Source organism: Musca vetustissima, unplaced genomic scaffold, assembly GCF_032173495.1.
Source record: "Musca vetustissima isolate MV318-11 ecotype Yass unplaced genomic scaffold, APGP_CSIRO_Mvet_v1 utg7802, whole genome shotgun sequence".
NCBI lineage: Eukaryota > Metazoa > Arthropoda > Insecta > Diptera > Muscidae > Musca > Musca vetustissima.
In genome coordinates, this window is record NW_026877668.1 from 121061 (window position 1) to 193149 (window position 72089).

The 72089-nt window shown below is 34.6% G+C and overlaps 7 protein-coding genes across 8 annotated transcripts; 3 read left to right on the forward strand and 4 right to left on the reverse strand.

Moving 5' to 3' along the window:
- Positions 1-1986: 1986 nt before the first annotated feature.
- Positions 1987-3142, reverse strand: LOC133322338 (large ribosomal subunit protein uL15). Its single transcript, XM_061531333.1, has 3 exons — positions 3026-3142; positions 2390-2707; positions 1987-2159 (listed from the first exon to the last, which is right to left on the reverse strand). Exons 1-3 carry the CDS (start codon positions 3026-3028, stop codon positions 2031-2033), a joined length of 450 nt encoding a protein of 149 aa, XP_061387317.1. The 5' UTR covers positions 3029-3142; the 3' UTR covers positions 1987-2030.
- Positions 3143-12307: 9165 nt separating this feature from the next.
- LOC133322335 (probable pseudouridine-5'-phosphatase) lies at positions 12308-18361 on the forward strand. Of its 2 annotated transcripts, none has more exons than XM_061531329.1 (3): positions 12308-12373; positions 14641-14862; positions 17943-18361. In XM_061531329.1, the coding sequence occupies exons 1-3, from the start codon at positions 12310-12312 to the stop codon at positions 18353-18355; spliced, it is 699 nt and encodes a 232-aa protein (XP_061387313.1). In that variant the 5' UTR covers positions 12308-12309; the 3' UTR covers positions 18356-18361. The 2 variants fall into 2 exon arrangements, with proteins under 2 accessions (XP_061387313.1, XP_061387314.1); XM_061531330.1 differs by lacking the exon at positions 14641-14862 and adding an exon at positions 15001-15219.
- Positions 18362-18763: 402 nt separating this feature from the next.
- On the reverse strand, positions 18764-21150 carry LOC133322342 (NADH dehydrogenase [ubiquinone] 1 alpha subcomplex subunit 2). Its single transcript, XM_061531338.1, has 3 exons — positions 21022-21150; positions 20813-20919; positions 18764-18854 (listed from the first exon to the last, which is right to left on the reverse strand). The coding sequence occupies exons 1-3, from the start codon at positions 21117-21119 to the stop codon at positions 18772-18774; spliced, it is 288 nt and encodes a 95-aa protein (XP_061387322.1). The 5' UTR covers positions 21120-21150; the 3' UTR covers positions 18764-18771.
- Positions 21151-22692: 1542 nt separating this feature from the next.
- On the reverse strand, positions 22693-28405 carry LOC133322333 (PHD finger protein 14). Its single transcript, XM_061531327.1, has 2 exons — positions 25832-28405; positions 22693-23695 (listed from the first exon to the last, which is right to left on the reverse strand). The coding sequence occupies exons 1-2, from the start codon at positions 28266-28268 to the stop codon at positions 22704-22706; spliced, it is 3429 nt and encodes a 1142-aa protein (XP_061387311.1). The 5' UTR covers positions 28269-28405; the 3' UTR covers positions 22693-22703.
- Positions 28406-32947: 4542 nt separating this feature from the next.
- LOC133322340 (voltage-gated purine nucleotide uniporter SLC17A9) lies at positions 32948-34601 on the forward strand. The gene is made up of 5 exons (XM_061531336.1): positions 32948-33030; positions 33107-33278; positions 33396-33611; positions 33676-34285; positions 34352-34601. Exons 1-5 carry the CDS (start codon positions 32957-32959, stop codon positions 34597-34599), a joined length of 1320 nt encoding a protein of 439 aa, XP_061387320.1. The 5' UTR covers positions 32948-32956; the 3' UTR covers positions 34600-34601.
- Positions 34602-34918: 317 nt separating this feature from the next.
- LOC133322339 (elongator complex protein 3) lies at positions 34919-51255 on the reverse strand. Its single transcript, XM_061531335.1, has 7 exons — positions 51251-51255; positions 36889-36914; positions 36573-36814; positions 35867-36514; positions 35589-35806; positions 35167-35530; positions 34919-35108 (listed from the first exon to the last, which is right to left on the reverse strand). The coding sequence occupies exons 2-7, from the start codon at positions 36908-36910 to the stop codon at positions 34950-34952; spliced, it is 1653 nt and encodes a 550-aa protein (XP_061387319.1). The 5' UTR covers positions 36911-36914; positions 51251-51255; the 3' UTR covers positions 34919-34949.
- Positions 41291-42927, forward strand: LOC133322334 (uncharacterized). Its single transcript, XM_061531328.1, has 4 exons — positions 41291-41399; positions 41458-42508; positions 42571-42742; positions 42805-42927. Exons 1-4 carry the CDS (start codon positions 41291-41293, stop codon positions 42919-42921), a joined length of 1449 nt encoding a protein of 482 aa, XP_061387312.1. The 3' UTR covers positions 42922-42927.
- Positions 51256-72089: the final 20834 nt, after the last annotated feature.

Genomic DNA, 72089 nt, shown 5'->3' on the forward strand with positions numbered 1-72089 from the left:
CTGACCTAATTCATTACGCTATGACAAATTTCGTGCAAATCGAAAGATATATATTGACTTTGGTAAATCATTTACATTAAATCGGACGAAAATATATATGGGAGCTATACCTAAATCGGAACCGATTTTCACGAAACTTAACACACATCATTCTACACCTAATTCATTACGCTATGACAAATTTCGAGCAAATCGAAAGATATATACTGACTTTGGTACACCATTTGTATTAAATCGGAAGAAAATATATATAGGAGCTATATCTAAATCTGAACCGATTTTTCCCAATTTCAATAGGATTCGTCCATGGGCCAAATAATTGGCCTATGCCAAATTTCATCCAATTCGGATCATAAATATGACCTGTACTCTGTTTACAATTTAACATGGACAGACGTACGGACGGACATGCATAAATCGACTCAAAAGGTGATTCTATGCATATTCTCAAAAGGAACCATGTATCTATCTCGTTTCCTTTTGCCTGTTACAAACATATGCACAAAGACATAATACCCTTTACCACAGTGTGGTGAAGGGTATAAAAATCAAGACCCCAACTATTTCAAAATTATACACATAGCTTTTAAAGTCTGTGCCTTAGGAAGTAGTACATAGAGGATAATAGTTAATTAAAGTTTCATTTCAGGTTCCTCCTCGTTTTAAGTACCAGTTCTGCTTTGCAAGTATGAATTCTATCCAAGTTCATGTCTAACAGCGGACCCCGAGATGGTACATCAATAGACCACGAACAACTCGCTAGAGGAATCAACTGGGCTCTATGCGTCATCTCTACTAGTTTCATTTTATAACTCTACAAGGTTATTTAATACCCTTCCATCGGGTTTATACAGACAAGAGTGGGTTTTAACTGGCCTTTACAACGCTTTAAGTTCATTGACCCTAGTTCAGCCTTCAAAAAGTGCTGAGTGTATTTGTTTAATATTTCAATTTAAATATATTTTTGTACTTGTATCCATAATCCATTAAAAATTACTATTTATTTCTTCATTCTGATTTGTTTTATCATTTTATTATTGAATTTTTGTATCTTACAAGAATTTCATATGAATATACTTTACTGGGAGCCGTAAATTTTCACCATCTCGTGTATGTTGTAGTGGCCGCCTAAAGAGTCCTGTAAAAATAAACAAAACGTAATTAGTTATTGTTCTTAAATATATAAGAAGAAGCAGAAATATTTATAAAAAAAGAGAAAAAAACTCTGAAAGGCTTTCGCTACATGGGAAAAGCAATTGTACGGTCGCATTCAGTCCGCCCGACGCCTTGTGGAATATCTTCATGGAATTTTTCTCTCTTTTTGTATAAAAATATGCAAATAAAAATGTTTATACTCACCATTTGGAGAAGAAAAAGGATGATATTCAATTCGTCAGGTCTACAGCAGGGTCTTCAGTGTCCAGCATTCGACGCCATCTCACAATTCACCTATACCTAAGATTGAAATCTACACGGAAACCTATATATAGATTGTTTTTTCACAACACATTCGTCGAAGTAATTATAAACAATAAAAAAATAATTTAAAATGTTAAAACTTTTTAACTTTAAACTTTTTCAATGATAATAATTAAATATATATGTTGGCAACAGGTGTGATACCCATATTACCAACCATCGACGAGTGTGTTGAGGTATCAATTATAAAATAATGTATATAAACATTATTTCAATTAATTTAAAACAGCAAATTTCCAAATTCTTGTTAAGACAGTTTTTTTTTATTAAAAAACAAATACATTTTAGATGGTCGAATGTATTTCAACTACTTAAGAGGTAAAAAGTTGAGCTGTAAATAGAAGAACATAAAATAAAAAATGCTATTAATAGTCTGGTAGAAGTTCTAAATAATTTTCAAAATTTAATTTGAAATAAAAACTCAGTTCAGTTATGGTAAAAACTAGAATCATTCAGCAATGGTCTGACGCGACTAGTATCAATCGTCACTGTTTTTTTATATATAAAAATAAAATTTTATATCGCGTTATGTTTAAAATATTTACCTTAATTTAAGCGACCAACAAACAGGCACCACCGGCCTTCTTGATCTTGTTTTCAGCCTTCTTGGTGAAGTATTTGGCCTTAACAATGACGGGCAAGTTGGGGAGATGACCACGGCCCAACAACTTGTAGTAACCCTGTAACAAAAAGAAAAAAAAACAATAAATACAACATTCATACAAAATAATCTAAAGAATAACACAATTTTCTTAAAACATTGGAAAAAAAAGTTATCTGAAAGGCTTTCTCTACATTGAATACGGCAATTGTACGTTGCCTTCAGTCCGCCCGACGCCTTAGGGAATATCTTCATTTAAACTTTTCTTTATTTTTAAGGAAATATATAACAACGAAAAAAGATACTTACGAATTTCACCAAATCAATGACGGGAGCTTTAGGAGTCTTCTCCTTCTCCAATTCAGCTACTTTGTCGACACCGACCAAAGACCACAATTTGTCCAAGTTGAGGGTTGGGCAGAATTTGTGTTGACGGCGCAAGTGGAAGTTCCTCATACCAACCTTACCGAAGTAACCTGGATGGTATTTGTCGAAGTTGATGCGATGATGGTGCATACCACCAGCGTTACCGCGACCACCAGGGTGCTTACGGTGCTTGCCGATACGACCGTGACCATGACTTACATGACCACGCAACTTTCTGGTCTTCTTCCTCTTGATATTCGACTAAAACGCACACAAAAGAAACGAAATAAATATTAAATTTCTTGCTCAAATAGTTGGATATCAAAACACGTGTTTGAGATATTCGAAAGTCGAGCCGCCACGAAAAATGCACTACCAAACATTTTACACACAAAGAGACACTGCACGTGATTTCAAATCTGTTTCAATCAATTGGGCTTACTTTTCTGTATTATTGCCAAACGTTTTATAGTGGTATAATTTATTTTGGTTTTATATTGAAATTCCATTGTTTTTAAATAAAATCACTTTAAATTTTCACTTTTGTGGCGACTCGGTAAACGAAAAACATCCACTCACCATCTTTAATTTTTCCGAAAGAAAGAAGTGAGCGAAGTTAGTCGCACTCCCAAGTTGTCATCAATTTGAAGAGAGCTGTGTTCATTTTGTACATGGTTGCATTTGACAGTACGACCTAAGAGAAATAACGTAGCCTATTTAATTGAAATAGTAATCATATTTTAATCTTTATTTTCACTTCACAAGTTGATGTGTTTATCAATTTTTCATTATTCATATGTTCTAGAACCTGCAATAATCTTCTATTAATAATTAAGAATTCCTCTTATAACTTGCATTTCCCTTTAGAAACAACTCACTTACAAAACTGACGAGAGTTGTCAGTAAAAAACTGACTTTTTCGAGGACATTTCGATGAAATCTTATAAATCTTTACAAGCTATTATAGCAAAAGACACTATTAAATCTCGAAAATATGTAAAAATTGCTTAAAATTAATATTTGGTTGCAATTCAGGCGATCAAAATATGTTGAAACATGCTATAATTATTTAAGGTAGATCCCAGTTCATGGTATAATAATAAAAGGTAACAGCAAGTGTTGTTGTACAAAAAACGATACAACAACCACATGGAAATTTGTTGTTGTAAGTTCTACTAGTGTCAACTCATTTGACAGAAAAATGTAAACAAACAAACAAATTATCATCAAATTATTTTTATTTTGAAAATGGAATATTTTCGAATCCTCCAAATAAAAATTGAAAAACATGAATGAAAATCTATCAAATTTATATTTCTATCGCTTCCACATCTTTCCTTTAATTGAGCCATTGCCATATATATGTGTAACACATATGACAATGCTGGGAATAGCGAGTTATTCCTTCAAGAAAGATTTGCTTCCTCAAACTTTCCCAGCAGGCAGATTGAGTAAATTGAATACGGAAGCACATTAATAAAGAACAATTTCAAATTGTATGCGTTCCCAATTTTCCTGTTGGGTGGTTTTCAAAAACATAATTTGTCAAATTCATATTGACACTAGTATTACGTTGGAATCAAATCAGCTGGGATTTGCTGTTACCTTTTATAATTGTACCATGATCCCAGTTGTGTGAAAGTGTTGATCTGTTCTAATACATTTTACTACGATAATAAATTTTCCTTTATGTTATGGGATTCTAGTATGAAGAAAAAAGGACATATAAAATGTAAGGTAAAGTAAATTTTTTTTATTGAGTCTTCTTCTTATTTCGTTAACATGGTTAATGTAAAGTAAAATGATGACATGATAATTTAGAACTATATTTGTCTTATTCTAATCCAATAATTAAATGCATTGATACTACATGCTTAAAATGAATATACGAATATGCGTACGTGTAAAATGAATGAAGAGCAAGGCTTGCTCACGGCCTTAAAAGTACATTTACATATACGATTTTAAATCGACTCGAATAACGAAATCCAGAAATACACCCTAATTGTTTACACACACCCTTAATCATGATCTAAATGCCGATCAGCTGATGTTTGTTAGTATACATACAAAATTATTAATTTGCGCCAAAAATATTTGTTTGCAATTTGAAAAAGAATAGAAGAATTACCACAATGGAAATGTTTTTGCAATAGAAGGAAAGTAAAAAAAAAAACACCTAAAAACACAAAAATTCTATAATTAATTTTTATTTTCCTTTGATCTGTCATTTTTGTATTTGTCAGCCGTTAAATTTAAAAACAAACGGCATGTAAAAACAGTTGCAAATTTTGGTACATTGTGAGAGAGTTGTATTTCTTCGTACAAAACCTGCGTTGCATCTCAGTAGTATCATGATTTCGATCATGATTTAAAATAAATCCTGCTTCTTGATGATATAAATTTGTATGAAAAATCATGGTAAATTCAGACTGATTAAAAAAATAAACCCTGATTCAGCCTTTAATCATGATTAGATGTTATATGTAAATTTGCTTTAACATTTTTTTAACAGAGCGTGTGTGTCTGTAGATAATAAATTACTTAAAAATACATAACAATAAAAAAGTGATAACAAGAGACTGTTAATATCTTTATCAAACAGCGAGTATGTTAGATGAACATATGGTTAAAAAAGTATGTATGTGTAAATATCACAGATGGTGTTTAGAAAATATATGTCAAAACAAAACACATAAATTAAAACGAAAGAGCATAACTCAAAAATTGAATTTATAAATATAATGTTTAGCCTCTGTGGGCTCTTTGTGTTCTTTGTATTGGCTTCATGGTATAATAATAGAAGGTAACAGCAAGTGTTGTTGTACAAAAAACGATACAACAACCACATGAAAATTTGTTGTTGTAAGTTCTACTAGTGTCAACTCATTTGACAGAAAAATGTAAACAAACAAACAAATTATCATCAAATTATTTTTATTTTGAAAATGAAATATTTTCGAATCCTCAAAATAAAAATTGAAAAACATGAATGAAAATCTTGCAAATTTATATTTCTATCGCTTCCACATATTTCCTATAATTGAGCCATTGCCACATATATGTGTAACACATATGAAAATGCTGGGAATAGCGAGTTATTCCTTGAAGAAAGATTTGCTTCCTGAAACTTTCCCAGCAGGCAGATTGAGTAAATTGAATACAAGAGCACATTTAATAAAGAACAGTTTCAAATTGTAGGCGTTCCCAATTTTCCTGTTGGGTGATTTTTAAAAACATAATTTGTCAAATTCATATTGACACTAGTATTACGTTGGAATCAAATCAGCTGGGATTTGCTGTTACCTTTTATAATTGTACCATGTGTTGGCTTATAAAAATCAGGTACATTACAATTGTCTGGATCAATGTCGAGGCTTTCGTTGATAATGCCAATGGTAGATAAATATGTTGAATTTGACCAAGATACGTGTTTTTCCGCTTCATATATAGAGTTGATCATAGGATTTTCATGTGACTCTAGCCCATCTACGAACTTCTTTAAGAGATACAATGCTTGTTGGCAAAAAGGTTGGACCCCAGCTTTACCATAAATGTGAGTGTTTGAAAACTTCTTTGTCGGGTTTTCGTAATGTTGATTTATACATTTAAGTAGGATATAACGTTCAAATATCTCCACTTCTTTGGCCACAGTAGGAGAGATAGTGAACCAAATGGGAAGTCCATATAAAATAATTGATCTTATGGCCACTTTATATAAGAGAAGCTTTGTACTCTGCGGTAAATATTTGTTTCTGAATAGAATTGATAGACGTCCAGCTACACGTTTTGCTTTTCATATAAAATGTATATCATGGTCTATAAATAAGGTCATCCAGGGAGACCAATGAATTGACTTCCATTATGAAAACGTAAACAAAGTCCAAATTTTTGACATTAGACTTGGGAAAAAACAGCTGTTTCCGATTTCGATTGTACCAAGGTGACCTTATTAATGGTGTTTTTACACGATATGAATTTTACATATGTCTTGTCACTTATTTCCGTAATTCCTTATGTGTGTCAAAATTAGCAGCGTACACAAAACTTTTATTTTTTGTGTTCAAATCGGCATATGTATCTTAAATATGACGTAACCTATAAAAAACTCTTTTATTTTTCCTTAAATCAACATCATTTTTTATTAAACACCTACAGACGAAATAATAATTTGTAATTGTTGCCTTTTCATCCATTTCTTTGACTTGCAATTGAAATATTTTCTTCCAACAATGTGTTTCATTCAAACAGCTGATTTCCTTATGTTTCACATACGAAAAAAGAGCGCGTCCTATTTTGAAAAAAAAATATATATATATATAATTGCATGGTACAATATATAGGTAGTCCATTTAGAGCAGCTTATGTTTCGATTAACTGTCAAAGTGGGTAATTTCTACTTGTATTCGATGTGCAGTGGTGCCAACCATGTGAAATATTATAAGGGAAACCAACACCTAACAACACAAAAATTCTATAATTAATTTTTATTTTCTTTTAATCTGTCATTTTTGTATTTGTCAGCCGTTAAATTTAAAAACAAACGGCATGTAAAAACAGTTGCAAATTTTGGTACATTGTGAGAGAGTTGTATTTTTTCATACAAAACCCGCGTTGCATCTCAGTAGTATCATGATTTCGATCATGATTTAAAATAAATCCTGCTACACGATGATTTAAATTTGTGTGGTAAATCATGGTAAATTTAGCCTGATTAAGAAAATAAACCCTGATTCAGCCTTTAATCATGATTAAATGTTATATGTAAAAGCGGATTTACATATAACATTTGATCATGATTAAAGGACGAATCAGGGTTTATTTTCTTAATCAGGCTAAATTTACCATGATTTACCATACAAAATTAAATCATCGTACGGCATGGTTTATTTTAAATCATGATCGAAATCTTGATACTACTGAGATGCAACGCGGTTTTTGTGCTAAAAAAATACAATTCTCTCACAATGTACCAAAATTTGCAACTGTTTTCACATGTTATTTGTTTTTATATTTCTAATTGTGTTTTTAGGTGATTTTTTATAATATCCAAACGATCACAGCATTGCAAAAACATTTCCATTGTTGTAATTCTTCGTTTCATGTTCAAATTGCAAACAAATTTTTTGCAGCAAATTTATAATTTTGTATGTATACTAACAAACATCAGCTGATCCGTATTTAGATCACGATTAATGGTATGTGTAAACAATTAGGTTGTATTTCTGGATTTCGTTAATCGAGTCGATTTAAAATCGTATATGTAAATGTACTTTAAATTCGCTTTAATTGTATATCGTTTTGACATATTGAAATTTCCGTATGTTTCACATGACGAGTTCGAGTTGCATATGTAAGTCCGCTTTTCCACAGGCAGATTTTTATTTGGCAAAATACAAAAGAAAGAAAGAAACGTCAAAAGTGTTTTAAAGAATTTTTTATTTATTTATTTTAATATATCTTATTATATAAATTTGCAAAAATTAAAAATTAAATTCCACTTGCACAAATTAAAGCAACAGGTTTGCAAACAAAAGCCGACTGTTTGTCAGAAAAAGGAATAGGTTAAAAGGAAATGTCAACAAAATTGTTTTAAACGAACAGAGCAAAGCAGAATTTGCGTGTACCGAGTTCGAGTTGTATATGTAAGTCCGCTTTTCCACAGGCAGATTTTTATTTGGCAAATTTTTTGTTTTCTCTTTTGAAATTTTCGCTTGCTTTTCCACTAGCAAATTTTTTGCCAAATTTGCGAATCAAAATACAAAAGAAAGAAAGAAACGTCAAAAGTGTTTTAAAGAATTTTTTAATATATTATTTATTTATTTTAATATATTTTATTACATAAATTGCAAAAATTAAAAATTAAATTCCACCTGCACAAATTAAAACAAAAGCCGGCTGTGTGCCAGAAAAAGGAATAGGTTAAAAAGGAAATATCAACAAAATTGTTTTCAACGAACAGAGCAAAGCAGAATTTGCCTGTACCGCAAATTCTGAACAGGCAAAGTTTTGTTTTTCTTCCTCACACCCCTCTCGCCTACGAACTCAGAATTTGCACAAATAAAAATTTGCCTGTGGAAAAGCAGGCAAAATACATGTCGTGTGAAAACACCATAATAGATCCACTCAATTACATTGTATATAGTTTTTCCGTTGTTGATAAAGGTTGTTCCTCGTTTGGACCGCCTTCTGCTTTAAGTTTTTTTTTTTTTGGTCCATCCAATTATGACTAAAGTTTCAGTCATATTTTTCCAATTTTATTAAATAAAGAAAACATCGAGAACAAATAAATGGAATGCCAAGTTTTTATGGGCTTGCAATTATGAATTGTATAAGAAATATTCGCAAAACTTCTAAATATTTATCTCTGAGTGCTGTAATGCTGAATTTTAATTACAACTGAATTTACGACTAGTTCCTAAATTACGACTAGTTCGTTCGAAGTTATTCACCACAAAAGTAAAACACATGTGTTTATATGAATGTTACCGAAATACGTCAACGTACACATTTCCAAAGTTGAAAAATTCTACAAAGACAGAATAATTTTTTTTTTTTTTTGAAAAACATAAATAAAATTAAAAACATAAATAAAATTTAAATTAAAGAACAAATCCGTTATCGTAGTAATAAGTATTAGACTTTTGCAGTACGGGAACAGGTCAATGTTGTATGTTTATATTTTTCAAGACATTATAAACCCATTAACAAATTATGTAATTGTTTTGACAGAACAAGGCACACAAAAGGTACCCTTAACTTACCTCTTGTTATTGTATGCATGCATTGTCTTAGGAAAAAAAAACTTTATTAATACATATATCCCAACCTTTTTCCTTTCGACAATACATTTTTTGGAGTTCCCAAACAGTTTAACTTATCTTCAGTTTTTTTTCCCAAAAACGGGCAGCAGCATCATTGCTACCATTAAAGAATTCACGTTTGATGTCGAAATTACATGGCACATTTAGCACAGCTGCACATCGAATGCAAGTAGAATGAAGACATCACCTGCTCTTAGTGGACTACCTATTCATTGTGCCATGCTACTGACTTACTACTGACCATGTCACTGATTGGGGCTTGAGTAGGCGTTCTGTGCGAATTATATATGGTGGGCTTTTTGTTGCCTGCGCAACTTATCGTGTACCTATATGGTACAGAACTGCCTCTTCTGTCTTTGGGCAGAAGAAGCTCCTTTCGTGTCAGCGGGTCGTTCTGTTAGCGTGCTTTCCAGTGTGTCACACTGTTTCAACAGAGGCGTTGCAGGTGCTGCTTGGCGCCGCGCCGCTTGATCTTGAAGTGAGATGTAGGGCTATTATGTACAAGCTTAAGCGGATGGGGAGAGTAGGCGGTTCAGCACAATCCTTCGGGAGTGTGTTGTTGATAGGTGGAGAACAAGGTGTACGAACAGTGACAAAGGGAGGGTGACGTACGAATTTATTCGTGACGCAACGTTCGTAGTGGACCGGCCAGACTTTCGCTTCGGCTTAAGTACTGGTTTCTTACTGACGGGGCATGGCTCTCTCAATGCTTTTCTGCATAAGAGAGGCCTTGCCCAGACGGATTTATGTGGGTGCGGGATGACTGAGGACTGGAAGCATATACTGACGGAATGCTGTTACTATGATGATATTAGAGATTTAGCAAGTATGGGTATATCGAATGGAGGGGCGGGGTGGGATTTCAGTAGGGCGCTTGAAGACGATCGGACCTTTAGTTGTTTAAGTTGTTTTGTTCGTGAAGCATTTAGGAGAAGGACAGTACTTAGCGGAGGTGGTCCTCGTGCATAGCCCCCTTGCAGTTGGGTTTGTTCGGTTGCACCGGGTGGTGGTGCGTTGGTGCGCCGGTTGGCGTTGGTGCGGTGGTTGGTGGAAAACTGTGGCTGTTGTGATCTGCTGTCGTTTCGGCATCGTGGGAGGTTCGCGGTGTTTCTACTTCGCGGAAGTCACTTCTGCGGTTGTGGATGTCGTGTAGGCTGCCCGTGAGGGCAGTTTCGTTCATTGTTTGTCTTGTGATGTCCGTTGCCGCGGTCCTTGGGCCCTTTGTGCAGTCCGTGAGGACAGCATGTTAATTGTTTGTGTTGTGTGCATTTGTTCATCGTCGCCACTGCTTGTGGCAAGGTCTTCCCTGCCACCTGCGGTTATTGCTGCCGTTGTTATTTTCGTTTTGGGATACCAGCCCGGACTTGTGTCGAACTGGGAGAGGCTTCGGTCTCGAGCCTGAGGGGAGGTTTTCCGTACCGCGGGTGTCAGGTGCCCCGGGATCTGTTGATCCAGCCTGACAGTTGGTGTGGCCCCCTGGGGAGCTTCGCGGGGGTTGTGGTTTCGCCCCTCACCAAGGGGGAGAGTATGCTTTCTGCATGCTCTCCGATGGGTACAGTACTTTGGTGCTGGTGCGCTGGTGGGCGCATATCCGCCTGTGGCTCAGCCACTGCGAGGTAGGCCTATGGGCAGGTACTCGCATAAAACACTTTCAGATACTGACCATGTCACTAGTTCATTTTCAATGACAAGCACATGTTAAATGTCAATAGTAAAATGCATTGAGTTGGGTATAGTCGGCCAATAGTATTGTTGACAATGTCAATAGTAAGTCAGTAGTGTTTTACTGCAGACATTTCCTACAGGGCTTGTATAATTGTACCATGATCCTAATAAATACTTACATTTTCGTAAGTCAGTAGTCATACGGGCAAATTTTGTGGTAAAGTAAATTGAGTTTATGGGCGAAAGAGGTGAGAGGAATAAAAGGGGGTACATACATACTTGTACTCCGCAATTCTCTTTTGTTTCGTTATTCGTTGTAAACAACTGAAGTTGGCTGCAGAAAAGTTTTGCATTTTCTTTCATTTTATGTTTTCTGTCGGCAAACAAACGCCAAGGCAGTTAATAAAATTAAAACCTTTTGCGAGGAAAAAATAAACATAATATGTCTGTCGAGTAATTCAAGAGTTCCTTTTACAATTTCTTTTTTTTTTTCTTTTAATTCCATTTTTTTAATTTTCATGAACAATGGTCAAACGAGAAAATGAGTGTGTGGAAGAATAAGAAAATTCATAAATTTGATGCAAGGGTTATTTGCGTGTCTAAACAACAATGCAATTATTAAAGAAATTGAGAAGAAAATTTGTCATGAAATTTTGCACGTGTGGCTACTGACTAACTGCCTTAAATTTTATTGGTGAATTTTTAGAAAAAATATTTTAATCCATTGATAGATATTCCCGATATGGTATTTTCTTTAAAATTTAATAATATTCACAATCTGATATAATAATATTCACTGTCAAAGTCTTTCCTAACTTGTATTTTTGGAGTCATAAAAAATACCTAATATTTTTATATGAAATATTATACGAACAGACCCATGTCACATACTATACAAAATGTGCTTTTGAACACACCTATATGCAGCAGCAGCGCAGCACTGAACAATCAGCTGTTTTCTGTTGTGAATGCTGAAAAAAGGATTAAGAATTGTTGGCATAGTGACCAATTGACCTTGCAGTGAGAACAAGTTACGAAGAGTCATAATTTTTCCTTAAACTTGAAAAATCATCAGGTCATCAACAAGGCGGTATCTACGGAAAATTGTTTCGCTAATCGCTGAACGGAAAAAAGTAAACTTGACATATTTATTACATTTGTGTCATAAAGGCGCAACTAAAAACAAACAAGAAAGCAAAACGTTTAATCATTCCTATTCACAAATTTCCGCAAAAAACAACAACGATAGTTAGTGCTCCGTGTATTTTCTTTTTTTGTTACATCATAATTACAATTTTTCCATTGTAGTTTATTATAAAAATTATTTAAGTTTTCCATTGGTGCATTTGTGAGGATTTCATTTTGGAAGAGAAGATGTCGGAAACAAAATTTAAGAAAGTAACCCATTGCATTTTTGATATGGATGGATTGCTTCTGGGTAAGTTTCTTTTTTTCAATTCAATGTTTTTTTTTGTTGTTGTGGCCTTTTCCTGTTCATTGAGGATGAGCATACAAACATAGCGGTATTAACCTTGATGCAATGTTTTTCCTTATGTGTAAATATGTAAGTATGAATAATATATAACGGGCGAAGTTTTTTTTTATTAATAGTTCACTTGTAGGTACTTTAATTATATCTTAAAAATTGTTTGTAGCATTTTCTCTGACGTGGCATATTTTATTTTGGGAAAACTTATAGAGAACTTCTTTAACCCCCACCCCCTCACAATGATGTAATAAATATGGTGCAATGAATCGAAATCTAAGGCATCATTGTGTTACAATTTTTTTTAATTGTAAATTTGTATTTCAGAATTACCTGTAGATGTGTAGGTATTTCACAAGGCAAACATCAATGAAGTGCATGTTCATTTGCCATTCTCATATTTGATAAGATATATTGAAGTGACCTTCTAAATTGTTAATAATTTTTTATATGAAAATTTCCGATATTCCCGCCAAAATGGATTTGATTAGTAGTCTTTTTACGGTAATTCCAAAAATAATATATTGAACTCCAATTAGAAGAAATTCGTTTACAATCAATTTGTTCGATTTATAAAACAAACTTCTTTAAATGACCTATCTCAACACAATTTTTAATACCTATGTGTCGTTGTCATAAACGTATTGTCTCGATATCAAAGGTCCAATTTTGTTTGTCTGTATAAAAATTAAAAAAAAAAAAAACAAGTGAAAAAGCGTTAAGTTCGGGCGGGCAGAACTTTTGATACCCTCCACCATAGGTATACTGACAGATACTTGAAATGAAAATATAGGGTACATAACATTTACCGATCATTTACACCAAATACAAAGTTCAGCAATTTTTAATGAAGACCCCATAACGTGGACTGATACTTATAAAGCATGGTGGAATATACAATCCCCAAAGTACTGCAATTTAGATTACATAGTGTAGGAGGGCTATGCCTAATTAATGACCGAAATATGTCAATTTCGAACCCAGGAGTTAAAATTATATGGGGGAGATGCCTAAATGCTGGCCGATATATTTCATTATAGTCAGGTTCGAATTTTTTATCACGATTTCCTTAGAAAGCGGAATGATTACAACCGATGGCTAAATCGTCTTAGAATTCCATAATTTGTAGTTTAAAACTGACTAATTCGAGTAACGACTATCCCCTATACTATGGTAGAATACGCCTATATGGGGACAACCCCTACACACGGAACTAATCAGCTAACACACACACGGAACTAATCAGCTAACTATTTTAATATATTAATATTCGCCCCCAAAAAGGGGGCGAATATTAATAATTTTTTGTAGGCAGATTTATTACCATATGCGACTATCAAATATCAAATTACAGCTAATTCGGTAGAAAAATGCGCTCAAAAACCCCAAATACCGAAAATTTAGGGTGTCCTTTATGGGGGCTACCCGAAAAATGGGCTTATATTCATAATTTTTAGTGGAGAAATTTGGTACCCAATAAGAACCCATTGTACCAAATTTCAGCGAATTGGGTTTAAAAACGCGCTTGGGGGGGGGGGGGGGTGTACCGTTTTATGGGGGCTACCAGAAAAGGTGTACCGATATTTATAACTTTTAGTGGAGACATTTGGTATCCAAAAAGAACCCAATGTACCACCGAATTCGGTTGGAAAACGCGGCCAAGAATCCCAAAATACCGTAAATCGGGGGTACCGTTATATGGGGCTACCAGAAAAGGTGGACCGATATTTATAACTTTTAGTGGAGACATTTGGTACCCAAAAAGAACCAGCGTATTCGCACTCAAGAACCCAAAAATATCGAAAATTGGGCGGTAACCTTATATGGGGGCTATGCCTAAACGTTGACCAATATAGCCCATCTTCGAACTTGGCCTGCCTATGCAAAATTTGGGCGATCTATCTCAATTCCTTCAGAAAATAGCGTGATTACAAGAGACGGACGAACGGATCGTCTTAGAATTTTATCCTGATCAAGAATATATATACTTTATAGGGTCGGAAATAAATATTTCGATCAGTTACAAGCGGAATGACAGAATGAATATACCCTCCATAAAAATCAATTTCAAGCTTCATTTGTATTTAACTCAAAATTTAATGTTATCATGTTATAGAATGAGTGTGGGTTTTATTTAATAAAATATAAACACAAATATATATGAATTTAATTAGAGCTTAAATTGAAAACATTTTAATAAATACTTTTGCACATCACAGATACTGAACGTTTGTATACAGATGCCACCCAGAAAATCCTTAATATGTTCGGTGATCAAGTTTATACATTCGATGTAAAATTATCTCTAATGGGTATGGTACACATGGATATGTGTCGTAAAATTGTCGATGCCTACAAACTACCCATTACACCCGAGGAATATTCGAAATTACAAAAGCAGATAAATTCGGAAATAATGATAAATGCCCAACTAATGCCAGGTAATTGATTATTTGACAAAACAAAACTAATATTTTTTCTTTGCTTTTTTCTCTCTTTTTATCTTTAACCAAACAAAAAAATGCCGGCCGTTTGTGCTGCTGCTGTTGTATCAACATGAATACACACATACAACACAGATACTGAATCTATATACGAGGAAGTCATAAGGCAAATAGCACAAGAATACGATAAACCATATCCAATTGAAACACGTCTCAAGCTATTGGGTACTACTGAACCACGTACAGCTGAAATTGTTGTTACGGATTTAGGTTTGCCCATAACGACGGAGGAATTTTTACAAAAGTTCCATAAATTATGCAGGGAACGTTTAGCCGATTGTCCAATGAAAAAAGGTTAGACGACATTTTTTTGCAAAGGCGTTAATGTTTTTTTCCTATTGTTGTATAATGGATGTAATTTATACACATTGTTTTTTTATGGCACGTTAATATAATTATGAGGGCAATAATTAAGTTTGATGGATAGATAAAACTGTAGAGCAATCAATGCCGTTCTATCCAACTTAAAAGTTGTTTTACCTTTTGTATTTGTAGTTTTAATATTTAGTACACATAATACATATGTACATAGCTTATACTATATACTTCTATGACCTTTTTCGTGGATTTGGTTTGATTGTTTTCATTAATATAATTTATAACTATTTGCAATTTAAGAGTAAAATATGATGTCTTGCTCTGTGTGTTGCAATACGTTATTTGCCTTTTGATTTCCGTTTTCTTTATAATATTTTTTTTGTACAATTAATAAGCGTATAATATATATATATTTAACAAAGTAAGATTATTATTAGCAATGGTATATATATAAAACCATATATAAAACATATATTTATAATATTAACATAATATATAGTGATAGTCTCAGTAGAAATCTAAACATCAATAGTTGAAATTTTATGAAGTTTTGTTTATATGAAAAAGATATATTTTATAAAAACAACATACTCGTATTGCAAATATCTTCATAGGATGTATATTTCAGAACTTACGTTCGTAGATAAATTTTTAAATGCTCATTTTGGAGATTAATCCATTGAATACATTTTCTAATCTATATATTTCTTGAAGATTTACAGTAGTGTAGAATTGGGAGTACACGCCCATTTATTTTAAACTTTTTTTTTTACAAATATCCCGAATTTGAAATAATATTATTTCTTCTTTAAAAAATATATTATTAATTTCCAAAGTTTTTAAAAAGGACCATATAGTGTATTCAATATTTAAGATGTACAGCATGGAACGAAACATTTGCAACTAACATTAGTAATACATGTTTTGGTTCGTAAAATTAGAATATTTTCGGCATTTAAACTGGTTTTGTGATTTCGAGTTTCTGAATATGCCAGTAATAACTTAATAATTTTTTTGGTCCATATGTAGTTAAGTGGTACTTTTTCAGTATATTATGTGAATCGACCTAGTATTATCATGTGACAAAACAATTGCAACTCTTACAGATTCTTACATCAATGTTAATTAACCGTTATTTTTAGTTTTGTTTTGTTCCAATTCGTAATAAATTGGTAACACAATTTCACTTGCCTTTAGTTGCACAAATATTTTATTTAAATTACTAGTTGGATTAGCCATCATTTCGATAAAGATGGCACCAGATAAGTTCGGTAAAGAGTTACAAAGACGTATTGTTGAATATTTCAATCAAGGAATTTCTCAAAAAGAACTGCCAATTAAATACAATGTGCACAAATCATTACTTTCTCGAATTTTATCACGTTAAAAAATTCTGTGGAGGTTATCAGCAAAAGCGGTCGGCCTCGAAAAACTGAAAAAAGAACCGAAGTGTTATTTGTAAGAGCGATTAAAAAATGTACTTTTAAATCGTCCAGCATTGTTAAAAGAATTTAATATTCCAGTAAGCGCGAGAACTGTTTCGAGACGTCTTATTGTTAGCTTATCGACCAGCTAAGAAGCCTCTAATAACAAAGCGTAATCAATTGAAACGAATGCAATTCGCTCAAGAACATATAAGCTGGACAGTGAACCAATGGAAAAACGTTTTTTTTTCAGTGACGAATCAAAATTCAACATTATTGCTAGTGACGGCATAACGCGTTTTAGACGACCAAAAGTAAAACGAGTACAAAAAGAATCTTGTGTGAACATGGAGGCGGTCATGTCATGGCCTGGGCATGTTTTTCTGCTAATGGCTTGGGCTCACTTCATAGAACTCAGGAAATAATGGATAAATGGTCCTACAAAAACATGGTTTAGGCAAAATAATATTAATCATCGGACCTGAACCCAATAGAAAATCTTTGGTCAGTTGTAAAACAGCGGATTGACCTAATAACGTCCAAAACTCGGACGAATTTTCAATCGGATAAAAATTGCTTGGTATGCTATCCACAGTTTCGCTACGAAATATTAATCAAATTAATATTGTACCCTGAAATATTTCTATGTTGCAATTGTTTTGTGTTACTGAAGAAGTGACTTTGTTTACCTTAAGTTTAAAAAATGTTTATCTATAGAAGAAATTATCATATTTTTTATTTAATATCGCAGAAGAGGTTCCTTTTATTTGATTAGTAATAAATCATAAATAAATTATCAAATTCTTATTCAAGTTGCAAATATTTTGTCCAATGCTGAAGCTTTCAACGGCTGAAATACCCCACTGGCGCAGGCTCCCCATTCTATACTATATCTTAATTCTTATATATCCATTCATATTAGTTATCTATAAGAATTTATATTTATACAAAAATAATAAAAAACTTAATCTATATAAAAATTAGAAATGATCGGTCAGAAACTGTGACGTAAATGACGTACATTTCCGATGTATAATACATACGCCGGAAACGTCGGAAACCATCCCTGATAAAAATTCTTGTCCGTGCAATAATTTTTGTGGAAAATTTGTTAAATGATCGTTAACAATATTCTTGCATGAATACAATAAAATATAATTAGAGTTATAATTATATTGCTTGCAATTTAATAACATTAAAATAATATTAAAATATTACTTTTAGATTTAAAAATTAGTAAAAAGTAATTTTAAAAATAAAATCATTATTTTCTAGGCGCTGAACGACTACTACGCCATTTACACAAACACAATATTCCATTCTGTTTGGCAACAAGTTCTGGTCAGGATATGGTTGAGATCAAAATTACCCATCATCAGGAAATATTTAAATTATTTCATCATCGGGTATGTGGTTCCACGGATCCTGACGTTAAACAGGGCAAACCTGCACCTGACATTTTCCTAGTTGCTGCCTCGCGTTTCCCCGATAAACCCGATCCCTCGCAGTGCCTGGTCTTCGAAGATGCTCCCAACGGTGTTAAAGGTGCCCACAGTGCTGGTATGCAGGTGGTTATGGTGCCCGATGAACGTGTTCCATTGGAAATGTGCGCCCTGGCTACACAAAGAATTCTATCATTGGAACAATTTCAACCGGAATTGTTTGGTCTACCACCGTTCGATAATTAACGAAAAATATAACATTCTATATGATCTAGAAATCAAAAGAAATCCTGTACGATTTTCAAGGCAACACTTAATTAATTTGTAATTGTTTTGTAAAACTTACCATAAATGCTTTTTTGATGTGTGGTGTGTATGTCGTCCAAACTATTAGTAGCTGAAAAACAACTTAGAAATATGATGAAAACAATGTACCTTTTTTCTGAAAAAAAAAACAAAAAAAAAACTGGAATAATGTATGTCAAGCTTAGCTTAACGTAACGTATGTAAGTAGATTAAATGAAATTGAGAATCTATTGAATAAATGTGCAACATAGTATTTGTGAAAACATCAAGTTTTATTTATTTCTTTTATTTTTTTCTTTACAATATTATTGACTTATATCGAATGAATACATTTTTCGCCTGCAATAGCCTGCAATCTATTTGCCCAATGCTTCGACGTGCTTTTGAATGTCTTGTGCCGATTGATTTGTCACTGGTACAGAGGTTTCTTTGCCCAAAGCTAAAACAAAAGAAAGAAAAAATTCGTTAAAAACAATTTATAAATTGTGTCGGATAAATTGGATATCTTATTCAATATGTTTTCTATTAATTCGAATATGAATACCCTACACTATAAGGTGAGGAATATATTAAATTTGTCAATCCGTTTGCAACATCACGAAAACTTGGTCGGAGACCATTAATGTATATATCATCACAAGCCACGTGTCGTCGATATCAAGCGATTGTGATCCGGCTGTTCTAGGTGTGGATGCCTTGGCACCTGCAGCTGTATTCGAAACCGAAAGTTGACGAACCGGCAATTTCATTGACAAACGAGCAAGTCAGGACTGATGAAAATCAGTAACTGACTGACAGGACTGTAGTTCTGGAAGGGGACTCTTAACGCTATCCGCGATAGTTTAGAGGAGCAAAGTAAGGGAATCTTCGACCAGTTAGACAGACTCATACCGGAAGAGCAATGTGGGGATACGCTTCCGGAGGGACTACTAAATCTCACCCTGACTGATGATGAGCTGGACACCACGTTGACCCAGCCAAGTCTACACAGGGGGGATTTTTGTAGCATAAACGAAGTAAGCGCAGACCCTGTTGATCGACAGACTTTAAATCTGATTTCAACAGGTCCTGTGTTAGCTCTTGCCGACAATAAACTTCAGAGGTAATTTGCGATGGAGGCGATGTCCAACGATGGGGTATCTGTCGAGACGCCAGCAGCGGACAGTGGAGATGTAGGTCCACCTCATTAAGGGCAAGATGAGATTCGTAAAGAAGTTCTCTATCGTGAATTCCATATGGACAGGATCTCCCTCCCAAACCCTACTGCTCGATTAAGAACCTCCAAGGATACCTCTAAATCGAATGAAGTAGTGTAATCGGCGAAGCCCACTGTCTCTGACAAAGGTAAGCCGACTTCTGATCTGAAGCCTAGCCCTATTCAAAAGGCAAAGGAAAAGGCTACTGAGAACATCCCGAAACAAAATATCACCCAAAGGCCTAGCGACAAAGGTGAAATTAAAACCATTGTTGACCATAAAGGTAACGAAAAAGTATTTGCATTTGTTCAGGTAAAACTGAGCACGACTTGAGCCTTCCATTGAGGGCAGATTTTTTATTGGTTTGTCATTGAAAGTAAGCGGTGGGGATAGCAATATTCTGCGAAAGTCCGAAATTTCATCAGATCATGAATACGTTTGTCTTGTCCGAATCTCCAATACTAATTGAAATATTTACATTTATATTGACTAATATAACACCATATAACGTTGAACAAAATCCGTTATGTCTTGTCCACCATCGGATTTTTTCAAAAAATGTAGATCTTGTGTCCTGATTACAATAAGTTTTCTTTAGATAATCTATTCCCCAGATACAAGCCTTTCGAATAATCAAATGGTTATAACTGAGACATTCCTGAGCCGATATAAAATGACTTTTGCATGCATAATCCGTTCTAATGGCCCGATAAGGTCTGTAAGGACATTTTATTCTGAAGTTAATTTTAAGCGCGTAGACGATGCAAACGATTTATTTGATATATGGTCATGATATGGACCATAAAACTTCGGTTTCGGATCCTTGCCTTTTCTCATTGGGTCTAAAATTAAACCGACAACACAATATATTTATATATATATTTTTTAAGAAGTCATGTCTACTGGGAAGTATAATTGAATCGCATATATGTGATTAATCTCATTTCAAATACCAGCCCTTCGACTGGGCTGTCTTCCGGCATGTCAGTTGAAACACGACAGAATGTTCGTTTTAATTTAAATATTTTTTATGGGTAACGGCCTTTGGTCAATAATTTTCTCCCTTGACCGATGTCAAATCCAACTTTACTTCGTGAAGTTCACAATTCCCTTTATACAATTATAATGTTGCGATGAGGGCATTACGAACATTTATATGAATCCCATAACTTCCAAACACTCCCGCACACACGCAACTTACCATAACGAGCCCACAAACGAGGTTGAACACCTTCACATTCTCTAATCAAAATTGGCAATTCAGGATTGCTCTTCTTCAATGCAGGATAGAAACGTTCTACGTATTCGCTGAAAGAAAGACCCAACAAAAAGGATATGTTTTAATTGATTTTTTTCCAAATATTATGTAACCTCAAATAAGAAAATGATTTGCCGCAGTTTCTAACTTACCGGGCACCCTTGGAAGCTTCACCAGTTTGACACAAATGAAGGCGTAATTCCTTCAATTTGGGACCCATTTTGGTCAATCTAGCAACAGAGACACGCATCTTGTTTGAATTTTATGTGTGAAATTGTCGTCGAAACACAGCAAAATAACACAGTGGCGAATTCTGTTCCTGGCCAGAAAAAAACAATATGAGCAAATGTCAAATCAAACAGCTGATCGGTTCAGTTTGTATTGCTGGTGATGTTAATGTAATCGGTATTAAATGTTTCGATTACTTTAGTAGTTCCACGGATGGTTAATTATGTAGTGTCGATTGAACGTTATATTTATTCGTTATTTGAAAAAATATGAAGACCGTAATCAAAAGGAGAATTAAAGTTTTTCTTAAAAAATAATACAAGTAAACTGGATTGAAGGTTTCCTATAAAGAAAACCTAAATCTGCTGGGCTGAATAGAAGTTTCTCTTTAAAATAACTTATCCAGCTGGGCTGAATTGAAGTTATGATATTGAAAAACTAATCCAGCTGGGCTGAATTGAAATCTCCCTATAGAAAAACTAATCAACTAGGCTGAATTGAAGTTTTTTCTATAGAAAAAATAATCCAGCTGGGCTGAATTAAAGTTTACCTATAGAAAACTATTCCAGCTGGGCTGAATTACAGTTTACCTATAGAAAAACTAATCCAGCTGCGCTGAATTGAAGTTTTTTTTATAGAAAAACTAATCTAGCTGGGCTGAATTGACGTTTTCTTATAGAAAAACTAATCCAGCATGGCTGAATTGAAGTCTTTCTAAAGAAACCCTAATTAAACTCGTTTGAATTGAAGTTTTCCTATAGAAAAACTAATCCAGCTGGGCTGAATTGAAGTTTTCCTATAGAAAAACTAATCCAGCTGGGTTGAATTGAAGTTTTCCTATAGAAAAACTAATCCAGTTGGGCTGAATTGAAGTTTTCCTATAGAAAAACTAATCCAGCTGGGCTGAATTGAAGTTTTCCTATAGAAAAACTAATCCAGCTGGGCTGAATTGAAGTTTTCCTATAGAAAAACTAATCCAGCTGGGCTGAATTGAAGTTTTCCTATAGAAAAACTAATCCAGCTGGGCTGAATTGAAGTTTTCCTATAGAAAAACTAATCCAGCTGGGCTGAATTGAAGTTTTCCTATAGAAAAACTAATCCAGCTGGGCTGAATTGAAGTTTTCCTATAGAAAAACTAATCCAGCTGGGCTGAATTGAAGTTTTCCTATAGAAAAACTAATCCAGCTGGGCTGAATTGAAGTTTTCCTATAGAAAAACAAATCCAGCTGGGCTGAATTGAAAAATTTCTTCAGAAAAACTAATCCCGCTGACTGATTTAAAGTTCTCTTATATTATTTATAGTTAATTAAAAACTTAAATAATAAATGAAACACTCCCGTTTGTTGTTTTTAATTTGATTATTATTGTTAAAATGTAAAATTTATTTGTTTGTGAAGAACCTAATATTAAATAAAATTAAAACCGATCTCAAATCGGTTGTCATGCATCATAGTATATAATTATATAACCATCTAAAGATTCAGAAAAAAAGCAATAATTATTTGAACCTGTGTCATTGAATAATAATAAGAATAGAATTTCTTTTGTTTTGTTTTGAAGAAGTGTTAAGTAAATGGTTTGAAATACTGTATGAAAAGATCAATAATTAGTGTTTCTCTTCGTCAGTGGGATCACAATCCGCACAGTGCCAAGAGTAACCGCGTATTTTTGGAGATTTCTTTAGTGGCGGATCTAAGCAAGTGAAATGATAATGTTTGCGACATTCATCACACGTAACCATATTCGTTGATGTACCATTCGATTGGCAGACACAACAAGTGAGCACCTGATTAGACGTTTGTTGAGGTGTAGTCTTGGAACGACAACCACCACCCGTACTGGGTCTTCCGCAGAGTGATGTTCTTGCTAGTTTCGATTTTCGTGGACTACTTTTGCGTGGGGAAGTTTTGATGGGAGAAGAAGAAGTATTTGTTGCTACAGTACTTGGTGAACTCTGTATGTTCTTTGTGTTCGACGTATTAACGGAATGGGGACGGGTAGGTGTGGCATTGTGTTGTTTGTGGGTGAGTGAAGCAGGATCGTCCGGTAATACAGCCGCCGGAGTTAAATCTTCAATTGTTTCAACTGAACCCGGCCGAGAGGCCTCATCAGCGGAACGCACCATATCGGCAGATACGTAAAAGAATTGTGCTTCCGGTGTATCTTCTCCGGGAAGCGGTAATGTTTTGAATTTAATTTTTATCTTAGGAATTCCGGCCATTGTATCTTGTGGTGCTTCCAAATCATGTTGTTTCTTTTTACGCTTGCGTTTATGCTCTTTACTCGTCGATCTTTCCGTATCCGATGAAAGATTGTGTTTATTTCTGTGTTTTTCTTTTCGTTTTTGTTTGCGGGATTGTTTGGTATTTACATCTGTGGCTGCTTCTTCAGTAGATGTGGCGGCATTAGAATTATTGTTGTTGCTGGTGGTGTTGTTTGGATTGAGACTTGTCGTGGTACTGCTAGCACAAGGCAATTTCAATGGTTCAGTATTCGCAATAGCAGGTATTGGCGTAGAAGATGATTTGGGTGTTGTAACTAATACTAATGCTTCGTTATCGTTAGGCAATGATGTCAACAACGGCGATGAATGAGTATCTAAAATAAAAGTCAGATATTAATATTATATGTATATTGTTTAATAATAAAATATGGGTTTTATATAAAGTAAAAAAAGTTTGGTTCAAAAACAAAATGTGGGCTGAAATTCTCTTACTCTCCGACTGAATTCCTAACTTAGCATGACTGCGTAGAATTTAATTCTAATTCAACTGGTTGATATTGAAGTATTCCCATGAGAAACTTAATTCAGCCAGGCCAGTATTAAAGTTTTCCTCCAGGAACCTAATTCTGCTGGGCTGAAATTAAGTTTTCCTATGGAAAATCTTATTGAGCTGGTTTAAATTGAAGATTTCATATGGAAACCATAAATCAGCGTTGCTGAATTGAAATAAAAGTATAGAAAAATTATTCAGCTATGCTGTAATGGAATTCATATCCTCTTTCTATAGCGAAATATAAAAATAAATCTTTTAGAGATCAACTTCTAGAGAAGACCTTACGTTCTTCTAGACAAAACTTTACGTTCTTCTACAGCATATCCTCTCTAGAACCTTTTTGTTCTCCTAGAGAAGAGGTGTTCACATTCTATGTGAACACCTCTTTTCTACCTGATCTTATACAGAAGTCCCTTAGCTCTTCTAGAGAAAACCCTCGGATCTTCTAGAGAAGACACTATGTTCTTCTAGAAAAGATCCTTTGCTTTCCTAGATAAGACTCCCTGCTCTTGTAGAGAAGACCTTCTACCTTCTCTTCTAGAGAAAACTTTGTTTATATAGATAAGAACATCTACTCTTCTAGAGAATACGATCTTAAGTTCTTCTAGACAAAACTTTCCGTTCTTCTAGAGAATACCCTTAGCTCTTCTAGAGAAAACCCTCTGAACTTCTAGAGAAGGCACTATGTTATTCTAGAAAAGAGCCTTTGCATTTCTAGAGAAGTATCCCCACTTTTGTAGAGAGGACCCTCAGCTCATATAGAGAAAACTTTTTATTTGTCTAGATAAGACCCTCTGCTCTTCCAGAGAAGACCCTCTGCTCTTCTAGAGAAGACCCTCTGCTCTTCAGAGAGGACCCTCTGCTCTTCTAAAGAAAACCCTCTGCTCTTCAGAGAGGACACTCTGCTCTTCTAGAGAAAACCCTCTCCTCTTCTAGAGAAGATGTGCTCTCATAGAGAAGACCTGCACTTACATAGAATACTTCCCGCTCTTCTAGAGAAGACACTCTCATCTCCAAGAGAAAGAACTCTGTTCTTTTAGAAAAGAATCTTTGCTTTTCTAGAGAAGACCTTCATCTTTTGTAGAGAAGACCTTCAGGTCTTCTAGAGAAAACCCTAGAGAATACTCAATGAATTTTAATAGAAGACCCTCTGTTCTTCTAGAGAAGACTCTGCTTCTGCTCTTCTGGAGAAGACCCTCCGCTCTTTTAGAAAAGAGCCTTTTATTTTCAAGAGAAGTCTCTCTGCTCTTGTAGATAAGACCTTTAGCTCTTCTAGAGAAAACTTTCTGTTTGTCTTTAAGTTTGTCTAGAGAATACCCTCTTCTCTCATAGAGAATACCATATGTGCTTATAGAGAAAACCTTTGATCTTCTATATTTAAATATTTTCAAATTTTTTTGATAAGGCGAACTTCAGAGAAGAAGGTATTCTTCACTCCTAGAAAAAAATTCATTTCGACTTCCTGAAATATAATTTATTTTGCGTTTCTATAGAAAATGAACTTCTGCTCTTTTATAAAAAGCTTTGCTCTTCTATAGGATACTACTTTAAACTGTCCTAGTTATGTATATATATTCCTGATTTTCTACGAAAGAAGCCCAGGTTGGTATGATATTGAAAAATTCCCATAATACTTAAATATAGCGTTATGTGGTGTACTGTGCCCAAACGTTGATATACTGTTCCAGAATAAATATACATTATGAGATCTCTCGGGCAGTTCTCGAGCAGACCAATCAATTTCAAATAAAAATAATACAAAAAAATACCAAAAATTCAAATAACTTACTTTCTGCTTTCGATTTTGAAAGCTTTGAAACATGTTTTTCTTTATTTACAATTCCTTGTTGTTGCTGCTGCTGTTGTTGTTGTTTATTGGTTGGCGGGTGTTGTAGTAAATCTTGTTGCGATGCCATTGATTTTGATGAATAATTTAAACTTAATTTAGACTTTTTACTTAATTTCGGTGTAATGGAATCAGAACTGTCGTTATTGTTGTTATTATTATTAGTACAACCAACAATAACACTCGGCGGTTCTGTTCTATCCGTTGTTGGTATTTCGATGACATTCGGTAATGATTTGTTCAAGAGTTTCTTAAATGATGATGATGAAGTTGGTGAAACTAGCGAATTTACATTTGTTATTTGATTATTATCTAAGGAACGTCTTTTTGCTGGCCCAGGACCTGCTGCACTAGTATCTGTATTCGAATTCTTCAAATGTTGCGCAGAAGAATCTTCATTACATGGTGGCGGCGGCGTACAGCTCTTATATACCGGCACAATAATACCATCTTTGTTGAAACGGGTTCGTGATTTTCTTGGCCCTTTAGGCAGTTCGGGCAGACCATCGGATTGATCGGACTTGTCACATTCGGAACACTGCCAACCATATAATTTCGATTTCTTGGGATGTCGTGTTAGCGGAGGATTTAAACAACCGAGATGATAGTATAATTTACACGTATCACACTTTGCCAATAAATGCTGATCTGTTGATTTCTTACAGATGCCACAGTTGTGGGTTTCAACCGGCGGAGACGTTGACAGATGATGGTGTAGGTTAGAAGGGGTCTTGTGTTTTTGACTTAGGAATGAAGGTGAGAAACCTGTTATAGGTGTGGAATTACAGGCAAGGGATGGCGAGTCCATTGCCTGTGTACTGAGCAGTCTATTATTGTCGCCCTTAGTATTGGGATGACCCAAACGAGCCAATGGAAATCCAACTCCCATTTTCAAAGCTGCCGCTGTGGGAACACTAATCGGTCGATATGGCGGTGTGCAGGCCTTCGCTTGATCTTCACTAACGGGTCTGCCTATATTTAGTGGATTTGGCAGATTTTTGTTCGGACACAGGGAGTTAATGTGCGTCTGCATTTGTGATATGGAATTTATCAGAGATTCGTGCTTTGCTTTTAATTCTTTATTCTTATCCAACAGGCCATCGTACTCCGTACGCAGTTGGCCTTGTTCCTTTGTGAGCGTAGAATTTCTTGACATCATTTCCGTCAATTGTTCTTTCAGCTCCTTCGTGCGAGATATACGATCTATATAGTACGCAACGAACTCAACATTAAAAGCTGGAGCTATATGCCACTTCTTGCGGATATCAGTTATCGATTGGATTTGCATATCCTGCTCTTCCAGTAGGTCTACATCAACATCCATTACCTTGGCTTTGGCTAAAAGTCTTGTGCACGCTGATGCTGAGGTAGTTATCATGCGAGACATTTTCTGGGTGGGAACCCATGGTTCTGGTCGAGACTGTTTGTGATTTGTATACTTTACTTGATACTTTTGGAGTTTGCGATTGATGCGCATTTGTGCGGGACAGGGATCATCAAGTTTGTGTAGTGCCTTTTCCCGTTGTTTCTCCTCCATGTTCATGCGGAATGTATGATAGTTTCGTTTTCTTTTGCGTATTAATTCCTTTTCAGAATGTACCTTGCAGTGGGCGTAAAAGGGGTCAGCAGCATCGGTGTCCTCGTGATGGGCTTCCGTAAGGAAACCTGCTGCCTGGGCACACGTCACATGAAAGTAGGTCTTACACATTCCAGCATCACAACCTATGCAAACACCGGTGCGGGAAAATCGGGCATCATCGCACAGTGAACACGGTTTTGCTCCCCATTTACTGTATTGCATTTCGAACAGTGTAACACATGACAATTGATCCACCTCCCCAAACGCCACACCTGGGACATAGAGCGCACACACCAGATGTACCCATTTTCCAACATCCGTCTCCTTGTAGATGCCACCCTTGTTGGGACATAGTTCGCAGGTTGGTTCTGATACGCCAGCCCTACAGGCTTCACAAAACCATGGCTCCGTAGAGCAGGTTGAGTTTGTACTGGATATACTATTATTATCACTAACGCCATAGCAACCTTCGTGGACAGAAACGCCACAACCATCGCACTCCACAATTTCATTGGAATCATCACTGCGATCACCCAAGCATACACAACAAATCGGTTTGAGGGGAATCTTGGGTTTTGTAACCGGTTTTGCATCTAATATTTTCAACACGCTTTCTATGTTATCAACACCATTCACTAACTCCTCAGTTTGTTTGTTTGTTGATGTTGTTGTTTTCTTCTTCTCGTCGTCCTCCTTAATATCTTCGGTAGCCTCTGCTAATAATTGTTTCAACTGCAGCGTGGAATCATCTGTATCGCACTTATCATCATTATCCTCATCGTCGTCCTCTTCGTCCGAGGATGAAGCAGAACTCGAAGAATTATCACCACCGTCATCATCATCGTCGTCGTCATCTTCATCATCCTTTGATGGTTGAAAATCGCTGTCTGAAGAACTTTCGCCCAAGTCAAAATCCAGCAGGGCTTGTGTGGTCATTTTCGGTTGACGTTGGCGTTTAAACGGTGCCATATTTGTACACACTTTTCTTACACTATTGACAATAATTTCATTTATACAATTTACAATAATAATATCTTTTTATACAACTTATAAAACTTTTTGCAAAAAAGACACGGCGAAAAAATGTATGCAAGCTGATGCTGCTTCTTTTTTGCAACTGACATTTAACATTTACTATAAATTGATGACACAACAAAATAAAAAACCGGTGGTCGTCATTACACCTTGTATTTTTGCAAACAGCTGTTGTATTGTGTCGACTTTACATTGGGGATGAATTGTGTAGAACGAAAAACGTTTATAATTTATTTATGTATATAATTTAAATTTTTTTATTTAAGATAAATCTATAAATAATAAGTATTTTATTTATTTTTCTGCGAGAATCTGTGAAACAAATCAAGCCATATAATAATATATATACAGTCGAAATCGTTTATAACAATGGTTATGGGACCGCGGCATATAAAGGCCAAAAACTTTTTGCAAATTTCTGGATACCGTCGTTATAACTTACATACAGTGAGAGTCAAAAGAAAGTGTACACGAATGTTTATTATGTTCCATGTATTATATAAACCATATCAAGTAATATTGTATACAACAAATTATGTTTTTTGAAAATGGTATTTACCCCTCTCTTATTTTCTAAAAGAAAAGTTAACAAAATCCCACAAATAGAAAAATTGCATAGCAAAAAAAAATAGTCCATATGTGACGCGTCAAAAGAAAGTGTACAATGCAAACTTAATATATAAATTCATATATTAATATATATATATTAGTATTTTGTTTGCTTCCCATTTGCTTGAATTACAGCCTGTAATCTTCTCGGCATCGAATTGACTAAATTTTCGGTTACTTCGCGTGAAATTTTTTGCCATTCCTCCAATATAGCCGATTTGAGCGAGTCCTTGCTACGAATTTCTTTCTTTCTTATTTCGCGATCGAGATGTTCCCACAAATGTTCGATTGGGTTGAGGTCCGGAGATTGGGGAGGGTGATCCAATTGCTTAGGAGTGTGATAAAGCAGCCATTCCTTAACTATTTTTGAAGTATGCTTTGGATCATTGTCTTGTTGAAAGATCCAACCTCGATCCAAGCGCAACTTTTCAACACTAGGCTTCAAATTTTCCTTTAAAATGTTAAGGTATTCCATTTTATTCATTGTGGTTTCTATGAAAACCAAGTTACCAACTCCACCAGCTGCCATGCATCCCCAGAACATCACTGAACCTCCGCCGTGCTTTACAGTGGATACTAAATTCTGTTCCGCAAATTCACTGTTTTTGGTCCTCCAAATTTTAGCAGGTTTCCTTTTGCCAAAAATTTCAAATTTGCTTTCGTCGCTAAATATTATATTATTCCAGAAAGAAATATCTTTATTTTTATATTTATTAGCAAAATCGAGTCGACGTTTTTGGTTGGTTTTGGATATTAAGGGTTTTCTTCTTGGAACCCTTTTATGAATCCCGTTAGCGTGTAGTGCTCTACGTATTGTACTGGCACTAACAGTAGTTCCAGACGATTCTGAAATTTCTTTGGATATTTTAACGGCACTTTCTACAGGGTTTTTCTTTACATTTCGTACAATCGATCGTATTTGAACCTCATTCAGTTTTTTTGGCCTGCCACATTTAGGACGATTTTCCAATTTGTGGAACTTTTTGTACTTATCAATTATTTTTTTCACCGTATTGTGGCACCTGCCGATAGTTAAACCAATTTCACGCAGTGTTTTTCCCTCATTGTGAAATTTTATGATAAGCTCACGTGTATCGAGTGAAGTTTGTTTACCCATTATGGAAAATTTTTTAGAATGTCTTCAAACTTCAATTGTTGCTGACCAATTCACTACTAAATCATTGACAGTATTAGAACCAATAAAAGAAAAACAAGCAGAAAGGAAAAAAGAAAAAATAACGGTAAAATCTAACTGTGTCCAATCTCTCAAGTATTGGAATAACATGTTGTACACTTTCTTTTGACGCGTCACATATGGACTATTTTTTGTTTTCGCTATGCAATTTTTCTATTTGTAAAATTTTGTTAATTTTTCTTTTAGAAAATAAGAGAGGGGTAAATACCATTTTCAAAAAACATAATTTGTTGTATAAAATATTACATGATAGGGTTTATATGAAACAGGGAACATAATAATCATTCGTGTACACTTTCTTTTGACTCTCACTGTATACATATGTTGCTAAAATCGATATCGTTGGTATAAGAGTTAGATTCTTATTGTGGCTTGTTATGTTAAAGCATTATGCAAGGAGCTGTAATGCAGTAGTTAAAAAGATTAGTTTTATAACGTCCGTAAGTAGGAGTTTTATGATTTGTGGGATGAATCGGTGTCTGAAAAATTGCCCAAAAGTTTCAAACGCATTATTGGAAGGAGACAATTCCTCTTAGAATTATAAAAATATTGACTGAAAAATGATACCTCGATTTAGTAATTGAGTGAATTTTAAAAGCATAGTCTACGCCTCTATATTTATACGTCGTTGACAGTATTGCCGATATTACACAAACTGAAGATAAAAACTTTTCGAATTTTGAAATTTCAAAAAGGTATTTTTAGAAATGCAAAATTGCGCAACTTTGAACCTGTAGCTCAGCTGATGGTTATTAGCTTTTTGATGCATGTTTTTTGCTTGCACTTTAGAAAATCGAAAATGGAAAATATATAATAAATTTAATTTGTGAATTAAAAGATATTTGGACTTTGTTTACGTTTTCATAATGTAAGTCAGTTTTTAATAATGGACATGGTAACAGCAAACTTGAGAGGCAGCTGATATCCAGCTTGTCTCCCTAATGAATATATTAATAATCCTTGATTATAGTACGTTTACATTGTACCGGATTTCGTAAACCAAGTGGTATATTTTTTACTGTGATATTATATTATTTATTTTATTTAAATGTTGTGGAGTCCCGTTTTTTAATTTAAGTAAATAATAAACAAAATGAAAAATAACTAACGTAAGTTAAAAAATAAGTGCAATATTCAGAATAAGCAGTATATTGAAAAGAAATTATAATTTTTATTTCGTTAATATATCAATAAAAACCGCTCTTGAAAATGTTGGAAAAACCCGAACGAAACGTCGAGCAAAATGTGAAATATAAAAACCATATATCAACAATTAACAAGTGGGTTTAAATTGTCAATTCCATTGCATACATGTCAAATAAATCCTCATAAAGTAGTTAAACCCGGTAAAAAGTTGTAATGTAAATTCCATTTTATGTACGATTCAAAATCTATTAATCTTTGTTCACGTTTTTAATGAAAGTCAATTCACAAAAAGGGGTTTTGACAGCAAACTTGGGAAGCAGCTTATATCAAGCTTGTCTCCCTGGATGAATTTATTAATATGACTTGGTTCGATACGTATGCATTTAAAAATATTTACCAGATTTTGAGAACGGGAAATGGTATAATAAAAGTGTTGCTGTACAACAAACCATATAACAACCATATGGCATTTGAGATCGAGTGGATTTCGTAAATCTAAACGTACCTATACCATTTTTTAATTTTACCATGAATACAGGAAAATACCAATTGTGGATGTATTGAGATGAACAACAAAAAGCAGCTCTGTATGATGCAGCCTGTTCCATCAGATATAAAAAAAATATACACAACAGGATGTTGTATTTATTTAACATTTTTTTTCAATTTTTAGAAAACCAAACCCTCGTACAGGGTCGTGTTCGTGTTAGATGTTCATTTTCTTTCATAAAAATTGAATTTTTAATTGAAATTTATTTTATTTTAATGGTTTTTTTCCCAAAATCAGTTTGAAAGGGGTTCATTTTTGAAATAAAAAAATGTTCTGTTAAAATCAAAAATGTTTTGATTTTCATATTGCATGAAAAATTTCATTTTTTATTGTTCATAAATTTTTTCTCCAAATTTGATCATTATAAGCATATAAATGTATATAATTGGTTTGTTCCCGTACTGCAAGAATCTACAAGTTTTTATGCGGTGTACACACTAGCATTTTTGAATGGCACTCTTGCTCAAATTTTGCTTGTTTGATAGTGTGGCCTCACATGTTTGTCATTCATCAGGCAACCACAAACATATTTATGGTTGTTGGACAGTCAGTAATCGATAAAAAAGCTGACAGTCAAAAATGATAGTGTGTACACCGCTTTCATAATTTTTCGACATCATAAAAGAAAATATGTTATCGTAGTAAAAAGTAGTATATTCTTGAATTACGGGAATGGACCAAATGTAAACATGTTTATAGAATATCATCCCTGTTACCGTTAAATTTGTTTTATTTTCCCTTTGTTGTGTTCTGTAGTCGTTCACTAGTCAGCTGTTTTGCTTTATCTCGTCATTCGTAACACGAAACAGATAAGTCGTTTTACCATTTCCCTTTTCTTTCTTAATTCGTTCAGTGAAAAACGGTCGTGGTCGTGGCAAATCTTGGATTGGATTGGCAAATTAAATTGTTTTATAAATAATAAAAAGAAAAATAACTTCCTGGAGGAATAAAAACAAAGTCCATTACACGACCTTGGCCGGTGTGAAGAAAGAAATTTTAAAAGTGTTCCGATAAAAAATGACTCCATATATTCTGAGCTGACCAACAAAAAATCCTGACTGAATTTGCCCGTTGGGAATCCAAAGCTGCTGTTGATATAACAGCAGAAACAAGTTTACCATTATGAGTATGGATGAGAAATTAAAATATTCTCTATTAAGAAATGAACTAGTAGATACTCAATCATTATGGACTCGGTAGGTGTATTAATTTTAAATTTATGAGCAAAGATTTTCGGTATTTACTTTTTATTTGTGTGTGTTTTTCTTTTAGTCATGAAAAACGTATTTGGTTTATAACCCTAATAACCGGCACTTGTATGCTGTATTCGACAAGGACCACAATGCCCTTACTGGTACCAGCGGTGGCAGGTGAAATGAAATGGAGCAAAACTGATTCAGGAACAGTATTGAGTTCATTCTTTTGGGGTTATACATTGACACAGGTTAGTATAAAGAACAATGTAATACATAAATGGTATAATTCGGAAGTAGTTTTTCGAAATTTGCAAATATTTGTGGTCCCACTTAAAAAAATTCATTGTTGTCCTTTTTTGTATTAGGTGGTTGGTGGCTATTTCAGTGACCGCTTTGGAGGCCAAAGAGTTATACTGTTTGCAGCAATTGGCTGGTCACTTATCACATTTCTAATGCCCAATATAATATGGTGGGCACCAAATGCTAAAGGTTATGCCATTCCATTTATCGTTACTGTACGTATTATTAATGGAGCATTTCAGGGTGTTCATTTTCCCAGTATGATTAGTTTAACAAGTCAAGTGAGTATAGATGGTATATCTAAAACGGTTCTGTATTCCAAAAATTTAATTTTCTACATTTCAGAATCTCTGCTCAAATGAACGCACAAGTTTCTTCGGTCTACTTACCTCGGGTTCGGCCATTGGCACATTACTTACCGGCATATTGGGTTCATTTGTTTTGGACTACTTTGGCTGGTCATATGTATTTCGTGTCATTGGCTTTATGGGCATTGCTTGGGCTTTGGTATTGCGTTATTATGCCATGGCTGGAGAACGTAATCGCATCATAAATGTATCATTGCCATCACGGTTGTGTGTTAATAAGGCCAATGTGGATACAGTGCCGTGGTTAAAATATTTCAGTAAATTATCATTTTGGGCGTGTGTCCTAACGCATGCCTGTGAAATGAATTGTTTCTTTGTATTACTCTCATGGTTGCCAACATATTTTCATGATGGATTTCCCCATGCCAAGGGTTGGGTGGTAAATATGATTCCATGGTTGGCTCTGCCGCCAAGTACATTTTTTGCCAAATATCTAACTGGTAGATTATTGGCAAGAGAATGGTCCATGTCGGCGGTTAGGAAAATAATACAAAGCTGCTGTTTTGCTGCACAAAATTTAGCTCTATTCATAATGAGCCGAACAACAGACTTTCATACAGCATTAATATGCATGACAGTGATTATTGGTAAGTAAAGGTAATTTAAATATTATTATTAATTTATTAACAAACATTATTTCGTATTATTTCCAGGTGGCACTGGTTTCCACAACAATGCTGTGACTGTAAATCCCCAAGACTTGGCCCCATCTCATTCGGGCAGTGTTTTCGGCCTCATGAACACGGTGGGCGCCATACCGGGTTTCCTGGGCGTCTATTTGGCCGGTCATATTCTCGAAGTAACACAAAGTTGGCCAATGGTGTTTAGTGCAGCAGCCGGCATAAACCTGGTTGGCTGGATAATATTTGTGGTCTTTGGCTCAGCTGAGGCTATTGTGTGATTTTAATTTTTAGTTTATTTAGTTTTACGACTCTTGAGAAACGTTCCGCTGCATCACAATGCACTCATACAATTTGTTCATTGTGTAATATAGTAGAAATTATGTGTAAATGACGATAATAGCTTTCTTTAAATTTTTTTTTGTCACAAACAAATTAAGTATAACCTGATTTAAGCTGATATTTAGTAATATATGAATCTTTGTTTACTCATCTCTTTTTCCTCCTACCCTTCTATCCTTCAATTCTTCTTGATATAGAATTTTACAAAAAAATATGTAATTTTACATTTTAAGTAGTAGTATATATATTAAAATAATAAAAAAGAATAACTTCAAATCACAAGCGATAATTAAGCGATTTTCTTTGACATATACGGTCCGTCTAGTTCATAGCCCATTTTACGGTAATAATTTCGTGTGCCAACACCGGAAATAACAGCTAACTTGGTACTGCCGTGTTCTTCGCGGGCTATTCTTTCGGCTTCCTCCATTAATAGCATACCGAAACCCTGGTAAAATAAACAATAAATCACCGATGCACAATAATTTCCTAACTACAAAGCCTACCTGATGTTGGAACTTGGTGGGATCTCTGGCATTGACCGGCACCACAGAGCCATAGACATGCAGCTCTCTGACAATAGAACATTGACCTTCCTTCAATTCGGGTCTAAATGTTTCCGGGGAACATTTACGCAAACGCAGCAGACCCACAAGAATATCTTGGGCAGGATCTTCATAGGAGAGGAAAGTTTCCCAACCACCATTGGCCACGTAATCACGACGAATTAATTCAATTTCATAGGGCCTGACTTTATTGTGAATTTCTTGGATACCCACTTCACGGGTACGTACATCTCGGCATTCAGTGCCCAAATCTTTCATGCGGGCCAAAGCCAATTCACGCAGATTACCGTGTTCGACACCGGAGCTGTAAAGAAATACAGTTTAAATTTCAGGAAATTAAACAAATGATTATTTTGCCTCACCTAACCAAAGGCATGGGAATATCACGTTGAACACGATATACACGAGTCCATGGTGGTACCAAAGCCAAAATCTTGGCAACCAAATCCACCAACATGGACGGAGGATATGACTTGTAACGGCCAGTTTTCCATAATTCATACAATCCGGTGCCACGAATTACCAATGTGGGGTATATCTTCAGGCCATCTGAACGGAAAGCTGGATTTTCAAAATATTCCTTAAAAATAAAGACATCTTTAAAAGAAATATTTGTTTAATAAATAAAGTGGTTACTCACAATAAACTGTTCAATATCCCGCTCAAAGTCAACATTTGGTAAATCGGGCATCATGTGTGTCACAATTTTATATCCAGCATCTTTACCCAAATGGAAACTTTCACATACCGCCTTAACTGTATGACCACGATTGGTATCCCTCGCCACGTCTTCATACACAGATTGTACACCAATTTCCAAACGTGTACAACCATACGATAACATATCGGATATATGGCGTTTAAGACAATAATCTGGGCGAGTTTCAATTGTTATACCAATGCATTTGGTTCGTGATTTTTCGGAATAGCGTACAGCTTCGGCAACATTAGCACTTGTATGACCGGACAGAGCATCGTGTAAATTTCTTATGAAATAATCACGATAATCCTCTGGCAAACACATAAATGTACCACCCATAACTATGAATTCGACTTTATCGACAGAGTGTCCCAATTGTTTCAACTGTTCCACACGATGTCTGGTTTGCAAAAATGGATTATAACGGGCACGTATGGCACGCATCGATGTGGGTTCATAACCCGTATACGATTGTGTAGAATACTCGAAATCACTGTCTGGGCCACCAGGGCAATAGACACAAATGTTGCCGGTCATGTTAATGTGCGGGCAACGATGTGGCTTACACATTACAGCAACTACAGCAATCTAGAAACAAACAAAAAACACTAAACATATAATTTTCAAGATTTTGGAGTCCACTTACACCACTGGCTGTCCTAATGGGCTTAGCCCTCAACTTAGGCAGTAGAATTTTCTTTGCCTCCTGTGGTACTGCTGCAATAATATCAACCAAACGTGGTGAACTTTCCAAACCATATTTGGATGATATACGAGATTTCATGCGATTCAAATTGACATCCTTTTTGTCTTCGTGTGCCTGCAACAGCTCCTGGATGATTTCGCCGATAACAATTACCTGTCGTTCTTCACGGCTTAATCCAACTCCTTATTGGTGAAGAGGGTGAGGGACGTTATTAAATAAGCTTGATATTTTTTAAATTATTATTAACTTTATTTACCTAATTTCTTTTTCGGCTTCATTTTTTCGCAATATGATTAACTTTGTTCTTACAATCACACGTGTGCCCCCAACAAACGGTTTGTTTTGTTTTGATGATATGTCAAAACCAGCTGTTGTATTTGGGGCCATTTAGATGTCATAACATTAAAGAAAATACAACTCTGACACAGATACAGTAGAGTCCTGGCAGTGTTTACAAATATAATACATTTGAAATTCGATAACAGTTCCGTTCCAGAATTACAAGTTTTTTCAAATTTTACTTTTCTGTATTCAAAACCCTACTGGTTAACCCTATAAGGTTAAGAATAAGGGCTTTCGTTAACGTCATCGTCATCGAGTAACTCAGTACAGATTGGGACGTTTATAGAGAACATATAATAGGTACAAGAGCGAAATCAAGAAGGCTACATACAACTCATATAAACTTAACAATCTTTGTAGCGTTTTTCAAGCAGAAATCCTTGCAATCACGAAGCGGCCGACATAGTAAAATCACTTACTGCCGACATTACGAGACCGGTGACTATATGTGCCGATAATCAGGCGGCCCTTAAGGCGTTGATGTCGTGTACTATAAACTCAAAAACAGTTCATGATTGCAAGTCCGTTCTGAATGATATACGACAGATAGTAAGCTTGTGTTGGGTTCCAGGACATAGTTACATTGAAGGGAATGATATAACCGACGAGCTTGCTCGAGGGGGCTCACAATCGTCCAATCTTCTGATTGAGAGATCTGTTAAACCTCCCATTGACTATTTCATTGGCAAAATCCGCTTGTTCTATGGCGAGGTAGTTGGTAACAGATGGTCGAGAGAACCTGGTTGCGGAATCTAAAAATCTATCTGGCCTGAATTCTCTCGCAAGAGAACTTTTTCGTTGCTGGCACATAACAAGGGAGATCATTGTGGGGGTTCATAACAGGTCACTGCAAGACTAGATCTCTCACTTCGTAATGGGACTCCAGCGGAGAGAATTATTGTTGTCTATGTGAGGACGAAGAAGAGCTAGAAACAATTGAACATATCCTATATAAATGTCCATAGCTGATTGGCAGAAAACATAAACAGTTTGGAAGATATGAAATTGATAATCTCTAAAATAGAACCAAACCAGATTCTAGACTTTGTCAAAAATCTGACAAGGCTAAAATAACCATCTCTCCGCTCTTCCACTCTCTCTTCTTTTTCTCTTTGCAGGTAAAAAAGGATGATCACAATGGACATTAGTCTCCCAGTGGACGGTTGTTACTAACAACTGTACATCCCTAACCTAACTGGGGCTGAGGGCAGGGCTGCCAGATTTTTTTTTTGGAAAATTGTCAAAAATTTAAATAAGCACATTTAGATATATTTAAATATATTTTTTTTATTAAAAGGAACATAAAAGAGGTATTCAATTTATTAAACACGTTTTTCTCGCAAAAGAACTTCTTCGCTGCTGGCACATAACAAGGGAATTTATTGTATCATAACAGGTCACTGAAGAGTCATCTCTCACTTCGTAATGGGAAAGTCTTTCTATGTTTGAAGAGCGAGAAATAATTGAACATATCCTCTGTAAATGTCCATAGCTGATTGGCAGAAAACATAAACAGTTTGGAAGATATGAAATTGATAATCTCTGAAATAGAACCAAACCAGATCCTAGAGGTTGTCAAAAATCTAACATGTCTAAAATAACCATCTCTCTTTCACTCTCTCTCTTCTTTTTCTCTTTGCAGGTAAAAAAGGATGATCGCAATGGACATTAGTCTCCGAGTGGACGGTTGTTTTTAACAACCGTACATCCCTAACCTAACGGGGGTTGAGGGGGTTGGGTTCCAGGACATAGTGACATTGAAGGGAATGATATAGCCAACGAGCTTACTCGAGGGGGCTCACAATCGTCCAATCTTCCGATTGAGAGATCTGTGAAATCATCCATCGGCTAGTTCATTGGCAAAATCAGCTTGTTCTATGGCGAGGTAGTCGGTAACAGATAGTCGGTAACAGATAGTCGAGAGAACCTGGTTGCAGAATCTATCTGGCCTTAATTCTCTCGCAAAAGAACTTCTTCGCTGCTGGCACATAACAAGGGAGATCATTGTGGGGATCATAACAGGTCACTGCAAGATTAGATCTCTCACTTCGTAATGGGACTCCAGCGGAGAGAATTACTGTCGTCTATGTGAGGACGAAGAAGAGCGAGAAATAATTGAACATATCCTCTGTAAATGTCCATAGCTGATTGGCAGAAAACATAAACAGTTTGGAAGATATGAAATTGATAATCTCTGAAATAGAACCAAACCAGATCCTAGAGGTTGTCAAAAATCTAACATGTCTAAAATAACCATCTCTCTTTCACTCTCTCTCTTCTTTTTCTCTTTGCAGGTAAAAAAGGATGATCGCAATGGACATTAGTCTCCGAGTGGACGGTTGTTTTTAACAACCGTACATCCCTAACCTAACGGGGGTTGAGGGAAAAGAATGGTCCAGTGGAAAAGGAAGATGAGCACAAGATCGTCTAACACCCCGACGTTAGGGATATCACTTGGGAAGGTTGGGAGGTCTTTTGGAAGGTAGTGGTGCCATCGCTTCGTCAGTCCTGGTATCATAGGCACTCGGTCATTTCCTCCGAGACTCTCCTCAGGACCCGCTGATTGTCCGCGAATGTTTATTTAATATTCACAAATACCCAATGAATAATATTGGACTTCAATGACTATCTTCAATTACTAGCAGTTTTTTATTCATATATCAGCATAAATTCCGTGAAGTGCATAGTACCACGACAGCATTGGGTGCCATTTCCACACATTTTAATAGATGCAGGTGCAGATCTGGTCCGCGAATTATTATTGAGGTTCTATCAAAGTTCTTCAAAAGTAAAAACATCAAGCTGTTCGAGAATATAAGGGAATCAATAGTTTGAAATTTATAATAACTATTTCCGCACACACTAGTATAGAATATAATCGGAAAGAGTTCGAAGGAATATAGGAGATAAACCTCCGCCCATGTTTGAACTGCTGAAGCTAATGGTCGATATAAATCAAACTTCGACCCCCAATTATTCCAAGATACAAACGTAACGTGATATTTGTACTGAGCCCTTAACAAATGAAAGATGTCAATTAGGACCACGCACTTCTTCGCAGTCTACACAAACTTTAGAATTAAAGAGGGCGCAGACAAGGAAAAGCTTCTTTAACGAGATTCCCCCTCATTCCCTAATTCAGGAATGTCCTTATAAAATTGCAAGAGAAAATCTCAACAACTCTTGAAGATATACCCGATTTATTGCGTTAGCATCAAGTGACGGCAAGAGTGTTTCTCAAACTTTAAATGCTTTTTTTTCGAAACATTGTCTACGCGAATGGCGAATGGCAGTGTGTTCGATTTTCCAAAAAAAAAAATGTATATCTGCTATTTTGTTAATTTTTGTACGAAGTCAATAATCCTAGTTTATGCTAACTGTTAAAAATAAGGACTTTTCTTTAATCACAGAAACAACAACAAAATTTCCGCTAAACACGCGTTCAGACTATAGCCTTTATCGTGATAATGTGCATTATCTCGATTTAATTGCTAAATCCAGCTTGAATTTCCACGATTTACCACACAAAATTAAATCCACTCAATATTTCGATTTGCTCTAAATCCTATGCTAAATCGAGATAATTTCAAATACAACCCTGATTTTGTCCCCAAAAAAATAATCGTTTCTCCTAAAAGTATGCTTTAAAATTAGTTAATATTCAAAATAACAGCCTGACAAAAATATGTCAACTGCTGAACATTTATTTTTTGATGGCATTCATAATAAAAAGTACTATAATTTAAAAGGACAGCGGTTTTATGCATTTCTGACCCAATAGAATACAATTGCTATCCAAATAGCTGCTGACAAATCAACTTCATTTCATGTTAATACTAGTCTAAACAGTTATGATTTAATATCTCGATTTGCAAATCGAGTCGATTTAGAAGGCGTAGTCTAAATGCGCCTTAAAACAGAAATAATATAAACGTGCTATTAAATAATTTGTTTTTTAAATTTACCTGGATGCTTTATCGTAGACGTAAGTCATACTGCCGACCGTGAACGATTGTGTTCATTTGACTGTTTTTTTTTTCTTGCATTTGCTATTGTCTGACTTTTGACATTTTCATTCATCTTTACCATCTCATTCTAAATACTTTTCCTACGTTTCGTTTTGTGCATTGAAGAAAAAAAGTAAATAATTTTTATAAAAAACAAAACACGAAGAATATGGCATTTTATATGCCATCAAAAGAATTAGAACAAAACAAAATTCATGTAAAAGAAATTGCTGGCGTGTAGTTTCTTTTGAAAAGAAAAACAAACTTCAAATACAATAACTACTTGTTCTCGTAAACGCAATTGAAGCAATGGCATCATCCTGTATGCCGGACCATCAAGTGCAACAGAACAATATGGACAATAATAATGTGGATATATCCGATGACGATGTTATGAATTCCGATGTCGAAGACCAAAGTAGACCGGAACAACGACAACGGGAGTTGCATGAGGATCATTTTAATTTTCCGGTAAGTACGGGAGTATTTTTTTTACGGTGGAGTAGAATATTTTTCATTTTGTTGTGTGTTAAATTTTCAGAATAGTTCTACGTGTTGGGTTTGCAATGGCTATTATGGACCCAATTTTGATGAGCCATTGTGTGGAACATGCCATGCCTTTCTTTACAATACTGAACCCACGGAGGAGCTGGAGACCACAATATCCGATGATGAAGACTCGGGCAATGATGAGCCTCCTTTCAAGGATAAAACAGAAGAAAATGATGACGACGATGAAGATGTCGATGTTGACGTTGATGTGGACGATGATGTAGAGGAGGAAGATCCTGACAATGATGCCGTCGAGGAGGATGTAATGGATGATGTGGAGTTGGAAGCAGAAAATGACATGCTAGAAGTAGGAGAGGATCCGCCAGCATTGCCTGTGGAAAATGAAGTGGTGGAGAGACCACAAGTGGATTTGGTGTTACCCGTTGAAAGGCCAAGACCATCGGCACCACGTTCTCTGCCCCAGTTAATGGAACTATTGTCTGAAGCCAGAGCAAATGCCAATGAAGTGGGTGTCGGGGCAATTACACCATCCCTACGACCATCGAATCACATTCTATCGTTTCCGGTGGAGATTATGGTCATCATATTCTCGTATCTCGATGACATGTCCATGTGGAAGGCAAGTGAAGTGTGTAAACAGTGGCATGATATAATTGCCCAAAATACTTCACAACAAATGTGGCGTAAATATTTCAAGGAACGTTGGCCACTGTTTCAGAATTTGGTCGAAATACAAGATTGGATGAAATTATATGGGGCACTGATGAGTTCATGTTTTTGTCGAACATGTCTGCTGCAGATGGCACTGAAGACACCACCACGAGGGCGTCAAAGTGCCATCAGGGCAAATTTCTTGATAAATGATTTCCGCCTGCTGAATAGTTATGCCACGGAAGGCATAGAGGCTATACCATTGGATAAACAGAATACATACTGGCAGGCCAGTATATTGGGACCACCAGGCAGTCCATATGAAGGTGGTAAATTTTTCATATTTATATTCTTTCCCGAAAGGTAAGATTTATTATTAGAATTTATTTATCTACAATTTTGACTTTTAATTCCGATTCCTCTAGGTATCCCATGATTCCACCCACAGTTCGTTTTCTTACCAAAATTCTACACCCCAATGTTTCACGGCATGGCGATGTTGGCATAGATATTTTCCAGCATAAATGGTCGTTGGCATTGAATGTTTCCAAAGTATTGTTATCTGTACAAAGTTTGCTAACGGATCCTTATACAGAGGTACATGTTTAATTTTCTTAAACATTTTCGAGATCTGAAATTAATTGACGATATATTTACAGGTATGCATGGAACCCGATCTTGGCTATATGTACGAACACAATCGCTGCCGTTTCGAATCTTTAGCCCGCTCTTGGACATGGAAATACGCCATGTTCGAATTAATTCCCCCACGTTAATATTTTTTTATTTAACAACTGTATTATATTAAATTAAAATAGAGTAAAAAATTATTGGTTTGCTATTCCTGCTTCCCAATATTGTTTGTATTCCTTAAGCTTTAAAAGTATATATTTAAATTATGTATCTCTAACAGCAATAATTTAAGATTCCTCTATCTTTTCTTACACAAAAAATAACAACAAATTTAAAAGTTAAACTTTTAACTATGACTTAGAAGTTACTATTTAGTATTGATCTATACTTTTTTGTTTAGTTTGTAATAATGTAAGTCAGTCCCTTTTCCAACCTGCTCTTCATAAGCTGTGCCATTTATTTCGGTTCCAAAAAAAAATCATTTTCATATTTTTATTGCATTGTTAATTGTGAAATTCACATTCATTTACACCTGATCAACCCTCACACCATTTAAAACTGCATATATATACAATTAGACATTTAAATTTATTAAATAATTTTTGCACAATAAAAAATATCTCAAATATTATTAATACATATATAATTATAATTAAATAAAATAAAGAATATGATAAACGAAAGATAATTGGTCATAATTTAAAAAATGTATCTATTGGTATGTATATTTCTCCTATCCATTGTATAATAATAATAGTGGGTAAAGTGTAATACAGGGGCTAATTTTTTACAACATATATAAATAGTTTAAGTAATTAAAAAAATAGAATAAATTAACTAAAAGGATTTTTTATATGTTGTTCTTTTATCAGACCTTTTTTTTTAAAAATTTCATCCAATTTCAATATTTTAGTTTTGTATCTCAATTCTTTACTTCAGGAGGTATTATTATATTGGAGAGATGGCTAAATGCTGGTGAATATTTGGGGTTCTTGAGCGCGCTTCAAGCGAATTCGCTGAAATATATCTAAATCTGAACCGATTTCAATAAAACTCGGCACACGTTAGGCCATCCTAACTTCAGTATGTTGTGCAAAATAGTGTGCAAATCGGGCTAAATATATGTATATGCATGGTATAATAATAGAAGGTAACAGCAAGTGTTGTTGTACAACAAACGATACAACAACCACATGGAAATTTGTTGTTGTAAGTTATACTAGTGTCAACGTCATTTGAAAGAAAAATTTATACAAACAAACAAATTATCAACAAATTCTAAATATTTTGAAAATTTAATATTTTCGAATCATCAAAATAAAATTGAAAAACATGAATGAAAATCTATCAAATTTATATTTCTATTGCTTCCACATCTTTCCTATATTTGAGTCATTACCATTTACATGTGTAATACATATGAAAATGCTGGGGATTGCGGGTTATTCCATGACGAAAGATTTACTTCCTCAAACTTTCCCAGCAGGCAGATTGAGTATATTGAATACGGGAGGACATTTAATAACGAACAATTTCGAATTGTATGCGTTCCGAATGTTCCTGTTGGGTAATTTTTAAAAACACAATTTGTCATATTCAAATTGACACTTGTATAACGTGGAATCAAATCAGCTGGGTTTTGATGTTAACTGTTATAATTTTACCATGATATATATGGTACTACCCTAAAAAGTGGCGAATATTAATAATTTTTGGTAGGAGATTTGTTACCATATACGACTACAAAATACCAAACCAGTAAGGAAAGTAGTTAAGTCGGACTGAGCCGACTATATGATACCCGTCACCACTTTGTGTATATTGTACATATGCATCCTTACAATTGCTTGCCAATGTTCCCTCGTTGGAACATACTCATGCCATTCTGCAACCTATGATAAATTTAATTTCATTCGTGCAGATTTAGAGTCGTCTGCGTACCATGCACTATAGGTCAAATGACCACTTTTTCTGTGCAAACTTCATGAAATTTGGTCCAACTGTTTTTTTTTTTGTTACTAGAATATAGAAGAAATCGGTTCAGATTTGTATATAGTTCCCATATATATTTTCATCCGATTTCAGGTTTAAGATGCACCAAAACCGTAATATACAACGGATTGCGATGAAATTCGAAATAATACGCACACAAAGTTGACTAAGCACCATATAAATATTAGCATATTTATAGAATAAATTGTATTGAGCGACTTGCACGGCCAGATGTATAACGGTAATTTATATTTAGCACTAATAAATATCACGTGCCTCCAATTTAGAGTGTTCTAAATACAAACACAACTCGTGAAGAACGACACTTTGATTTTTTCAATTTTGCACAGAAAACTCGGTCTTTGACCTATAGTGCTATGGGACAAATATATGGAAAACGATTTATAGCAAAATTGATACACACTTTTCGGTACGCCGCCCTGTTTAAAATTTAATTTCAATTAGATACCCCTTCCAAATTCATATGGAAGTTATGGCTGCATCTGCAGCAATTTCAACAGAACGCAATAACGTCATTCAAGTCTCAATTTGATACGTTGTGCAAAATTTCGTGTTAATCGGCCATACATTAGGAGTCAGGTGCACAATTTATGTAAAATCGGACGAATATATATGAATATGTGCTATATCGAAATCTGAACCGATTTTCCCGAAACTTAACACACATCACCCTAGACTTCATTCAGTACGCTATGACAAATTTCATGCAAATCCAAGGATATATAGGGATTTTGGTGCACCATTTACATAAAACCGGACGAACATATATATGGGAGCTATATTGAAATATGAACCGATTTTCCTGAAACTTACCACTCATCATTCTAGGCTCAATTCAGTACGCTCTGCCAAATTTCGTGCAAATCGAAGTATATAAAGGGACTTTGTTGCACTATTTACCTATAGCTATATCTAAATCTGAACCGATTTTCCCGAAATTTACCACAAATCATTCTAGACTCAATTTATTATGCTATGCCAAATTTCGTGCAAATCGACGGATATAAAGGGACATTGGTGCACCATTTACAAAAAATCGGATGAAAATATATATGGGAGCTATATTGAAATATGAACCGATTTTCCCGAAACTTACCACTCATCATTCTAGACTCAATTCAGTACGCTATGACAAATCTCATGCAAATCCAAGGATATATAGGGACTTTGGTGCACCATTTAATTTAAATCGGACGAAAATATATATGGGAGCTATATCTAAATCTGAACCGATTTTCCCAATTTCAATAGGTTTCGTCCTTGAGCCAAAGAAATTAGCTGTGCCAAATTTCATCTAATTCGAATCAAAAATGCGACCCGTACTTTGTTTACAATATACGTGGACAGACAGACGGACGGACATACATAAATCGACTTAAAAAGCGATTCTATGCATATTCGCAAAAGGAACCATGTATCTATCTTGTTTCGTTTTGTCTGTTACAAACATAAGCACAAAGACATAATACCCTGTACCACAGTGTGGTGAAGGGTATAACAACTACCAACATATATTAATTAATTTCAAATTTCAGCATTCCAGCTCCATCCGTTTCTCCAAATTCAAATTGTAACAAATTTAGTACGGTTTGTACTTTTCGCATACATGAGTACACAATTGCAAAATCACCTTTATATATCGAATCTACTTCTCAGCCTTGATTCGTATTCCATCCAAATTTCAAGTTTTTAGATCTATCCGCCCTTATGCTACGAAATTGTATAAAATGTAATTTAAATGTACTATTCGTATACTAATAGTTCGATTAGTACTTTTCGGAAACTAATAGTTCCAAAGAACCGTAGCACAGTGGGTTGAGCGGTAGGCAAAGTGGCGATTAATTCAGGAAAGCCGTAATTTTAAAATATTGTTATTTTTTTATTGATGGGTATTCATAAATATATAAAAAGCATAATTATAAACAAAAAGAAAAAAATAAATAAATAAAACAATTGTTGTTTAAATCTTTTATGGCATTTTTTGTATTTTGGAAAAAATTGTCTTATATCACAATTTTCGTTGTAATTTTTCAAATAAAAACGATATATTACAAAATGCTATTGAAAATTATTTTCCTAAAAATAAAAATTAATAAATTTTTAATCTGTATTTTTATACCCAAAATTTAAAATTAAAATCCTATTTTTTTCTTCAAATTCCATTATTCCACATATTAAAAAAAAATACATTAGAAAATATTATTATATTTTATTGATCAATATTTATAATCAAAAATCATAGCATAAAAATAAAACAAACAACCATTACAGGAAAAAAGTAATTAAAAAAATAATAAAAATAAAAAAATAATTGTACGGTTTTTGATTTACTTCATTTCATTAATTTTAAAAGTATTATTAACTTCAAAATCATAATTTTTTGACAACCACTTTAAAATTAATTTATACAATTATAAAATTCGTTAAAATAACATTCATCGTCTTCGTCACCATTATCATTTTCATTTTGGGCAAGAATAAGTAACTCCAATGTAGTCTGAGGCATTTGCTGTATTTTCTTTTTACAACTCTTCCTCTTGCTCGAAATAAACGGATCAGAACTTAAAAGAATCTTCTATTGTATTTTCCCGACAGAATTTACGGGAAAAGTGCTCCCTATAGCTTTTGAAGTCCTTATTTCTGGCTTCCTGAGATTCTTCAGTTAGCTGACAAATAGGCAATGGTGCAAGCGCTATAATTTCTGGCCCGTGAATGAAGTGTTTATGTAGAGTAGGTGGCATATGATATCATGGATAATTTTTAACAGATAGCCTTGCAGTGTCTTTAGCGAAATTTGTCAATATTAACCTCAATACCACTAGAAACAACTATTAATATTGTGTGCATCAATTGTAAATCAATTCTTGTAATTTCTGCAGATACTTTAGCATTCTTAAAAAAACGCCTTGCCGAATTACCATCGTTTGAGTTTCCAAGGCCTGGTTTTGGTTGGTCAACAATCAAACCTATTTTCTCTCGGAATTCCCTTTGAATGCGTTTTTTTGTATCAGCAATAATTTTTTTTTCATCATCACATCCAGTTTGCCATTTTTTAATCGGAAGTTTATATGACAAGTGAATAATACATTCATAAAATCGTATCCAGCCATGAAGGACAGATAAACTAAAAAAGCATGTTATCTATATTTACAACTTTTACAATCATTTCATCAATATTGTTAAACTCTTTGCTTGTAGCGCCACATATATAACACTTTTGTGTGGACTTTGTGTCTGTTATAGCATTACAGACCTTACCGTCAACCATGACGAGAATTAGTTCGTGATTAATTTTCACTAATCTCTCTCCAACTAGTAATACGGAATCGACAAGAGCCTTTATTTTAGTCTCTACTCTTTCTTTTTCGAGTTTAATACTGTTGAACGTTTCTTTCATAAATTCAATTTTCAAGGGCCTACAAAAACGAGTGGAAGACGGACGAGGATTTTGCCAAATTGTTTTATTTCCACAAACTAATTTCAATGGTACAAGCGATGTTATAAATACTAAAGAATCTGAGGCGTTAATGTCATGAAAGCCTTGTTTATATGCACAGTGTCCTGAACTTCCATCAAATCCCCACTTAGTGTGTAAAGTCATCTTGTGTGTAAAGTCATCTCAGTGGTATGGTCTAATAGTGCTTGTGGATTGACTTGCGCTGACGTTTCAGTAATTTTTATTTCGTCTCGTTCTGGATAAAATTTTTTTAACTGTTTGGACTATTGTATACGATGGAAATTTCTCCGGCGCGGCTTTTCTAATTACATTATATTGGTGTCGACTTAGCTTCGCTTCTACCAAGACGGAAAGGTCTTCCTCCGCACTTAATTGCTGTGGTGATACCTGTTGTAAACTTTTTCTGTATTTTTTCGCTCTTGTTGGAGATGATATTATTTCCTTAACTATTTTTGACTCATCTGTTTTTCCAGCTGATCTTAATCTCATTTGTGTAGCGTGTGCCAAAACAGACAAAGGAGTATTATATTCCTCCTCAAATCAAATTGGAGATCATGCCGACCTCTTTTTTGTGTTTGTGTTGGTGGGGCATTAAAGGAAATTGAAGCATCAAGCAAATTTTTGATTCATTCTATGGAGTTATTTTACAAATTCTTTAATAAGTCAAACCAGTAAGGAAAGTAGTAAAGTCGGACGGGGCCGACTATATGATACCCTTCACCACTGTGGGTATATTAAACAGATGAATCCTAACAGACGTCGCATTATTGAAGAACCATTAACATGAAATTAAACATGTCATTCTGCAACCTATACTAAATTTTGGTCAGGTATAGAGTTGCTTCTTACGATGGGACAAACTAATGTAAATAAATTTAAAGCGAAATATCGAAATATAGGTTACATTTATTTCAGTATGGTTTTTGCATTCGGCCACATTTTGAGTTCTTTATTTACTTATAAATCCAAAATCGGACGAAAATATATATGGGAGCTATATCTAAATCTGAACCGATTTTCACGAAATTTAACACACATCGTTCTAGACTTAGTTCATTATGCTATGCGAAATTTCGTGCAAATCGCGGAAATATATAGGGACATTGTTGCACCATTTACATAAAATCGGACGAAAATATATATGGGAGCTATATCTAAATCTGAACCTATTTGCACGAAATTTAACACACATCGTTCCAGACATAATTCAGTACGCTATCCCAAATTTCGTGCAAATCGAAGGATATATAGGGACTTTGGTGCACCATTTACATAAAATCGGACGAAAATATATATGGGAGCTATATCTAAATCTGAACCTATTTGCACGAAATTTAACACACATCATTCTGGACCTAATTCAGTACGTTATGCCAAATTTCGTGCAAATCGAAAGATATATAGCGACTTTGGTGCACCATTTACATGAAATTGGACGAAACTATATATGGGAGCTATATCTAAATCTGGACCGATTTTCTCGAAACTTGGCAGACATCACTCTAGGCTTAATTCAGTACGTTATGCCAAATTTCGTGCAAATCGAAAGATATATTGGGACTTTGGGGCACCATTTACATGAAATCGGACGAAACTATACAGTGGTGGTCACAGAATTAAAACATTTACTGTGGTAAACATTTTTTGATCAGCCCTCGATTCGTTTGAAATATTTTTGAAATTTTTTTAATTCAGAACACTTCGATATACTGCACGTAAGAGATTTAGTGTGAAAATATAAAATTGTTGTATGAAATTTTTCCATAAATAACGGTTTTTATGAAAATACATCGACTTTCAAGTGGTCATATAATTAAAACATTGTGTGATTTTTTTAATTTACTGCATGGTTTGAAAATATTTTAAAAAAACTCTTTAATTTAGTTAAATTGTGTAACTAAGCACCGATAAAATCATTTACAGATACAAATTTTTGAAAAAATCTGTAAAATCTACCAAAATTTCCAAAAATTTGTACAGTACACCTTGCATTCAGAAAATAACCCTTATTATAGAAAATAAAGGTCCGAATGCACCAGAAATTGTTAGAATTAGAATTAAAGCAATAAATAATTCTCAAAATAAATAAATATTTGAAATAAAAACTCAAAACATGGGAATTAACCTCATAGAACGATTCAACTTCGATAGCCTTTATTGAAGAAGGCCGGAATATTTTTGCAGTATGTGAAGAAATATCGATTGATATTGCCATTTATTATATCAAATCGATTGTTCGAGTAGTACAGAATATATTTTATCAAAAAAATATATCAGTCATAAAATAACGAACAGAGATCAGCGCCTATGTTAGCGAGTAAAAGTTTCTGCCACACAGCAGCATTTTTGATGCTCAACACAAGACTTTAAATATTTGTCAAACTGTAATTTTTTTCATTCTTTTAGGCTAAAATAGGTTAAATGGACATTATTCTATTTAAAAAATATTATTTTGGAAAAATATTGTCATGTTCAATAGATTTTAAGGGTCAAGAGTTAACCATCAAACATGCTGCTGTGTGCCAGAAACGTTTCCTCGGTGTTGCTCTCTGTTCGTTCTGTTGTGACTGATATATTTTTTGATAAAATATATTCTGTACTACTCAAACAATCGATTTGATATAATAAATGCCAATATCAATCGATATTTCCTCACATACTGCAAAAATATTCCGGCCTTCTTCAATAAAGGCTATCGAAATTGAATCGTTCTATGAGGTTAATTCCCATTTTTTGTGTTTTTATTTCAAATATTTATTTATTTTGAGAATTATTTATTGTTTTCTACTAATTCTAGCAATTTCTGGTGCATTCGGACCTTTATTTTCTATAATAAGGGTTATTTTATGAATGCAAAGTGAACTGTACAATTTTTTCGGAAATTTTTATAGATTTTACAGATTTTTTCAAAAATTTGTATCTGTAAATGATTTTATCGGTGCTTAATTTACACAATTGAACTAAATTAAAGAGCTTTTTTTTTAATATATTCTAAACATGCAGTAAATTAAAAAAATCACACAATGTTTTAATTATATGGCCACTTCAAAGTCGATATATTTTCATAAAAACCGTTATTTATGGAAAAATTGCATGCAACAATTTTCTATTTTCACACTAAATCTCTTACGTGCAGTATATCGAAGTGTTCTGAATTAAAAAATTTTCAAAAATATTTCAAACGAATCGAGGGCTGATATAAAAATGTTTACGACATTAAATGTTTTAATTCTGTGACCACCACTGTATATGGGAGCTATATAGAAATCTGGACCGATTTTCTCGAAACTTGGCAGACATCTCTCTAGGCTTAATTCAGTACGTTATGCCAAATTTCGTGCAAATCGAAAGATATATAGGGGCTTTGGTGCACCATTTACATGAAATCGGACGAAACTATATATGGAAGCTATATCTAAATCTGGACCGATTTTCACGAAACTTGGCAGACATAATTCTAGACCTAAATGATTAGGCTGTACCAAATTTCGTGCAAATCGAAAGATATATAGGGACTGTTTACATTAAATCGGTTAAATATATATATGGGAGCTATATCTAAATCTGAACCGATTTTTCCCAATTTCAATAGGGTTCGTCCTTGGGCCGAATAAGTGACCTATGCCAAATTTCATCCAATGCACAGACAGACAGACGGACGGACATGCATAATTCGACTTAGAAAGTTATTCTATCTCGTTTCCTTTTGCCTGTTACAAACATATGCACAAAGACATAATACCCTGTACCACAGTGTGGTGAAGGGTATAAAAATGCAGCAAAACGGCAAAAAGTTTTTCTGGCATTTATAAGCTGAAACTTCATATTTTAAGAAAATACAAGCAGTATACAATACAAGTTTCACCGATAATTCAGTTGAAATCCAATGCAAACATTAAAAATACCTCATTTTTGGAGCAATTTTCTTCTTTTTATTTTTTTTCAATATTTCCAAAACATGTATCTAAACAAAAAGACATTTATCATAAGCTCAAATACCTGAAGTACACGGCTCCATAATAAAATTTTCACTTTTAGATGTCTTTTTAAAAAAAAAATATCACTGGAAATATGCAAATTTTCAATTTTTACCAATGCGCGCAAAAATAATAATAATCGCAGAACTTTGAAGACACACTACAAATAAAGTAAACAACTAAGAACTGTTATTTTGGCAATTAGTGATGTAGAATTTTAACCCAGCGTGCGTAGATACATCTATTCCACACTCCATCAGTGACCCTCATTTCAGATTTTGTAAAAAAGGCATTCCATGAGGATTTTTGAATCATGATAGGGGAACATTTAAAGAGGATTAATTTCCTCATCATTCACTGTATAAATAAAACACCTGCTGCTAACTAGAGAAAGCTTCTAGCAAAAAGCTCTCTACACAAAATGAGAATAAAGCTTCGGCGTTGTAATAAACAGCTGCTATTGCTGGGAAAATTCTTAGGCGAATTGATGACGGCTCTCTCCTGGAAAAACCATGATGCCATTTAGGCACGAACACACACACACGGACATACAAATGGAAAAACACACAGGTAGATAGACATGAAAACAAAATAAGCATAATCAGTACGAATTTGAACTTACATTGAATAGCGTCGTGTGGGTTGAAAAAATAAAACGAATCAAAAAAGTGAACGTTTAACTGAGTTTGAGTTTTTTTTTTAAATGAATAAAAAAAGTGTAACTGAAATTATTTATTAAATAAAAAATATCGAAATTTCCAAAAAAAGAAGAGTATTTCAAAAGAAATTTTGTGGTTTCGGTTTTGAAAGAAAGTCGAAAACGCGTCTCGGTTTTTTGCTCGTTGCTCGTTTTTTTTTTGTTGGTACCTTTTGAAAAAGGCAAAGGTGAAATTCCCGATACATTTCTTCTTGTTGCGCTCGGGTCTTTTGTTATGAAGAAATTCACCACACTGAATTATGATTTTTTGATGGAAACTGGCTGTGCCACCTGATTCCTCGACACCTTCGAACCACTACCACCCCCCCTCCAACCACCGTCACCATCACTCCGTTTCAGCCAATGCCAATTAGCAGTGATATGTGCGCTGATGTGTTTGTTTAGTTCTTACTTTCAAAAAGTGTCAGTGGCAGTGTAGTGAGAGCTGTGTTGATATTAGGTGTCTCTAATGTGCGTGCGTGTGTGTGCCATTTGTGTATTTGTTTAAAAATTCAAAAAAGAAAGAAAAATTTTAAATAATTATTTATAAAAAATAATAAATTTTTATTGAAAAAAAATTGTTACCAAAACACAACAACAAATATTAAATAAAAAATTACAACCCAAAAATATAAAAGTTAAATATCACAGTGCAAATAGTGTAACCTTAACATTTCATTTAATTAATTTATTCAACAGTTATTTGTTTGCTCCCACTCACTCCCTCTCCATCTCTCTCAACATTTTATGGTTCCTGCCAGCCTGCCTGCCTTGCTGACTGCAATGACGACGGTATGCTGTGTGGTTCTCTTCTGAATAATTAAACACACTTATATATCCCATAAAGTTACAGTCATCTTTTCTTTTTTTGTTACCTTTAACCATTACACCTATCACTGTAACAAAGTTTACATATGTATGTATGTAGCTACAGGCTCATTCTCTCGCTTCTCTCTCTCTCTCTTCTTTGTTGATATCCTTTATAACCAACAAGTAAATATTTTCATAGCAAAGCTTTATGTGGCAATAACAAAACGGTAGACAACGAACTCTTTATTTTCACCTCCAAAGCTTTTTTGAAGTTCTCTCTCAAATTTAGTGTCTCACACTCTCTTTTTTTTCATTCTGTAATACATGTTCACGACACAAGCACAAGGACTCTGACTGGATAAATCCTCGTCGTAGCATTTAGTTGGAGGGTTTCTTAAGGCACGAATCGACGAATATGATGTTGTGGCGAATTATTTTTATTAATTTTTTTTTATATTTTATTCGTTGAATGCCTGTCTGTGTATTAGTGTTTGTTTATGAATTTTCGTTGTGCGTATGTGTGTGTGTTATAGTTTTTTTCGCTCTTGTTGTCTTCTTTACTAACATCGTAAAAATATCGTAGTGAACAAACGAAGAGGTCACCTATTGAGAATAACTTTTTAACATGCACTACATACTTGTTGTGTACGGAAAGCGAATTCGAACGTGGGTCTAGGTTTGAAAATCGCAGTGGAATTTTAAATATTTCAATATTTACTTCGTTAATTAGTCTTAATTAATTTAAAGTCATTTTAATCGAATCTGCACGAGACTGTTTTTTTTTCATTAATTATCTAAGACGATTTAAATCGTCTGGGGGTAATCACTCTTACCACCATGGAGATGTACACAGAAGTCAAATATATCTTATGATTGCTTGTTGTATATGACGATACATAGCTCTAAGGCCCGATTTTAGGTACCTATACCTGTAGCGTTATTCTGTAACCGTTTAACGACAGAATTGCTGACAACAGTCGATAACTGACAATTTTCATTTGCTTTTAAGTAACGACTTATAGATATGAATAAGTTGAAATCCAGTAAGGAATTTTCAAAAGTCGGACGGGGCCGACTATATGATACCTTTCACCACATTGGGTACAAATAATATATGCTAATATATACAATATCATGTAGATAGCACATACAAAGCATTTTGGGAGGATCATTGAGATGGAATCGGGCGAAATTAAATGTATGATCTACGTACATAGCAATTAAAATATGTGAAAAAAGCGTTATGTTCATTGGATACCCTCCACCATAGGTATACTGACAGATACTTGAAATGAAAATATAGGGAACATACCGAAAAGTGGACCTATACCGACAATTCTATAAACCGATTTATGTAAATCATTATGTACACCAAATACAAATGTCCAATATTGGATCAATATGGATTACATAGTGCAGGAATTAGCGAATATTTGGGTTTATCACTATATGAGGGCTATGCCTAATTAATGACCATAGATCGGTCAATTTCGAACCCAATATTTTAGTTTTGTATCTCAATTCTTTCCTTCAGGAGGTATCATTACATGTAGTGGAGGTCTAAATGCCTGCCGACATATTTTATTATCGTCAGGTTCGAGTTTTTTTATTATCACGATATCATTAGAAGGCGGATAACTATATCGTCTTAGGATTCCACACTTTGTAGAATAAAAACTGACTATTCCGAGTAACGACTATCCCCCATACTATGACAGAATACGCCTATATGGGGACAACCCCAACTCAGGAAAGAAATGATCAGCCTACTATTTTAATATAAACCAGTAATGAAAGTTCAAAAGTAGGACGGGACCGACTATATATGATACCCTTTACCACTTTGGGTACATACAAGAGATGCTCATATGTACAATATCCTTTTGAAAGAATAGACCACTAAGGAGGACCACTGAAATGTAATCGGACGAAATTAACTGCGTGCATAGATATTTGAACTAAATTAAAACAACCCATGCACATACAAATCTGAAATTTATGAAAAACTGAATTGAAAACTTTATACGGGTGTTATATCTAAATCTAAACAGACTCCAATAAAACTTCGCATACATCAAGCCAGACCTAATTCTTTTTGCCTGTTACAAACATATGCACAAAGACATAATACCCTGTACCACAGTATGGTGAAGGGAATAAAAGGGGGTTATATGGGGCCTACCTCTAAAAGCGGGTGCATATTAATAATTAAAATATAAATATTAAAATACCGAAAATTGAGGATACCCCTATTTGGGGGTAACCACAAAAAAATGGACCTATATTTATAATCTTTAGCGGGGAGATTTGCTACCCAATAAAAAAGTCAAAATACTAAATTACTAACCATTTGGCCGAAAATGCGATCAAAACCCTCAAAATACTGAAAATTGGGGGGTACCGTTATATGGGGGCTACCAGAAAAAGTGGATCGATATTTATAATTTTTAGTGTAGACATTTAGTATCCAATAAGGACTAAATTTGGAAAATTTCATTCGGATGGACAAACGCGCTTTCGAAACTCAAAATACAGAATATTTGGTGGTACCCTTATGCTTAAACGTGAACCGATATAGCTCGTCTTTGAACTTGACCTGCTTGCAGACAAAAGACAACCCTATGCAAAATTTTAGCACCCTATCTCAATTCCTTTAGAAGATAGCATGATTACAACAGATGTACTGACGGACAGACAGACATGGTCTTAGAATTTTATCCTGATCAAGAATATATATACTTTATAGGGTCGGAAATGAATATTTCGATGAGTTGAAAACAGAATGACAAAATTTATATTTATAAATGTACCCGGTTATTGACCGTAGGGTTAATATAGATCAATATTTTTACAAAAGTCCATCTCTATTTTCAGCATTTTGAAGGTCTTAGCACCATCTACCAATCCGTGTGCCTGAAATTTGTAATTCGGCTGCATGTGTAGATATTGGCACCGTTTATAAGTTCAGGTCAATTTAAAATATTATGAACATTTATTTTGTCCATAGTGGACAAAATAAATGTTCAGTCGGAATATTAAGGTGTACAAAGGTCAGTGTAGATTCACTTTATATATATATATATATTTATTAAAACGTGGAGAATCTCTAAGAGAAGGGCAAAAAGGGGTGGTCCACATTCGAATTTGATCTTGGAAAGTCTAGGAAAAATTCCATACTTCGTATAAAATTTAAAAATGTTGTCACGTTGTGTCGTGGGTTTCAAAAAGGAGTAGACCGATTGGTCGAATCAATGGACTTCAAATAGGATTGATGAAAATATTATGATTTGCAAATTTTATATCAAGTCCAACAATGAAATCAAATTTTCAAAATATCAACCTTCTTTGGATTTCATCTGGAATAGATACAAATATTATAAATATTTTCGATCCCACTATATCCCATTAATTTGATAATTGTTTTGGGATATGCAAAATTTGGATAACCACCAAACCGAATCTATTCGTATCACATCAGGTATATAACTCCTTCAAATTCTAATACTTTGTGGTGCAGATACCTGAAGTAGAGATCCGATTTTGGAGCATATGTAGATCTCATTAACAATTACAATGGGCCCATCAAACCAAATGATATTGTATATTTTTGTGACAGCCTTATAGCTAAATGCCTCATCGAAATATTGATTTTAAAATCCATGTTTCAGTGGACCAAATCTGTTTCACACAATTTGGAGACGATTTACAAATGTTAGTCTATCTGTCCGTCTGGAACTGAGTCCGTCTCACGAACGGAGTAACCGATTCCATCCAAACTTTGCCAATAGTTATATTTCTTCCAAACTAAGTTCAAGTTCAAAATGCTGAAAATTAACTTTATAAAGTTATGCGAACGGACTAATCGATTTGAACCAAACTTGACAAAACCTATTATCTTTAAAACGCCTAGTCGAAGATGGGACACATTGGTCCACTTCTTCTTGTATCTCCTCCACAATGAGTCAAAATTCGTTATTCCAATAATAATGGTGGGGAATGGAATGGGGCCGTTCAAGTATTACCTATGCACAATCGGGGGGGGGGGGGGGGGGGGGGGTGGGGGTCATAGCGTTGCCTATTTTTGACTACTTTTGGCCGATTTCCTAAAAATGGTGCAAGATTGTCCGATAGACACAGAGATATACCAATAGAACGACGTTTAGTTGAAACCATTTCGGATTTGGGTACAGTTCTTATATATAACAACAACATTTTTGGATAAAAGTTTGCATATCGTACCGAATTGAATTATATTATAAGACTTACATATAAAATTTAGTTATATCTTCCATATATAATTACAACCGATTTGATCGAAATGGTCCTTCAAATATTCAACATTTGTCAGATTGTCCATTCCTTATTGGTTGAAAAATCTCATGATCCATACCTGTTGTTCTTTGTGGATTTTCTATGTAGTTACTTTTTTGTTGTGTGTGTGTTTTGACTTTGAATATATTCAATTGTTGCATTCATACAATACAAACATATGCGCATACAAATAAAATATGTATGAAGATAGAAATGTATATAAATTCTCGATTTTTTTGTAATGGTCAATATTTATGGATTGTTATATCATTTGTCTGAAAGGGTGGAATATTAAGGGTGTGATTTTGTTAATACTTCGAGGAAGTTGGTTAGTTACTTCGTAGATTTTAGCGACATTTTCCAATTATATTTGTGAATTTCAGATCCGCAAAGGTTATTAAAATTTTTTCTGCAGACAGTTTTCCATGTTTTGGTAGTGTAGTATTGTACAAAAAATGCAGTGATTTATTTGACATCGGTATACCTATTATTTAGGCAAAAGTTACAGCCCATTCTGTTATTTTGAGGCCATTCTAATGTTCATTTGCAATTAAAGAACAAACAAAGTAGAACTCAAAACATTGAAATTATGCATAATTACAATGTTGGCATAATTTCTGTTTACTTTGTACAAAAGAATTTAATTGTTGCATTCTGTTGATTTGTTCACTTTTCAAAATGACAACAAAAAAACTGTGCAATTTTGTATTTTCGTTAATTTGCCAATGTTTATTTGGAATTCATAAATTCATGACATAGACTATTTATTTGAATAATTAGCTATGTACATACATATGTATGTATGTTTATATATGTCGATATATTTGAGTATATAAAATGTGAATTAAATTGTGAAGAGTGTTTTTCTAATTGATTAAAATTTAAATATATATTTTCTATTTACTTTTATAAATACTCTTCAGAACATTAAATATTCTACAATAGTTTCCATTCGATCTGAAAATTATAAATTGTAAAAAAAATTAAATCTAATTTTACATGAGAAGTGAATTTCGGAAAGAAATAATTATATATAATATAATCAAACAATATTTAGGAGACCTTTTTGTGAAAAAAAATTCTATATGTGGTCGGACATTGATGTTATATAACAAGAAGTAAAAACGTCGTTTAACCCTACATCATGAGGTACGCATTCAAAATACCTAAATCGTTTGGGACGCTATAGCTGCAAGGCCGAAATACAGATTCTTCTTTTTGGACCAAATGATTCTATGGACAATTCTAAGAACTTTGGGGAAGGAACCATAGTTCCATCTCGATTTTCGAGTCTCTCATTTTTCAAAAAATGACTTTTCCCTATAACATCATTTTAACCCCTTGGTATATATATGGGCAATATTGCCAATTTTTTAACATAGCTGAAGCGGAGCTTCACCCCTTTATAAATCGGGAATTACTTAAGTATATGAAAAAAGTGAATAGTTTTGGGTTAATTGATCTGTCGTTGCTAACTGTTTATGATATTGACCCCCAAAGTTTATTTTTGTGGAAGCTGTGTCTACTTTAATGTAAAACCAGTAAGGAAAGTAGTAAAGTCGGACGGGGCCGACTATATGATACCCTTCACCACTTTGGGTATATTCAACAGATGAATCGTAACACACTTTGCATATTTAAAGGACCAGTAAAATGAAATTGGATCCATAAACATGTCATTTTGCAACCGATACTAAATTTTTCATTTGGTCAGATATAGAAGCTATATCTAAATCTGAACCGATTTTCAGGAAACTTAGCACACATCATTCTGGACCGTAGACAGATATTAAGGGACTTTGGTACACCATTTACCTTACCTTAAATGGGAGCCACATCTAAATCTGAACCGATTTTCACGAAACTTAACAAACATCATTCTAGACACAATTCATTACGCTGTGCCAAAGTTCGTGCAAATGGAAAGATATATAGGGACTTTGGTGCACCTTTTACATTTAATAGGACGAAAATGTATGGAAGCTATATCTAAATCTGAACCGATTTTCAGGAAACTTATCACACATCATTCTAAGCCTAATTCATTACGCTGTGCCAAATTTCGTGCAAATCGAAAGATATATAGAGACTTTGGTGGACCCTTTACATTAATTCGGACGAAAATATATATGGGAGCTATATCTAAATCTAAACCGATTTTCTGGAAACTTAACACGCATCATTCTATACCTAATTCATTACGCTGTGCCAAATTTTGTGGAAATCGAAATATATTTAGGGACTTTGGTGCACCATTTACATTAAATCGGACAAACATATATATGGGAGCTATATCTACATCTGAACCGATTTCAGGAAACTTAACACACATCATTCTAGACCTAATTCATTACGCTGTGCCAAATTTCGTGCAAATCGAAAGATATATAGGGACTTTGGTGGACCATTTACATTAAATCGGACGAAAATATATATGATAGCTATATGTAAATCTGAACCGATTTTCAGGCAACTGAACACACATCATTCTAGACTTATTTCATTACGCTGTGCCAAATTTCGTGCAAATCGAAAGATATATAGGGACTTTGGTGGACCATTTACATTAAATCGGACGAAAATTTATACGGCTAACCAGTTTTTTTGTGTTCTCTATCGACTTGTGATTAAGCCACTCATTTCACGGTCTTCGTGAAATTCTATGCATATTCTCAAAAAGAACCATATGTCTATCTCGTTTCCTTCTGCCTGTTACAAACATATGCATAAAGACGTAATACCCTGTACCACAGTGTGGTGAATGGTATAAAAATGTGCAAAAACAATTTGAGGCTAACCAGTTTTTTTGTGTTCTCTATCGACTTGTGATTAAGCCACTCATTTCACGGTCTTCGTGAAATGAGTGGCTTAATCCATTTATCTGTGAGGGTGAGATAAAAAACTGCAACAAAGTCAAACGCAATACATTTTACATTTTTTTTTAATTTTATTGAATGATAGCAAATAATATCGGAAATAGCATCAAATTTTAAAATAAGTTTAGTTTTGTTCGAATTTGTCACCCTTTGGCACGAATTACCGGCCAATGAAACCGCCATACGCTGCCCGAATGTTGATCTGCGGTATTTTGACCCATTCAAGGCGAAGCGCTTGCTTGAGGTGATCGACACTTTGGTACTTTTTAGTGCCACTTTGCTTTCCAAAATACTCCAAACACAATAGTCCAACGGATTGGTATGCGGAGATTTTGGTGGCCATTGTGCGCTGCAAATGAAGCGAGAAACCTCATTTTGTAACCATTCTTGGGTGGCGCATGCTGAGTGCTATGGTGCTGAGTCCTGTTGGAATGTCCAAGCTCTGATGGCAGATTAATACGAGCGGAGAGCTCCCATCGTCTGTTATGGCGGCCCACACCATTACCATGGCCGGCGCTTGAGTTCTGATGGTCAACCGAAGGTGCACATTTTCAGCTGACCTCTTTGGCAAGTAGACACGATAATTTTGTTTGTTTAAAAAATGCTCGACAACGAATGTTTTCTTATCGGGGAGAACCAAATTCGGCAGTTGACCACTTTCGGTCAAGCGAAGCAACTCTTTAGCTTTTTTGAGTCTATTTTCTTTTTGTTGTGGTGTAAGTTCTTGCACTTTTTGCAATTTCAATGGCCGAATGGAATATGCCGAATGGAATATTGCGATATGTTCAGCTCACGAGCCATTTTTCGGCCATTGCGACGGGTTCGATGAAGTCGCTTCTTTACTTTTGGAACCCTTTCTGCTGATGTTGCTATTTTATTCCATCCACTTCCTTGACGTCGGCTTACGCTACCAATATCACGGTAACGAGCGATGTTACACAAAATTCATTCTCTTCGTCCTTATTTTTGTGAATCGTAATCTAATTTCTACAAGATGACATATTTTGAAATCTAAATATTCTTTTACTAACAAGATTTTGGGTCAGGTCCTTATAGACAAAATATCGATTTTATATACCTTTTAATTTTATTTTTATACCCTCCACCATAGTAAGGAGGGTATACTAATTTTGTTTTTCCGCTTGTAACTCATCGAAATAATCAATTCCGACCCTATAAAGTATATATATTCTTGATCAGCGTAAAATTAGATCGCCAAAAATTTGCATAGAATCGTCTTTTGTTGCCTGCAGACAAAAGACGATTCTATGCAAGTTCGAAGATGGGCTTTATCGGTCCACGTTTAGGCATAGCTCCCATATAAGGGTACCCCCCAATTTTCGGTATTTTGGGGTTCTTGAGCGCGTTTTTCAACCGAATTCGCAGAAATTTGCTACATTGGGTTCTTATTGGGTACTTAATGTCTCCACAAAAAATTAAAAATATAGGTCCACTTTTTCTGGTAGCCCCCATATAACGGTACCTCCTAATTTTCAGTATTTTTGATCGTATTTTCCGCCGAATTAGCTGTAATTTAGTATTTTGAGTTCTTAATTGGTACCAAATCTCTCTACAAAAATTATGTATATAGGTCAATTTTTTCGGTATTTTGGGGTTCTTGATCACGTTTTTCAACCGAATTTGCTGCAATTTGGTATTTTGTAGTCGAATATGGTAAAAAATCTCCCTACCAAAAATTATTAATATTTGCCCCTGTTTTTGGGGTAGTCCCCATATAGCCCCTTTATAAATCAAAATAGTTTGTTCCGCGTTTTGAGTTTGGTTGTAAGACTCTGTTATAATCATTTCACCTGCGGAGGATAGCGAGATAAAAAATTAGTACGTAAGGTTCGATAATGAACTATAGTCGCGTTTAGACCTACCCCCTGTTTGGGAGATACCAGAAGAAGTGGACTGATATTCCCCATCTTCGAACTTGAACTCAGTTTGGAAGAAATAATAAGATGGGCAAAGTTTGGATGAAATCAAAATTTTCTGATAAAAATTTCGTCCAAAGTAACATGGGGTCTAGAACCAATATTTCGATGAGGCACATTTTCACCGTGTTAAAGTGTATACACCCTCATTAGCCATAAGGCTGAGGGTATAATTATCCATTAAACATTTCTGGAATTTATATTATGGTTTACCCAATGGTTTACATAATCGGTTTGTAGAAATGTCTGTATAGGTCCACTTTTTGATTTTTCCCTATATTTTCATTTCAAGTACCTGTCAGTACATCTATGGTGGAGGGTATCCAAAGTTCGGCCCGGCCGAACTTAACGCTTTTTCACTTGTTTTCAATTTAAGTCGATCATAAACAATCGATATCACTAAAAACGAATATTTGAAATTGAAAGCGATAGTCGTTAGAAGCAATAGTAAAATTTGTAAAACTCATTAAAAATTAGGATTCAGAGATTTAGATTTGCTTACATACGTACACACATATATATTTGTAAATAGAGAAACTTTACAAAATTGTACTCTATTTATTATTCATTTATCAAAAATGTTTATTTATTTTCAGAATAATGTTGGCTGATGGAAACTATTATTCTTCTTCTAGAATATTAACGTATTTGGAACTCAACCATTTATACATTTTTCCTTTTTCCTGTCATTACTTATGCTATTAACAGAATCCTTTCATTTTCCCACAATCAAAAGCAAACACAACAACAACTCAGTAAAATTAAATAATAAAACACAACAACAATAACATATATATTCCAAGCAGGCCAGGAAAAAAAAACAAAAGTCAATCAATAGAAAAGTAAAAGTAAAATAAAATAAAAAAGTGAATGTGAAAAAAACATATAGAAATTCAATAAGTGTTATACAAAACGTGAAAATTCCATAAGGCCAGGGGAAAACAGAATTCCGAAGCTACACAAAATAAAAATCGAGTAATAAAGGTGCAAACAACAACAATCATCATCATCATCATCTCAACCACAATTGAGAACAACAACAGGAAAAAAAACGAAATCTCCTTCGAGTGGCATTCATTTGTTGTGAAAAAGAAGAAGAAGAACAAAAATCGGTAAAACAAAGTTTTATGTGAAAGCAGAAAAATTACCCTAGCTTTTAATAAAAACCAACAACAACAAATACGCACAATATTTGTCGAGGTTTCATTAAAATCTCCTCACTCTCTCTTTTTTTGTTAAGAAGAGTTCAACAACAACAAGGAGATTTATAAATCTGTGTAAACGCCTATATAAGTGTTGGTGTGTGTATGTGCAAGTGAGTGAATAAATGTGTGTTTGATAATCAATTTAACTCAAGCAACTTCAAAAAGTTCGCTTCGTCGTAACAAAATAGAGGCAAGGAAGGTAGCAGTATTTCCAACCGCTCTACCAACAGCCAACAATAACAACAACAGCAAAAAAACTGCCAATCACGCACACCCACACGCGTAGTAGTGCGAAGAAACAGAACTAAACTTTTTTTACCTCTTAAAGTTTATATGTTCCAGCAACAACAGCAGCAACAGAATCCGTAAAAACAAACAACACACGGCAACACCTGTACAACAACAAGCAACAGCACTAACAACTACAACATTATTGGCAGTATCTGTAGTAGCAGCAAACAACAACAAAAAACAAGAAAAACAGCAGCAACAACAACAACTCTAATACAAGGCATAAGGTAAGTTTTGGCAAGTCAAGTACTGTATTTCGGAAAGTATGTGCAGAACACACATAACTACACGAAGAAGAAGTGTTGATGAGGGGGAGAGGAGGGAAGGGAAGAAGGAGTAGAAAAAACTACACATAAATATTGCCGCAGAAAAATATTCAGGATGTTTTGTTGGCTTCAAAGGAAAAATAAATCTAAGAGGTTGATATGACTAGTTTGGGTGAGAGTTGAACGAGTTCAGGATTATCCGATTTCTAGAGGTCTGCTGAAGACAGACTGTTAGGCTTTCATAGAGATTCATCCTTTGTAAATCATCAGTAGGTACAAGAACGGATTTCTTTATACCGAAAACATTTGTGGGTTTTCTAAAACCTATAGGAAAGCTGGAGGTATTTTTCTTCCTTTAGAAGAACTGGAAGTTTTCTTCTTACTAGGGGAGAACTGTAGGTATTGTTCTTCTTGCGGAAGAGCTGTATGTATTCCTCTTCTTGTGCAAGAGCTGCAGGAGTCTTCTTGCTGCGGAAGCGCTGCAGGTATTCTTCTTCCTGTGGAAGAGCTGCAGGTAATCTTCTTCCTTTGAGAGAGCTGCAGATATTCTGATTCATTTGAAAGAGCTGGAGGTATTCTTCTTGCTATAGGAGAGCTGGAGGTATTCTGTCTTCTATAGCACAGCGGCAGATATTCTTCTTTCTGTGGATGAGCTGGAGGTCTTCTTTATCCTATGGAAGAGCTGCTGGTATTCTTCTTCCTATGGAAGACCTGGAGGTATAAATAAAACCCTCTGTTGTTACACTGTAAACTAATAAATCCTATCTTCCTCCGTGGATTTCCCGAAAGAAGATCCTCTGCGGGGCAGAAGAGCTTCTGTGGGTTCTCTATAAATGATCTACCCTTTTTGGGTCTTCACTAGATAAAATAATTTTAATGGGCCTTCTATGGACAAATTATTCTCTGTAGCTGTAGAAGGCCCTTTGAGGGTCTTTAACTAGAGATTCGGAATAACTTCTATAAATACTGTCCGAAGCTATTCTATAAAAAATAGATACAGAATATGAATTCTATCTTCCTCTGTAGATAGTCAGATATTCTGTAAACTGTAGACACTTTGATAGAAAATTCTCTGCGGGGCTTCAATAGGCAGACAATCATGTGTGGATATTTTATAGGCAGAAGACCCCCTGTGGGTCCTCTATAAATGGTAGTAAACCGTATTGGGTCTTCTCTGTAGATAGAAGAATATGAGTGGATCTTCTATAGATAAATTATCCTCTGTAGCTGTAGAAGATTCTTTGTGGATCTTTAACAACATCCCTAGAACGTCTGTTATAAACGGAAAACGGTTTGAGGCTACGGAAGGAAGTAGAGAGATTCTATAGACAGAAGATCCCTGTGGGACCTCTATAAATGGTATGTCTTCTTTGGTCTTATATAGGTAGTGGATCTTCTATGGACAACTGATCCTCTGTAGCTGTGGAATATTCTTTGAGTATCATTTACAATAGCCGCTGAGCATATGATATAAAAGGAAAACGGGCTGATGCTATTCTATAAAAAGTCAAGACAAATTATCCTTTGTGGCTAGACCTTTTGAGGATCTTCAATACATAGAAAATCATAGAATACATTGCGAAGTCTTCTTTAGACATGGGTCACTCTGTGATTTCTCTATAAACACAAGACCTTTTTCGGTCTTTTGGGGTTTTGAGCGCGCTTTTCAAATGAATTCGGTACATCAATCAACACACATGCAAAATTCCATTTCATTAGAGCAGATTTAGAGTATTTTTTGTGCAATGGAACGATATCTAAATCTGAACCAATTTCATCCAAACATACGGGGTCTTCTATATTCGAAAAATCGTTTCTGTGAGCCTTACAAAAAATGCTCTGTGTACCCTTTTGGGGAATTATTGTGTTTCTTTCACAATACGCTTTTCGGACGGTCTTCCATACTAAGATAATCCCTTTTTGGGTCTTTCCTATACAAAGATTTTCTTTGGGTCTTCCATACACAGAATACTCTCTGTTGCTTTTCCATACAAAAAAGTCGTTCTAGAGTACTTCCGTTTGAAGAACCTCTGTGAGCCTTATTGAAGACGCTTTGTGGGTCTTCCATACAAAGATGACCATCTTTTGGATCTTCTCTATACATAATATCTTCAGCGGGTTTTCTATATACAGAGGATTCTTAGTGGGTATTCTACACAAAAATGTGGGTCTTACATATGCAAATATATTATACCTATGTAAGTTTAAAGGGCCATCAAGAATCTTCAATGAACCATAACCCTTTCATAAAATTTTGCGTTTCAAATTATGTTTTTGAGATATTTAATCGACGCTGCGGTGTTACTTAGACTTATGACCTCTTCAATAAAAAACATACGATCATGTATGCGATTTTTCAACTGATGTCTGTGTGGTTGCCTTGGACCCTCAGTCTCGAACTCTACAAGGTCAGACTGCAATCAACCCCCACAAATGTTGACGACTCACGCTATTTCACTGGACCACACTTTTGCCTCAAACCCCGTTACTCTCGACGACGTAAATGAAAGCATGGATATGCAGACAGACCTTCTCCTCAACCTTATAGACGAAACCTTATCATTCACGTAGACCTCATCTTGTGAATATCTCTTTGAAAGATAACATGCTCCAAAAAATGTTCATTAACCAACAAAATATCTTCCATGGTCAGAGGGCAAAGTGTATGCCCTTTATCCTCGATAGTTTCATGCATTTGTTTCATTAAGATATTGAATCGATAATTACAATTATCATCTTTCGTTAACATAATTCATTCTCCGTGACTGTTGATCTATTTAATTTTCGAAAAAGTAAGGTCCAACAATTCGGATGGCTATAAACCGCATGAGTTTGAAAGACTTCTCACCATTAACTCGTTGGTATTTAGAGTCCTAGATGCGACATATTTCCTTGTTGACGTATCCACTGAGATTGAAACGGTCTTATCAGATTAGTTCGATGGAATTCGGATCATTTTCATGCATTTCAAAGACAAAGAAATGATATTGTTGTTGATCGGTTGGATTGGGTTCTTGTGATAACCAAGCAACATAACGAAGTAATGCTGTTTGAGCAATGGCCAACTGCCAATTCTCAGTTGTTCTAGACCTTCGCGCATGGGCCTTATTCTTCTCAGCCACCAGCTTTAGTTTTACGAACGGTGACTTCAAGGCAATTTGTAGACCTACAGGTGGTCTTTTGTAGTAATCCTTTGGCTGTCTGCTAGTTATCTATAGGCTGTGGATTGTCTCTCAATACACTCACACAAATATTTTATCTGATCCTCATACAAAAACACCCTCCAGCTAATTTATTTGAATATCATTCGTAATTGTTACAGATATCTGTGCATATATGGGAAATTACAAAATTCTTTTAAAATTCCATTAAAAAAATTTTGAGAAATTTTTTTGCGAGCACATTTATGATTTTTGGTACATAGGTTAAGAAAAATATGCTGATTCGAAATCTGTTAGCGTTCACAAATTCGGATGCTGCGCACAAAAGTTATAGCGGTTTTAAATCTTGTATTTCAAATATAAATTAAATGGATTCCTATTCGTTGTAATTCGCGATTTTTTTCACAAATGCCTTAATTTCCTAAAATATACCACGCTTTCTTCTGCAAATTCTTTTAGATGATTGTTAAATATCGGTAGATTCATCTGATAAGAGTTTCGACGTCATTAATGGCTAAATATATTGCACTTACAATACATAAAAATGATCAATATTGAAAAGCTTGCAATCCGTGAATTAGTTGAAATCAGTTGATGCGCATGCGATTTTCGTATAAACCGAATCAATGTCTTTCAATAATTATTAATTTTTCGATGTTTAATTTAGCGGTCAAAGTGTGCCACTCGATGCACTTTACTATGCTAAAACCCTAAAAATGGCTAAAAATCACGCAACGAGCATACGATTTTTATGCGCATCCGATTTCAGTAATCTCCTATGAAAATACACAAAAGGACACCTATTTTAAAAGGATCGGTTAAGAACCGCGGATGTGCCTCCACAATCAATTTTGGATAAAATACGCATATTATTCGCGTATCGATGTATTTTTGACCTATTTCCACACAGATTCGCGAATTTGACAATACAAGCATAAATGCATGTAAAATTAATTCGAAGAAAACCGCGATTATTTACACGAATTTGTCAAAATACGTTTTTGCAGTTTTTCCCACATTCAAGGTACCTATATCCGCCGTTTTATTGGGCGGAATTGAACATGGATGGGCTCATTAGATCCGGCACGTAAAAAAACTAAAATCACGCGGGGTTCCACGGAATTTGAATGGACTTTCTTAATTTTAGTCTCAGAAAATATGTTTTTTATAAAAATTTACGCACCAAATTTTCGTCTTTGGAACCAAATTGCAAAGAAGCTACAGTGAGCACATTTATGAGATATACATTAAACGAAGCAGAATCACGAGTTCTACAATCCTATAATTAGTTTATTCTATTATCTGGATGCGCATCCTAATTATAAGAAAAAATCAAAAAACACGGAAAATCCGGCTTCAAAATATCAGCATCCATTTTGGGTGGATGCAGTGATTATATCGAAAAATCATACATTAGAACCATATTGTCCATGGGGTATTCTGCAACTTAGTCACTGATCACATGTGCGTGCGTTGTGTAGTTTAGCCACAAATCGGGAACGAACACAAAACAACTCGTTGGCTTCAACACATTTTCACCCATTTATTTACATTACCACCATCACAGCTTCCACGCAGCTTATTATTTATTACCAATATTTTAAGATTTTGACAAGAACACTTCATTTTATAGAACTGAATTTAAATTATATGCAATATGTTCATATTTCGCGAGTTATAACCTTGCAAACCTCAGCTTCAAGGAATTTAAAAAAATTTTGTAATTTCCCATATGTATGTGTCTTTGTATGTTGTATTCTTTACATTCCTTCTTTCATTTAACATCGAATGAAGGAAGAAAACAACGAAACTCAACTGAATGCCATAGAATAAAAATAAAATTTATTTCTCTTTCTTTCGTTCTCTTTATGATTTATATTCATAATCAGTGTTTTATTTCCATTTTCATATTCCTGGCATATTTGTTTTGGATTTTTTTCTTCTTCTTCTTCTTGTTTTATTGCTTTGAAGCCCATTTCCTTTTTGTTTTTTTTCTTCTTCTCCGTTTGTTTTGCCTTTGAGAGTGCAAATCATTGGTGATGTAGGAAAAATATTTAAAGAAGGTATATTAGACCCATCCCCTCAACATCATACCTCATAACTTTTGAGTGATAGATTTTCAAAAGGAAAAAAAGAAATATTTTTTCTAAGTTCAAAGAACTAAATCTCCCCTTCCTACCCCGGCCATGCATTGCATATTTATTTTTCTTTTATATTTTGTTTTTTTTTCAACTTGCTGACTTTTATTTGCTCTAAAAATAAATAATAAATTATTTGTTCCTTTGTATACTGTACTGTATTTTAGGTATGTATTTCGAATTCCGAACATTACTTGTGCATTACAATGGAATTTGTCCGTTCATTCATTCATTCAATTGTGTGCCAAAGATTTTGTTGTTGTTATTGTTTTGGCAAAAAAAAAAAAAAAGATGTAAATGGGCTGCCTTTTATAGTTTTGTGATTTAAACGTTTGCGCCTTCCTTTGGTTTTTCGTTTTTTTTGGTTTAATGACGCCGATAAATATTTATTAAAGTTCAAATTTTGTGTGTGTGGGTGAAAATAATGGAGGAATTTTTGTTTTGCTTAACAATAATATTATTGTCAATAAAAACGATATTCATTACTTTCTTGTTGGATGCAGTTAAGACAATCACTTGTATTCCGGTTCACTAAAACACCTTCAGCATCAAACCATTGAATTTCGATTATATATTTCCAATATATTTTAATATAAATATTTGAATATTTTGGATTTTTCTGCAATTTAGACGACAATTTTGAATTTCATGGGGCAAGCCAGAATTTTCCTGATATGGTCTGCATTTCGGATAAATGTATTTGGCGTTTCCAGTTTATAGAGAATCAATTGAAAAAGCACTAAGTTCGGCCGGGTCGAACTTTGGATACCCTCCGCCGTAGTTGACAGGTACTTGAAGTGAAAATACAGGGAACATACCAAAACTCAACCTACACCGATATTTCTACAAACCGGTTTGTGTAAACAATTATGTACACCAAATAAAAATGTCTGCAATTTTTAATGAAAACCCCAAAGCGTGGACTGATACTAATAACGCATGGTAGAATATACAATTCTCAAACTACTGCAATTTAGATTACATAGTGTAGGAATTAGCGAATATTTGGGGGTTATAATTATATGAGGGCTATGCCTAATTAATGACCGACATCTGTTAATTTCGAACCAAATATTTTTGTTTTGTGTCTCAATTCTTTCCTTCAGGAGGTATAATTGTATGGTGGAAATGCTTAAACGCAGTAGGGAGATTTGTTACCATATACGACTACAAAATACCAAATTACAGCAAATTCGGTTGAAAACGCCCAAAATACCGAAATTTTGTGGTACCCTTATATGGGGGCTATCCGAAAAAATGGACCTATATTCATAATTTTTTGTGGAGAAATTTGGTACCTATTAAGAACTCAAAATACTAAATTGCAGACAATTCGACCGAAAAATACGATCAAATTCCTCAAAATATTGAAAATTAGGAGGTACCGTTATACGGGGACTACCAGAAAAAGTGGACCTATATTTATAATTTTTTGTGGAGATATTTAGTACCAATTAGGAACCCAATGTACCAAATTTTGGATTTAGTGGAAAAACGCGCTGAAGAACCCCAAAATACCGAAAATTGGGGTTACCCTTATATGAGAGCTATGCCTAAAAGTAGACCGATAAAGACCATCTTCGAACTTGACCTGCCAGCTTTGGTTTAAAACAGTTTTAAGGTCGATTTTTAGCTCCTGAGTGATGTTACGACCGGTCAACTTCGATAATTTCTTCGATTTTATCGACATATTCATAATGGATTTCTTTTTCCCCAACCTAATATTTTGACATAACCTCCATATAATAATCCACCTAAGTTTAAAAATTTCCCGATCATAGCAGTATTATCCATCCTGTATTTCTATAATTTGTTATGGATAAAAAATTCTCTGAGAGAATTTTTGGTATTTCATTTAGAATTGTTGGTTCAGGATATACCATATTTGGCACAGCCCATTTATTTGGCCCAAGGACGAGCCTTATTGAAATTGGGAAAAAGAGGACTTAGATATAGCTCTCATATATTTTTTCGTTCGATTTATTGTAAGTGGAGCACCAAAGTCCATATATATATCTTTCGATTTGTACCAAATTTAGCATAGCACACTGAATTAAGTCTACTACGTGTGATGTGTGTTAAGTTTTTTAAAAAATCGGTTTAGATTTAGATATATCTCCCATATAGATTTAGATTTATATATAGCTCCCATATATATTTTCTTCCGATTTT

Bases quoted from the DNA above. Each gene is read 5' to 3' on its own strand.
- LOC133322342 (XM_061531338.1), bottom strand. From the start codon at position 21,119: ATGCGTGTCTCTGTTGCTAGATTGACCAAAATGGGTCCCAAATTGAAG. The intron at 20,920-21,021 runs GTAAGTTAGAAA...TCTTTCTTTCAG, and splicing joins GAAGCTTCCAAGGGTGCCCG to CGAATACGTAGAACGTTTCT. The intron at 18,855-20,812 runs GTAAGTTGCGTG...CTTTTGTTTTAG, and splicing joins TCGTTTGTGGGCTCGTTATG to CTTTGGGCAAAGAAACCTCT.
- LOC133322340 (XM_061531336.1), top strand. From the start codon at position 32,957: ATGAGTATGGATGAGAAATTAAAATATTCTCTATTAAGAAATGAACTA. The intron at 33,612-33,675 runs GTGAGTATAGAT...TCTACATTTCAG, and splicing joins TGATTAGTTTAACAAGTCAA to AATCTCTGCTCAAATGAACG. The intron at 34,286-34,351 runs GTAAGTAAAGGT...TATTATTTCCAG, and splicing joins ATGCATGACAGTGATTATTG to GTGGCACTGGTTTCCACAAC.
- LOC133322339 (XM_061531335.1), bottom strand. From the start codon at position 36,910: ATGAAGCCGAAAAAGAAATTAG. The intron at 35,531-35,588 runs GTGAGGCAAAAT...ATTTCTTTACAG, and splicing joins ATTCCCATGCCTTTGGTTAG to CTCCGGTGTCGAACACGGTA. The intron at 35,109-35,166 runs GTAGGCTTTGTA...TTATTTTACCAG, and splicing joins CCACCAAGTTCCAACATCAG to GGTTTCGGTATGCTATTAAT.
- LOC133322334 (XM_061531328.1), top strand. From the start codon at position 41,291: ATGGCATCATCCTGTATGCCGGACCATCAAGTGCAACAGAACAATATG. The intron at 41,400-41,457 runs GTAGACCGGAAC...TTTTCCGGTAAG, and splicing joins TTCCGATGTCGAAGACCAAA to TACGGGAGTATTTTTTTTAC. The intron at 42,509-42,570 runs GTAAGATTTATT...CGATTCCTCTAG, and splicing joins TTTATATTCTTTCCCGAAAG to GTATCCCATGATTCCACCCA.
- LOC133322335 (XM_061531329.1), top strand. From the start codon at position 12,310: ATGTCGGAAACAAAATTTAAGAAAGTAACCCATTGCATTTTTGATATG. The intron at 12,374-14,640 runs GTAAGTTTCTTT...TGCACATCACAG, and splicing joins TATGGATGGATTGCTTCTGG to ATACTGAACGTTTGTATACA. The intron at 14,863-17,942 runs GTAATTGATTAT...ATTATTTTCTAG, and splicing joins AAATGCCCAACTAATGCCAG to GCGCTGAACGACTACTACGC.
- LOC133322333 (XM_061531327.1), bottom strand. From the start codon at position 28,268: ATGGCACCGTTTAAACGCCAACGTCAACCGAAAATGACCACACAAGCC. The intron at 23,696-25,831 runs GTAAAAAGTCTA...CTTTTATTTTAG, and splicing joins TTCCATTACACCGAAATTAA to ATACTCATTCATCGCCGTTG.
- LOC133322338 (XM_061531333.1), bottom strand. The intron at 2,160-2,389 runs GTAAGTATCTTT...TTTTTGTTACAG, and splicing joins TCATTGATTTGGTGAAATTC to GGTTACTACAAGTTGTTGGG.